The sequence below is a fragment of the Garra rufa genome, chromosome 2 (assembly GCF_049309525.1).
Source record: "Garra rufa chromosome 2, GarRuf1.0, whole genome shotgun sequence".
Taxonomy (NCBI): domain Eukaryota; kingdom Metazoa; phylum Chordata; class Actinopteri; order Cypriniformes; family Cyprinidae; genus Garra; species Garra rufa.
In genome coordinates, this window is record NC_133362.1 from 61774696 (window position 1) to 61846784 (window position 72089).

Here is a 72089-nt window from a genome sequence, read left to right on the forward strand (position 1 = left end):
ATGAGGTCTATACGTGTATGAATTTTGGTGACTGTAGATCAATTGGTGTGCGCTCCAGAGTCCCTCAAAAGTCGCAATTTTTAACGCTGTGCCACGCCCCCCCCAGGTGACCCCCCCATGTCAAAGTCTGTCCGGCCCTGATGGCCGCAGGTTCCAATGTGTGTGCAAATTTTCAAGAGTTTTCGTGTATGTTAAGGGCCCCGAAATCCCCCAAAACATTGAAAAAAAAAAAAATAATAATTAAAGCTGCAAGCAGCGATGAACGGGCCCTCGCACCCGGGCTCACCGCCGACCGGTGGCTTTAGGAAAACAGCAAACGGTGGGCATTATGCTTTTAAAACAGTAAATGTAGGAAAAATAGATCAAAGTCACTTAAATGTGCCAAACCTCCTGCTGCCAGCTGGTGGCGCTATGCCTGTAACTGATTATTGACATGTAGATGTGTTCAGGCCAGCACTTTCATCAAACATATGAAGTCTGGTGCAGATTGACCTTGGTATGTTTAAGTTAGTGCAAGATATGATATATCCTGCTGTCAATAGGTGGCGCTATGATAATATCTGAATATTGGCCTTAAGATGTCTTCAGGCCAGGACTCTTATCAAACATGTGAAGTTTGAGGCAGATTGGACATTTTATGGCTGAGTTATAACAACTTCTATGTCCATGACCAAACATCAAACTTTGTCAGGCCACCACGGACACGCCCTTCAACGAAAACTCAAGATCTTCGCAATTTAACATCACTAAAGCCTTTTTATTAGACGGACCGATTTTAGTGTTGATCTGTATAAATCTCTTGGAGGAGTTTGTTGTAGAGTACAGCATGACACTTCCTGTTGCCAGCAGGTGGCGCTATGACTATAACTGAATATGGGAATGTAGATGTCTTCAGGTCAGGAGTGTTATCACACATGTGAAGTTTGGGACAGATCGGACATTGTATGCCTGAGTTATAGAAACTTCCTTTTTCATGGCGAAACATCGAAATTTGCGAGACCGCTATGGACACGCCCTCCAATGAAAACTCTAGATCTTTGCAATTTAACGTCACAAAGTGCTTTAGATTACACTCAGCAAATTTGGCGTTAATCCGGATAAATCTCTAGGAGGAGTTCGTTCAAGTACGAGGCCTGAAAATGGCAAAAATGACTAAATTTGCTGAGAAAATTAAAAATAACCGACTTCCTGTTGGGTGTCAAATTTTGCTCCAAGAGGCTTTTTTGTAGGTATTGGACCCTATTTTAAATAGTTACCATGTTTTATGGTCTACAAGCATTTTTAAATATTATTTTAATAGTCTATAAGCATCTGTGAAATAATTATAAACAAATATATTGAAAATAAATACATATTAACTTAGTTGACTTTTTGGCCTTTTTGTATTTGTTTCTCATTCTAATTAAGTGAACTGAGCAGTATAGTGTCATACTTATAAGATACTTTGTTCTATCAGTGAGAGTGTATATATGTATTTAAATCACATAATTTTTCCTTAAAAGATAAAAAAAATATTTTAATGCTCTTTAAGCACCTATACAAAATAATTATGTAAAATTACACTGACAGTACAGTACATATCAACTGATTCTATGGATTATTGTCATTCTTATACACTGACAATGAGCTAAATAGCATTAGAGGTCAAACGATTCCTTATCTTATGAGGACCTCTAGTGTTCATCCCTGGTATTAGAGCTTTAATCTGACGAATTTATTTGACACTTTTAATGTTTTTGGGGCCTCTGAGCATGATAACATTTTGAAACTACACGTATTTCCTAAGAATTTCTTGTTCTTTATATGTAAAAAGTTTTGATGAGTAAGAATAATGCAATTTAAAGATATATGAAAATAACTCTTCATCTTTTTTATTGTTACTTTCATAAATCACCACATCAACACCGTTCAAGATATCCCAAAGCCGTTCACAATATAGGGAACATTTTCCCTATATTCTGAGGATGATGATAAGAAGATGTAATTCATGATGATAACAAAATGTTATTATTGCTTGCTTTACGTCCACCACTTCTGCTTAAATGTCATCGTTACCTATCTGTTCCATTTGTGTGTTGACATTGCTTTGCAGGTGACTCCTGTTATAAGACATCACTCTTAAGCGCTACATAACTAAGAATCAATTAGGAAAACGGTGCCCAGTTGGCACATGCATTCACAGTAACCCTCTGCCAGTTTGGATTTAAAGTTTACAGAAATGAAAGGGTTACATTTTTAAATCAACACACAGACAAATACACACTAAATATACAACTTTACCATCCAGTTTCATTTGTTAACATTGTTAACATGAACAATAATAAATAGCATTTATTAATGTTAATTAATATTAACCTAAAAAAGTACTCATATATTGTTTAAAGGTAAATTAGTATCTTTTAACATAGTGTATGTACTGTGAATTAACATGAACATGAACAGTTCATGTGGGTATACAACAATACACAATAAAGTGCTCAATAAACGCTTCATTCTTTCAAAATATCTTTAAAAATCAAGTTGGGTATTGTAATGGGGCGATATATAAATATAACTCATCTTAAAATGGTACAATTTTCAGATGTTTTGAACAGATAACAGCAAAGTTTGTTTTGTTGTCAAAGTTTGTCTTGAAATTGTTAGTGTTTTTTTTTTATTGAATCAAAAATTTTAATTATGAAAATAAATGTCTATCAATGAAGATAAATCGCTCATGCTAAAAAGCTGTATTTTTCTTAATCTTTTGCTATGTGACTGAATAGGACAAGTTCATGGTACAGTTCAGTAAAAAATAAATAAAAAACAACAACTGCAATATACAAAGAATGAAAGAGTTCGTGACCCTTTATATTTTCTCAAAGATCAGACTCTCAAAGTTCAGACTTATTTATGCAGATTAAACTACAGCAATGTGCAATGTGCAAATTGCATCTTCCTCAAAGATGGTCTTAAGCAAAACAGCATGTTCCACTGGTCTCTCTCCCTTTCACCCCTCCCCCCTTCAGTCACTCTTAGTGTCAACACAGACTGTCAGCCCAGTGACAACAGTTTACTGATTTCTTTTTTTAATTTTCTTTAATTCATAGAAGCTTGAATAACTATGATATTACCAGCACTTGCTCATAATGATTAGATCTCTGTGTGAAAAAAGTTTTAAAGAGTTTGGATGCTGCACTTTAAAGATATAAAAAATTAGGGTTATGCTTTTTAAAAAATCACCACGTCAACACCGTTCAAGATATCCCAAATCCGCTCGCAATTTAACATCTTCAGAATCTTCTCTTCATGTTAAAAAAGTTTGGTGTGAATACCTTGTTATTCTTAGAAGGAGTGTGAATTTGTTTACAGCCTGATTTTTCCAAAAATCCACATTCAAATCAAAATAGCCGGCTTCCTGTTGGTCTTAGCTAATGAGTTTGATTTAGAAAGTTGTCCAGATTGATGAGAACAATATATGTACAGAGTTTGGTGACTGTAGGAAAAACTAACCCCCCAACTTTTGTCAAAAGATGGCGCTATAGAGTGCCTGCTCCACGCCCATTTATGACCTTTTGCCAGTGTCTAACTATCATTAATATTGATGTGTGTGTTGAGTTTCATGAAATTCTAAGCATGTTATCTGCTTCGAAAAGACAGGAATCTAATTTTAAAGTTTAACACGTTGCCATGGCAACAGCATTTGATTTATCATCGTACCCTTTACATATTCTTATCGGCCGTGTTTTGACATTATTTTGATGAAGTTTGAAGAAAATCAAGTAAAATTAAGAGGCTGATTTCAACGCATTTTGAAAATGACACGCTTCCTGCTACCAGTTGGTGGCGCTATAACTTTGACTCATAATAGTCACATTTATGGAATCGGCATCATACAACGAACAATCTGGTGAAGTTTCATCAGAATCAGGCAATGTGTGCAACAGTTATTAGACACTTCCTGTTTCTCATTTCTCGCCATAACTTTGTCGCCTTGCCACGGCCAAACCGTTCGAGATATCAAAAATCCCCTCGCAATTTAGCATCCCCAATGTCTTGAGATCATGCTGACCGAGTTTGGTGACAATCGTATGGAAATCCTGGGAGGAGTACGTTAAATTCCAGAGCATGCGCTTTTTAAACAGCCCTAAATATCTCACTTCCTGTTGCGTTAAGAAAATGACATAGAGTACAAAAGTTGTTCAGCTCAATGAGTTCTATATGTGTACCGAGTTTCATATGTGTACGTTCAAGTATGTGTGCTATATGGCCCTAAAAATTCCAGGGGGCGCTGTAGAGTCCCCTTGCCACGCCCCGGTACCAGCCTCTGTGACGTCCTGATGGCCGCAGATTCCGACATGTGTGCAAATTTTCAAGAGTTTTTGAGCATGTTAAGACCCCCTTAAGTGCCCGGAAGGTTAACAAAAAAAAAAAAAAAAATTAAAGCTGCGAGCAGCGATGAACGGGCCCTCGCACCCGGGCTCACCGCCGACCAGTGGCTTCAGGAAAACAGCAAACGGGGGGCAGTATGCTTTTAATACAGTAAATGTAGGAGAAATATGTCAAAGTCACTTAAATGTGCCAAACTTGCCGCTGCCAGCTGGTGGCGCTATGCCTATAACTGATTATTGGCATGTAGATGTGTTCAGGCCAGCACTATTATCAAACATATGAAGTTTGGTGCAGATTGACCTTGGTATGTTTGAGTTAGTGAAATATATGAGATATCCTGCTGCCAACAGGTGGCGCTATGATAATATCTGAATATTGGTCTTTAGGTGTCTTCAGGCCAGGACTCTTACCAAACCTGTGAATTTTGTGGCAGATCAGACATTTTCAGGCTAAGTTATAACCACTTCTATGTCTATGCAGAAACATCAAACTTTGTCAGGCCACCACGGACATGCCCTTTAATGAAAACTCAAGATCTTCACAATTTAACATCTCTAAGGCCTCAAGATCAGACTGACCAAATATAATGTTGATTTAACTAAATGCAATCAATGCAAGGACTTCAGATAAATGCCAACTGTGAACCAGTATGCTACAAATTGCCTATTTTCTGATGATGATGATAAGAACATGATTCATGATGATAGCAAAATGTTATTATTGCTTGCTTTACGTCCACCACTTCTGCTTAAATGTCATTGTTACCTATCTGAACAATTTTTGTGTGGATATTGCTTTGCTGGTGACTCCTGTTATAAGACATCACTCTTAAGTGCTACATAACTAAGAATCAATAAGGAAGACGGTGCCCAGTTGGCACATGCATTCACAGTAACCATCTGCTAGTTTTGATTTTAAGTTTACAGAATTGAAAGGGTTACACTTTAAAATCAACACACAGACACATACACACAAAATATAAAATGTTGCCATCCAGTTTCATTTGTTAAAATTAACTATATTAGTTAACATGACCAATAAATAAATAGCATTTATTAATGTTAATTAATATTAAGCTAAAAAAAGTATTCATATAAAGTTTATGTACTGTGAATTAACATGAACATGAACACAGTTCATGTGGGTGTACAGCAATACACAATAAAGTGCTCTATAAACGCTTCATTCTTTCAAAATATCTTTAAAAATCAAGTTGAGTATTTTAACGGGGTGATATATATATATATATATATATATATAACTGATCTTAAAATTATGGTTTTCAGATGTTTTGAAGAGATAACAGTAACGTTTGTTTTGTTGTCAAAGTCTGTCTTAATTTTTTATTATTATTATTTTATATTCAATAAATAACACTATGTAAATATTGTCTATCAATGAAGATAAATTGATCATGCTAAAAAGTTGTATTTTTAAATCTTTTGCTATGTGACTGAATAGGACAAGTTCATGGTACAGTTAAGTAAAAAATAAATAAAAAACAACAACTGCAAAATACGAACAATGAAAGACTTAGTGACCCTTTATATTTTCTCAAAATATCAGACTCTCAAAGATCAGACATATTTATGTAATTACAATACATACAGTATGTGCATTTTTTGTTCAAAGATGGTCTGTAGGATGGCTCTCTACTCTGTCACCCTCTCTGCCTCTCACCCCTCCCCCCTGCAATAATGAGCTTCTCTGTGCCTGACTGAACGCACACACATACTGTAGAGACATTCACCAGAGTGACAGCAGGTTTCTGAGTTATTTTTTTAATTTTATTTAATTCATTGAAGCTTGTATAAAATTTATATTTCCAGCACTTGCTCAGAATGATTAGATCTCTGTGTGAAAAAAGTTTTAAAGAGTTTGGATGCTGCACTTTAAAGATATAAAAAATTAGGGTTATGTTTTTTACTACATCTTTAAAAAATCACCACGTCAACACCGTTCGAGATATCCAAAATCCGCTCGCAATTTAACATCTTCAGAATCTTCTCTTCATGTTAAAAAAGTTTGGTGTGAACAGCTGGTTGTTCTTAGGAGAAGTGTGAATTTGTTTACAGCCTGATTTTTCAAAAAATCCACCTTCAAATCTAAATAGCCGGCTTTCTGTTGGTCTTAGCTAATGAGTTTGATTTAGAAAGTTGTCCAGATTGATGAGAGCAATATAAGTACAGAGTTTGGTGACTGTAGGAAAAACTAACCCCCCAACTTTTGTCAAAAGATGGCGCTATAGAGTGCCTGCTCCACGCCCATTTATGACCTTTTGCCAGTGTCTAACTATAATTAATATTGATGTGTGTGTTGAGTTTCATGAAATTCTAAGCATGTTATCTGCCTCGAAAAGACAGGAATGTAATTTTAAAGTTTGACACGTTGCCATGGCAACAGCATTTGATTTATCATCGACCCCTTTACATATTCTTTATCGGCCGTGTTTTGACATGATTTTGATGAAGTTTAAAGAAAATCGAGTAAAATTAAGAGGCTGATTTCAAAGCATTTTGAAAATGACACGTTTCCTGCTGCCAGTTGGTGGCGCTATAACTTTGACTCATAATAGTCACATTTATGGAATCGGCATCATACAAGGAACAAACTGGTGAAGTTCCATCAGAATCAGGCAATGTGTGCAACAGTTATTAGACACTTCCTGTTTCTCATTTCTCGCCATAACTTTGTCGCCTTGCCACGGCCAAACCGTTCGAGATATCAAAAATCTCCTCGCAATTTAGCGTCCCCAATGTCTTGAGATCATGCTGACCGAGTTTGGTGACAATCCCATGGAATTCCTGGGAGGAGTACGTTAAATTCCAGAGCATGCGCTTTTTAAACAGCCCTAAATATCTCACTTCCTGTTGCGTGGAGCCCATGACATAGAGTACAAAAGTTGTTCAGCTCGATGAGTTCTATATGTGTACCGAGTTTCATATCAATACGCGCAAGTATGTGTGCGCAGTACATCAAGTTTTCAAACTGTGTTCCAGGGGGCGCTGTAGAGGCCCTGAACCACGCCCGGGTCCCAGCCTCTGTGGCGTCCGGACGACGGCAGATTCCGACGTGTGTGCAAATTTTCAAGAGTTTTTGAGTATGTTAAGGCCCCCAAAAGTGCCCCAACGGTTGAAAAAAAACAAAAAAAAAAAACAAAAAAAAAAAAACAAATAAGAATCCTTAGAAGAACAATAGGGCCTTCGCCCTTTTGGGCTCGGGCCCTAATTAAAGCTGCAAGCAGCGTTGACCGGGCCCTCGCCGTCTGGCAGTTGCCATCACGATAGCATCAGGAAAACGGTGCCCAGTTGGCACATGCATTCACAATAACCCTTTGGACTAACCCTAACTGTCTCTCCTCCTGTCTGACTCTTTCTCTTACCACCCATCCCACCTCCTTACACTCAGCCACTTACCACACAAACACACACATAGAGTGCAGAGCAGAGTGAGATCAGATTTGTTTTTTAATTTTCTTTCATTCGTGGAGTTTTGTATAATTATGAAATGAACTGTGTTTAATCAGAATGAATAGTTATTTGTATGAAAAAAGTTTCAAAGAGTTAGGATGCTGCACTTTAAATATATAATAAATCATTGAAAATTGAAAATTGAAAATAAAGGAAACAAATATTTGAATGTATTTTGTATTTTTATTTATTTGCCATGGCAACAGCATTTGATGCATCAGGAACGCCTTTACAGACTCTCATCGGCCGTGTTTTTACATCATTCTGATGAAGTTTGAAGAAAATCGAGTACAAATATATTGTTCGTTGTTCGTTCGTGTGTTAGTTCATTAACCAATGTTAACAAAAGAGACCCTATTTTAAATAGTTACCATGTTTTATGATCTACATCCATTTTTAAATATTATTTTAATGATCTATAAGCATCTGTGAAATAATTATAAACAAATATATTAAAAATAAATACATATTAACTTAGTTGATGTATTTGTTTCTCATTCTAATTAAGTGAACTGAGCAGTAAAGTGTCATACTTATAAGATTTTTTATTCTATCAGTGAGATTGTATATATGTATATAAATCATATAATTTTTCCTTAAAAGATTAAAAAAGATTTTAATGCTCTTTAAGCACCTATACAAAATAATTATGTAAAAGTACACTGACAGTACAGTCTATATCAACTGATTCTATGGATTATTTTCATTCTTATACACTGAGAATGAGCTAAATAGCATTAGAGGTCAAACGATTCCTTATCTTATGAGGACCTCTAGTGTTCATCCCTGGTATTAGAGCTTTAATCTGACAAATTTATGTGACACTTTTAATGTTTTTGGGGCCTCTGAGCATGATAACATATATATTTTCATATATATACTCAGATTCCCTAAGAATGTCTTGTTTTTCTTTATAAGTTAAAAAGTTTTGATGAGTTAGAATAATGCAATTTAAAGATATATGAAAATAACTCTTCATCTTTTTTATTGTTACTTTCATAAATCACCACATCAACACCATTCAAGATATCCCAAAGCCGTTCACAATTTAGCATCTTCAGTATCTTGGCATCATGTTGACAAAGTTTGGTGTGAGATGTCTGATTCTGCTATGAGTGATATGAATTTATTCACAGCTATATTTAAAAACACAGGAAACAAATGTATAAGTTTGACACGTTGCCATGGCAACAGCGTTTGATGTATCAAGGACCCCTTCACAGATTCTCATCGGCCGTGTTTTGATATTATTCTGATGAAATTTGAAGCAAATTGAGTAAAATTAAGAGGTTGATTTAAAAGCGTTTTGCAAGCAACACACTTCCTGCTGCCAGTTGGTGGCGCTATAACTTTGACTCATAATAGTCACATCTCTGTGATCGGTATCATACGACGAACAAACTGCTAAAGTTTGGTCAAAATCAGATAAAGTGTGTCAAAATTATTAGACACTTCCTGTTTCTCATTTCTCGCCATAATTTGTAGCCCTGCCACGGCCAAACCGTTCGAGATACCAAAAATCCCCTGGCAATTTTGCATTCCCAATATCTTGAGATCATGCTGACCGAGTTTGGTGGCCATCGGTGGAAAGGTCTAGGAGTAGTATTTCAAATTCCACAGCTTGATTTTTCCAAAAATCCATATTTAACTAAAAATAGCTGACTTCCTGTTGGTCGTAGCTAATGGGTGTAAATTAGAAAGTTGTCCGGATTGATGAGTCCAATATATGTACCGAGTTTGGTGACTGTAGGACAAAGTAACCCCCCAACTTTTGTCAAAAGGTGGCGCTATGGAGCGCCTGCTCCACGCCCATTTATGGGCTTTTATCAGTGTTTAACTGTCATTAATACAGATGTGTGTGTTGAGTTTCATGAAATTCTAAGCATTTTAAGTGTCTCAAAAACACAAAAAACTAAAGGTAAAGTTTGACACGTTGCCATGGCAACATGATAAAAGTTATGGATAACGCCCTTCACAGATTCTTATCGGTCGTGTTTTGACATTATTGGGATGAAGTTTGAAGCAAATTGAGTAAAATTAAGAGGCTGAGTTTAAAGCGTTTCAAAAACGTCACGCTTTCTGCTGCCAGTTGGTGGCGCTATAACTTTGACTCATAATAGTCACATCTCTGTGATCGGCATCAGACGACGAACAAACTGCTGAAGTTTGGTCAAAATCAGACAAAGTATGCCAAAGTTATTAGGCACTTCCTGTTTCTCATTTCTCGCCATAAATTTGTCGCCCCGTCACGGTCAAACCGTTCGAGATATCAAAAATCCCCTGGCAATTTTGCATCCCCAATGTCTTGAGATCATGCTGACCGAGTTTGGTGGCCATCGGTGGAAAGGCCTAGTAGGAGTATTTCAAATTCCATTGCATGCACTTTTTAGACATCCCTGAACAGCCGACTTCCTGTTTGGCGAAGCACGGACTATGAGTGTGAAATTTGTTCGGCCCGATGAGGTCTATATGTGTATGAATTTTGGTGACTGTAGGTCAACCGTTGTGCTCTCCAGAGCCCTTTAAAAGTCGCAATTTTTAACGCTGTGCCATGCCCCCCCCAGGTGACCCCCCCATGTCAAAGTCTGTCCGGCCCTGATGGCCGCAGGTTCCAATGTGTGTGCAAAGTTTCAAGAGTTTTCGTGTATGTTAAGGCCCCCGAAATCCCCCAAAACATTGAAAAAAAAAAATAATAATAATAATAATTAAAGCTGCAAGCAGCGATGAACGGGCCCTCGCACCCGGGCTCACCGCCGACCGGTGGCTTTAGGAAAACAGCAAACGGTGGGCATTATGCTTTTAAAACAGTAAATGTAGGAAAAATAGATCAAAGTCACTTAAATGTGCCAAACCTCCTGCTGCCAGCTGGTGGCGCTATGCCTGTAACTGATTATTGACATGTAGATGTGTTCAGGCCAGCACTTTCATCAAACATATGAAGTCTGGTGCAGATTGACCTTGGTATGTTTAAGTTAGTGCAAGATATGATATATCCTGCTGTCAATAGGTGGCGCTATGATAATATCTAAATATTGGCCTTAAGATGTCTTCAGGCCAGGACTCTTATCAAACATGTGAAGTTTGAGGCAGATTGGACATTTTATGGCTGAGTTATAACAACTTCTATGTCCATGACCAAACATCAAACTTTGTCAGGCCACCACGGACATGCCCTTCAACGAAAACTCAAGATCTTCGCAATTTAACATCACTAAAGCCTTTTTATTAGACTGACCGATTTTAGTGTTGATCTGTATAAATCTCTTGGAGGAGTTTGTTGTAGAGTACAGCATGACACTTCCTGTTGCCAGCAGGTGGCGCTATGACTATAACTGAATATGGGAATGTAGATGTCTTCAGGTCAGGAGTGTTATCACACATGTGAAGTTTGGGACAGATCGGACATTGTATGCCTGAGTTATAGAAACTTCCTTTTTCATGGCGAAACATCGAAATTTGCGAGACCGCTATGGACACGCCCTCCAATGAAAACTCTAGATCTTTGCAATTTAACTTCACAAAGTGCTTTAGATTACACTCAGCAAATTTGGCGTTAATCCGGATAAATCTCTAGGAGGAGTTCGTTCAAGTACGAGGCCTGAAAATGGCAAAAATGACCAAATTTGCTGAGAAAAAAATAACCGACTTCCTGTTGGGTGTCAAATTTTGCTCCAAGAGGCTTTTTTGTAGGTATTGGACCCTATTTTAAATAGTTACCATGTTTTATGGTCTACAAGCATTTTTAAATATTATTTTAATAGTCTATAAGCATCTGTGAAATAATTATAAACAAATATATTGAAAATAAATACATATTAACTTAGTTGACTTTTTGGCCTTTTTTTTTGGCCTTTTTGTATTTGTTTCTCATTCTAATTAAGTGAACTGAGCAGTATAGTGTCATACTTATAAGATACTTTGTTCTATCAGTGAGAGTGTATATATGTATTTAAATCACATAATTTTTCCTTAAAAGATAAAAAAAATATTTTAATGCTCTTTAAGCACCTATACAAAATAATTATGTAAAATTACACTGACAGTACAGTACATATCAACTGATTCTATGGATTATTGTCATTCTTATACACTGAGAATGAGCTAAATAGCATTAGAGGTCAAACGATTCCTTATCTTATGAGGACCTCTAGTGTTCATCCCTGGTATTAGAGCTTTAATCTGACGAATTTATTTGACACTTTTAATGTTTTTGGGGCCTCTGAGCATGATAACATTTTGAAACTACACGTATTTCCTAAGAATTTCTTGTTCTTTATATGTAAAAAGTTTTGATGAGTAAGAATAATGCAATTTAAAGATATATGAAAATAACTCTTCATCTTTTTTATTGTTACTTTCATAAATCACCACATCAACACCGTTCAAGATATCCCAAAGCCGTTCACAATATAGGGAACATTTCCCCTATATTCTGAGGATGATGATAAGAACATGTAATTCATGATGATAACAAAATGTTATTATTGCTTGCTTTACGTCCACCACTTCTGTTTAAATGTCATCGTTACCTATCTGTTCCATTTGTGTGTGGACATTGCTTTGCAGGTGACTCCTGTTATAAGACATCACTCTTAAGCGCTACATAACTAAGAATCAATTAGGAAAACGGTGCCCAGTTGGCACATGCATTCACAGTAACCCTCTGCCAGTTTGGATTTAAAGTTTACAGAAATGAAAGGGTTACATTTTTAAATCAACACACAGACAAATACACACTAAATATACAACTTTACCATCCAGTTTCATTTGTTAACATTGTTAACATGAACAATAATAAAAAGCATTTATTAATGTTAATTAATATTAACCTAAAAAAGTACTCATATATTGTTTAAAGGTAAATTAGTATCTTTTAACATAGTGTATGTACTGTGAATTAACATGAACATGAACACAGTTCATGTGGGTATACAACAATAAACAATAAAGTGCTCAATAAACGCTTCATTCTTTCAAAATATCTTTAAAAATCAAGTTGGGTATTGTAATGGGGCGATATATAAATATAACTCATCTTAAAATGGTACAATTTTAACAGATAACAGCAAAGTTTGTTTTGTTGTCAAAGTTTGTCTTGAAATTGTTAGTGTTTTTTTTTTATTGAATCAAAAATTTTAATTATGAAAATAAATGTCTATCAATGAAGATAAATCGCTCATGCTAAAAAGCTGTATTTTTCTTAATCTTTTGCTATGTGACTGAATAGGACAAGTTCATGGTACAGTTCAGTAAAAAATAAATAAAAAACAACAACTGCAATATACAAAGAATGAAAGAGTTCGTGACCCTTTATATTTTCTCAAATTGCATCTTCCTCAAAGATGGTCTTAAGCAAAACAGCATGTTCCACTGGTCTCTTTCCCTTTCACCCCTCCCCCTTCAGTCACTCTTAGTGTCAACACAGACTGTCAGCCCAGTGACAACAGTTTACTGATTTCTTTTTTTAATTTTCTTTAATTCATAGAAGCTTGAATAACTATGATATTACCAGCACTTGCTCATAATGATTAGATCTCTGTGTGAAAAAAGTTTTAAAGAGTTTGGATGCTGCACTTTAAAGATATAAAAAATTAGGGTTATGTTTTTTAAAAAATCACCACGTCAACACCGTTCAAGATATCCCAAATCCGCTCGCAATTTAACATCTTCAGAATCTTCTCTTCATGTTAAAAAAGTTTGGTGTGAATACCTTGTTATTCTTAGAAGGAGTGTGAATTTGTTTACAGCCTGATTTTTCCAAAAATCCACATTCAAATCAAAATAGCCGGCTTCCTGTTGGTCTTAGCTAATGAGTTTGATTTAGAAAGTTGTCCAGATTGATGAGAACAATATATGTACAGAGTTTGGTGACTGTAGGAAAAACTAACCCCCCAACTTTTGTCAAAAGATGGCGCTATAGAGTGCCTGCTCCACGCCCATTTATGACCTTTTGCCAGTGTCTAACTATCATTAATATTGATGTGTGTGTTGAGTTTCATGAAATTCTAAACATGTTATCTGCTTCGAAAAGACAGGAATCTAATTTTAAAGTTTAACACGTTGCCATGGCAACAGCATTTGATTTATCATCGTACCCTTTACATATTCTTATCGGCCGTGTTTTGACATTATTTTGATGAAGTTTGAAGAAAATCAAGTAAAATTAAGAGGCTGATTTCAACGCATTTTGAAAATGACACGCTTCCTGCTACCAGTTGGTGGCGCTATAACTTTGACTCATAATAGTCACATTTATGGAATCGGCATCATACAACGAACAATCTGGTGAAGTTTCATCAGAATCAGGCAATGTGTGCAACAGTTATTAGACACTTCCTGTTTCTCATTTCTCGCCATAACTTTGTCGCCTTGCCACGGCCAAACCGTTCGAGATATCAAAAATCCCCTCGCAATTTAGCGTCCCCAATGTCTTGAGATCATGCTGACCGAGTTTGGTGACAATCGTATGGAAATCCTGGGAGGAGTACGTTAAATTCCAGAGCATGCGCTTTTTAAACAGCCCTAAATATCTCACTTCCTGTTGCGTTAAGAAAATGACATAGAGTACAAAAGTTTTTCAGCTCAATGAGTTCTATATGTGTACCGAGTTTCATATGTGTACGTTCAAGTATGTGTGCTATATGGCCCTAAAAATTCCAGGGGGCGCTGTAGAGTCCCCTTGCCACGCCCCGGTACCAGCCTCTGTGACGTCCTGATGGCCGCAGATTCCGACATGTGTGCAAATTTTCAAGAGTTTTTGAGCATGTTAAGACCCCCTTAAGTGCCCGGAAGGTTAACAAAAAATAAAAAAAAAAAAAATAAGAATCCTTAGGAAAACAAGAGGGCCTTCGCCCATTCTGGGCTCGGGCCCTAATTAAAGCTGCAAGCAGCGATGACCGGGCCCTCGCCGTCTGTGCAATCGCCATCCCGATAGCATCAGGAAAACGGTGCCCAGTTGGCACATGCATTCACAGTAACCCTTTGGACTAACCCTAACTGTCTCTCCTCCTCTCTGACTCTTTCTCTTACCACCCATCCCCCCTCTTTACACTCAGCCACTTACCACACAAACACACACATTAAGTGCAGAGCAGAGCGAGATCAGATATGTTTTTTTATTTTCTTTCATTCGTGGAGTTTTGTATAATTATGAAATGATCTGTGTTTGGTCAGAATGAATAGTTATTTGTATGAAAAAAGTTTCAAAGAGTTAGGATGCTGCACTTTAAATATATAATAAATCATTGAAAATTTAAAAATGAAAATGAAATTCTAAGCACGCTATTTGCCTCAAAAACACAGGAAACAAATATTTGTATCTATTTTTAATTTTTCATTTATTTGCCATGACAACAGCATTTGATGCATCAGGGACGCCTTTATGTGAAATAATTATAAACAAATATATTAAAAATAAATACATATTTGCTTAGTAGATTTTTTTGGCCTTTTTGTATTTGTTTCTCATTCTAATTAAGTGAACTGAGCAGTATAGTGTCATACTTATAAGATTTTTTGTTCTATCAGTGAGTGTGTATATATGTATTTAAATCATATAATTTTTCCTTAAAAGATAAAAAAAAGATTGTAATGCTCTTTAAGCACCTATACAAAATAATTATGTAAAAGTAGACTGACAATACAGTACACAGTACATATCAACTGATTCTATGGATTATTGTCATTCTTATATACTGAGAATGAGTTAAATAGCATTAGAGGTCAAACGATTCCTTATCTTATGAGGACCTCTAGTGTTCATCCCTGGTATTACAGCTTTAATCTGACAAATTTATATGACACTTTTAATGTTTTTGGGCCCTCTGAGCATGATAACATTTTGAAACTACACGTATTTCCTAATAATTTCTTGTTCTTTATATGTAAAAAGTTTTGATGAGTTAGAATAATGCAATTTAAAGATATATGAAAATAACTCTTCATCTTTTTCATTGTTACTTTCATAAATCACCACATCAACACTGTTCAAGATATCCCAAAGTTGTTCACAATATAGGGAACATTTTCCCAATATTCTGAGGATGATGATAAGAACATGTAATTCATGATGATAACAAAATGTTATTTATTTTTGCTTGCTTTACGTCCACCACTTCTGCTTAAATGTCATCGTTACCTATCTGTTCAATTTGTGTGTGGATATTGCTTTTCAGGTGACTCCTGTTATAAGACATCACTCTTAAGCGCTACATAACTAAGAATCAATTAGGAAGACGGTGCCCAGTTGGCACATGCATTCACAGTAACCCTCAGTCAGTTGGATTTAAAGTTTACTGAATTGAAAGGGTTAAACTTTAAAATCAACACACAGACACATACACACAATATATAAAATTGCCAACCAGTTTCATTTGTTAATATTAACTATATTAGTTAACATGAACAATAATTAAATAGTATTTATTAATGTTAATTAATATTAAGCTAAAAAAAAGTATTCATATATTGTTTAATGGTAAAATAGTATATTTTAACATTAGTTTATGTACTGTGAATTAACATGAACATGAACAAAGTTCATGTGGGTGTACAGCAATACACAAAGTGCTCTATAAACGCTTCTTTCTTTCAAAATATCTTTAAAAATCAAGTTGAGTATTGTAATGGGGCGATATATATATATAACTGATCCTAAAATGGTAAAATTTTCAGATGTTTTGAACAGATAACAGCAAAGTTTGTTTTGTTGACAAAGTTTGTCTTGAAACTGATAATTAAAATGTTATATTCAATAAATAACACTATGAAAATAAATGTCTATCAATGAAGATAAACCGCTCAAGCTAAAAAGTTGTATTTTTCTTAATCTTTTGCTATGTGACTGAATAGGACAAGTTCATGGTACAGTTCAGTAAAAAATAAATAAAAAAAGAACAACTGCAAAATACAAACAATGAAAGACTTAGTGACCCTTTATATTTTCTCAAAATATCAGACTCTCAAAGATCAAACATATTTATGTAACATCAATGTGCATTTTTTCCTCAAAGATGGTCTTTAGCAAGACAGCATGTTCTACTCTCTCTCCCTCTCTCCCTTTCACCCCTCCCCCTTCAGTCTCTCTTCAGTCACTTAATGGTGACTGAACACATACACTCAAGGCAGAGTGACAGCAGGCTTCTGATTTCTTTTTTTAATTTTCTTTAATTCGTAGAAGCTTGAATTAAATTGATATTTACAGCACTTGCTCAGAATGATAAGATCTCTGTGTGAAAAAAGTTTTAAATAGTTAAGATGCTGCACTTTAAAGATATAGAAAATGACGGTTATACATCTTTAAAAAATCACCACGTCAACACCGTTCAAGATATCCCAAAACCGCTCGCAATTTAACATCTTCAGAATCTTCTCTCCATGTTAAAAAAGTTTGGTGTGAACAGCTTGTTCTTCTTAGGAGGAGTATAAATTTGTTTACAGCCTGATTTTTCCAAAAATCCACATTCAAATCAAAATAGCCGGCTTCCTGTTGGTGTTAGCTAATTAGTTTAATTTAGAAAGTTGTCCAGATTGATGAGAACAATATATGTACAGAGTTTGGTGACTGTAGGAAAAACTAACCCCCCAACTTTTGTCAAAAGATGGCGCTATAGAGTGCCTGCTCCACGCCCATTTATGATCTTTTGCCAGTGTCTAACTATCATTAATATTGATGTGTGTGTTGAGTTTCATGAAATTCTAAGCATGTTATCTGCCTCGAAAAGACAGGAATCTAATTTTAAAGTTTGAGACGTTGCCATGGCAACAGCATTTGATTTATCATCGACCCCTTTACATATTCTTATCGGCCGTGTTTTGACATGATTTTAATGAAGTTTAAAGAAAATCAAGTAAAATTAAGAGGCTGATTTCAAAGCATTTTGAAAATGACACGTTTCCTGCTGCCAGTTGGTGGCGCTATAACTTTGACTCATAATAGTCACCTTTATGGAATCGGCATCATACAACGAACAATCTGGTGAAGTTTCATCAGAATCAGGCAATGTGTGCAACAGTTATTAGACACTTCCTGTTTCTCATTTCTCGCCATAACTTTGTCGCCTTGCCACGGCCAAACCGTTCGAGATATCAAAAATCCCCTCGCAATTTAGCGTCCCCAATGTCTTGAGATCATGCTGACCGAGTTTGGTGACAATCGTATGGAAATCCTGGGAGGAGTACGTTAAATTCCAGAGCATGCGCTTTTTATACAGCCCTAAATATCTCACTTCCTGTTGCATTGAGAAAATGACATAGAGTACAAAAGTTGTTCAGCTCAATGAGTTCTATATGTGTACCGAGTTTCATATGTGTACGTTTAAGTATGTGTGCTATATGGCCCTCAAAATTCCAGGGGGCGCTGTAGAGTCCCCTTGCCACGCCCCGGTACCAGCCTCTGTGGCATCCTGATGGCCGCAGATTCCGACATGTGTGCAAATTTTCAAGAGTTTTTGAGTATGTTAAGACCCCCTTAAGTGCCCGGAAGGTTAACAAAAAAAAAAAAAATAAAAAAAAAATTAAAGCTGCAAGCAGCGTTGACCGGGCCCTCGCCGTCTGGCAGTCGCCATCACGATAGCATCAGGAAAACGGTGCCCAGTTGGCACATGCATTCACAATAACCCTTTGGACTAACCCTAACTGCCTCTCCTCCTGTCTGACTCTTTCTCTTACCACCCATCCCACCTCCTTACACTCAGCCACTTACCACACAAACACACACATAGAGTGCAGAGCAGAGTGAGATCAGATTTGTTTTTTAATTTTCTTTCATTCGTGGAGTTTTGCATAATTATGAAATAAACTGTGTTTAATCATAATGAATAGTTATTTGTATGAAAAAAGTTTCAAAGAGTTAGGATGCTGCACTTTAAATATATAATAAATCATTGAAAATTGAAAATGGAAAATGAAATTCTAGGCACGCTATCTGCCTCAAAAACACAGGAAACAAATATTAGAATGTATTTTGTATTTTTATTTATTTGCCATGGCAACAGCATTTGATGCATCAGGGACGCCTTTACAGACTCTCATCGGCCGTGTTTTTACATCATTCTGATGAAGTTTGAAGAAAATCGAGTACAAATATATTGTTCGTTGTTCGTTCGTGTGTTAGTTCATTAACCAATGTTAACAAAAGAGACCCTATTTTAAATAGTTACCATGTTTTATGATCTACATCCATTTTTAAATACTATTTTAATGATCTATAAGCATCTGTGAAATAATAATAAACAAATATATTAAAAATAAATACATATTAACTTAGTTGATGTATTTGTTTCTCATTCTAATTAAGTGAACTGAGCAGTATAGTGTCATACTTATAAGATTTTTTATTCTATCAGTGAGATTGTATATATGTATATAAATCATATAATTTTTCCTTAAAAGATTAAAAAAAGATTTTAATGCTCTTTAAGCACCTATACAAAATATACATGTAAAAGTACACTGACAGTACAGTCTATATCAACTGATTCTATGGATTATTTTCATTCTTATACACTGAGAATGAGCTAAATAGCATTAGAGGTCAAACGATTCCTTATCTTATGAGGACCTCTAGTGTTCATCCCTGGTATTAGAGCTTTAATCTGACAAATTTATGTGACACTTTTAATGTTTTTGGGGCCTCTGAGCATGATAACATTTTGAAACTACACGTATTTCCTAAGAATTTCCTGTTCTTTATATGTAAAAAGTTTTGATGAGTTAGAATAATGCAATTTAAAGATATATGAAAATAACTCTTCATCTTTTTTATTGTTACTTTCATAAATCACCACATCAACACCGTTCAAGATGTCCCAAAGCCGTTCACAATTTAACATCTTCAGTATCTTGGCATCATGTTGACAAAGTTTGGTGTGAACTGTCTGATTCTGCTATGAGTGATATGAATTTATTCACAGCTATATTTAAAAACACAGGAAACAAATGTTAAAGTTTGACATGTTGCCATGGCAACAGCATTTGATGTATCAAGGACCCCTTCACAGATTCTCATCGGCCGTGTTTAGATATTATTCTGATGAAGTTTGAAGCAAATTGAGTAAAATTAAGAGGTTGATTTAAAAGCGTTTTGCAAGCAACACACTTCCTGCTGCCAGTTGGTGGCGCTATAACTTTGACTCATAATAGTCACATCTCTGTGATCGGTATCATACGACGAACAAACTGCTTAAGTTTGGTCAAAATCAGATAAAGTGTGTCAAAATTATTAGACATTTCCTGTTTCTCATTTCTCGCCATAATTTGTCGCCCTGCCACGGCCAAACCGTTCGAGATACCAAAAATCCCCTGGCAATTTTGCATTCCCAATATCTTGAGATCATGCTGACCGAGTTTGGTGGCCATCGGTGGAAAGGTCTAGGAGGAGTGTTTCAAATTCCACAGCTTGATTTTTCCAAAAATCCATATTCAAATAAAAATAGCTGACTTCCTGTTGGTCGTAGCTAATGGGTGTAAATTAGAAAGTTGTCCGGCTTGATGAGTCCAATATATGTACCGAGTTTGGTGACTGTAGGACAAAGTAACCCCCCAACTTTTGTCAAAAGGTGGCGCTATGGAGCACCTGCTCCACGCCCATTTATGGGCTTTTATCAGTGTTTAACTGTCATTAATACAGATGTGTGTGTTGAGTTTCATGAAATTCTAAGCATTTTAAGTGGCTAAAAAACACAAAAAACTAAAGTTAAAGTTTGACACGTTGCCATGGCAACATGATAAAAGTTATGGATAACGCCCTTCACAGATTCTTATCGGTCGTGTTTTGACATTATTGGGATGAAGTTTGAAGCAAATTGAGTAAAATTAAGAGGCTGAGATTAAAGCGTTTCAAAAACGTCACGCTTTCTGCTGCCAGTTGGTGGCGCTATAACTTTGACTCATAATAGTCCCATCTCTGTGATCGGCATCAGACGATGAACAAACTGCTGAAGTTTGGTCAAAATCAGACAAAGTATGTCAAAGTTATTAGGCACTTCCTGTTTCTCATTTCTCGCCATAAATTTGTCGCCCCGTCACGGTCAAACCGTTTGAGATATCAAAAATCCCCTGGCAATTTTGCGTCCCCAATGTCTTGAGATCATGCTGACCGAGTTTGGTGGCCATCGGTGGAAAGGCCTAGTAGGAGTATTTCAAATTCCATTGCATGCACTTTTTAGACATCCCTGAATAGCCGACTTCCTGTTTGGCGAAGCACGGACTATGAGTGTGAAATTTGTTCGGCCCGATGAGGTCTATATGTGTATGAATTTTGGTGACTGTAGGTCAACCGTTGTGCGCTCCAGAACCCTTCAAAAGTCGCAATTTTTAACGCTGTGCCATGCCCCCCCCAGGTGACCCCCCCATGTCAAAGTCTGTCCGGCCCTGATGGCCGCAGGTTCCAATGTGTGTGCAAAGTTTCAAGAGTTTTCGTGTATGTTAAGGCCCCCGAAATCCCCCAAAACATTGAAAAAAAAATAATAATAATAATAATAATCCTTAGAAAAACAATAGGGCCTTCGCCCTTTTGGGCTCGGGCCCTAAAAATAAGAATCCTTAGAAGAACAATAGGGCCTTCGCCCTTTTGGGCTCGGGCCCTAATAATCCTTAGAAAAACAATAGGGCCTTCGCCCTTTTGGGCTCGGGCCCTAATAATAATCCTTAGAAAAACAATAGGGCCTTCGCCCTTTTGGGCTCGGGCCCTAATAATCCTTAGAAAAACAATAGGGCCTTCGCCCTTTTGGGCTCGGGCCCTAATAAATAAATTAAATCTGCAAGCAGCGATGAACGGGCCCTCGCCGTCTGTGCAGTCGCCATCCCGATAGCATCAGGAAAACGGTGCCCAGTTGGCACATGCATTCACAGTAACCCTTTGGACTAACCCTAACTGTCTCTCCTCCTCTCTGATTCTTTCTCATACCACCCATCCCCCCTCCTTACACTCAGCCACTTACCACACAAACACACATATAGAGTGCAGAGCAGAGTGAGATCAGATATGTTTTTTAATTTTCTTTCATTCGTGGAGTTTTGTAAAATTATGAAATGAACTGTGTTTGATCAGAATGAATAGTTATTTGTATGAAAAAAGATTCAAAGAGTTAGGATGCTGCACTTTAAATATATAATAAATCATTGAAAATTGAAAATGGAAAATGAAATTCTAAGCACGCTATCTGCCTTAAAAACACAGGAAACAAATATTTGAATGTATTTTTTATTTTTATTTATTTGCCATGGCAACAGCATTTGATGCATCTCTCGTCGGCCGTGTTTTTACATTATTCTGATGAAGTTTGAAGAAAATCGAGTACAAATATATTGTTGTTCGTTCGTGTTTGTTAGTTCATTAACCATTGTTAACAAAAGAGACCCTATTTTAAATAGTTACCATGTTTTATGATCTACAACCATTTTTAAATATTATTTTAATGATCTATAAGCATCTGTGAAATAATTATAAACAAATATATTAAAAATAAATACATATTAACTTAGTTGATGTATTTGTTTCTCATTCTAATTAAGTGAACTGAGCAGTAAAGTGTCATACCTATAAGATTTTTTATTCTATCAGTGAGAGTGTATATATGTATATAAATCATATAATTTTTCCTTAAAAGATTAAAAAAAGATTTTAATGCTCTTTAAGCACCTATACAAAATAATTATGTAAAAGTACATTGACAGTACAGTATATATCAACTGATTCTATGGATTATTTTCATTCTTATACACTGAGAATGAGCTAAATAGCATTAGAGGTCAAACGATTCCTTATCTTATGAGGACCTCTAGTGTTCATCCCTGGTACTAGAGCTTTAATCTGACAAATTTATATGACACTTTTAATGTTTTTGGGGCCTCTGAGCATGATAAAATTTTGAAACTACACGTATTTCCTAAGAATTTCTTGTTCTTTATATGTAAAAGGTTTTGATGAGTTAGAATAATGCAATTTAAAGATATATGGAAATAACTCTTCATCTTTTTTACTGTTACTTTCATAAATCACCACATCAACACCATTCAAGATATCCCAAAGCCGTTCACAATTTAACATCTTCAGTATCTTGGCATCATGTTGACAAAGTTTGGTGTGCACTGTCTGATTCTGCTATGAGTGATATGAATTTATTCACAGCTATATTTTTCCAAAAATCCACATTCAAATCAAAATAGCTGACTTCCTGTTGGTCGTAGCTAATAGGTGTAAATTAGAAAGTTGTCCGGCTTGATGAGACCAATATACCGACCAAGTTTGATGTCTGTAGCTACAACTAACCCTCCAACTTTTGTCAAAAGATGGCGCTATAGAGTGTCTCCAACAAATCACCACATCAACACCGTTCAAGATATCCCAAAGCCGTTCACAATATAGGGAACATTTTCCCTATATTCTGAGGATGATGATAACAAAATGTTATTATTGCTTGCTTTACGTCCACCACTTCTGCTTAAATGTCATCGTTACCTATCTGTTCCATTTGTGTGTGGACATTGCTTTGCAGGTGACTCCTGTTATAAGATATCACTTTTAAGCGCTACATAACTAAGAAAGAATCAATTAGGAAAACTGTGCCCAGTTGGCACATGCATTCACAGTAACCCTCTGCCAGTTTGGATTTAAAGTTTACAGAATTGAAAGGGTTAGACTTTAAAATCAACACACAGACACATACACACAATATATACAATTTTGCCATCCAGTTTCATTTGTTAACATTGTTGTTGAACAAAAATTAAACAGCATTTATTAATGTTAATTAATATTATGCTAAAAAAAGTATTCATATATTGTTTAAAGGTAAATTTGTATCTTTTAACATTACATTGTGTACAGCAATACACAATAAAGTGCTCTATAAACGCTTAATTCTTTCAAAATATCTTTAAAAATCAAGTTGAGTATTTTAATGGGGCGATATATATATATATATATATATATATATATATATATATATATATATATATATATATATATAACTGATCTCAAAATGATGGTTTTCAGATGTTTTGAAGAGATAACAGCAAAGTTTGTTTTGTTGTCAAAGTTTGTCTTGAAATTTTTAATTATTATAATTTTATATTTAATAAATAACACTATGAAAATATTGTCTACAATGAAGATAAATCACTCATGCTTAAAAGTTGTATTTTTCTTAATCTTTTGCTATGTGACTGAATAGGACAAGTTCATGGTATAGTTCAGTAAAAAATAAATAAAAAACAACAACTGCAAAATACAAACAATGAAAGACTTAGTGACCCTTTATATTTTCTCAAAATATCAGACTCTCAAAGATCAGACATATTTATGTAATTAAAGTACATATATGTGCATTTCTTCCTCAAAGATGGTCTGTAGCATGGCTCTCTACTCTGTCACCCTCTCTGCCTCTCACCCCTCCCCCCTGCAATAATGAGCTTCTCTCAGCCTGACTGAACGCACATACATACAGTAGAGACATTCACCCAGAGTGACAGCAGGTTTCTGATTTCGTTTTTTAATTTTCATTAATTCATTGAAGCTTGTAGAAAATTTATATTAACAGCACTTGCTCAGAATGATTAGATCTCTGTGTGAAAAAAGTTGTAAAGAGTTTGGATGCTGCACTTTAAAGATATAAAAAAAAATGACGGTTATCTTTTTTACTACATCTTTAAAAAATCACCACGTCAACACCGTTCAAGATATCCAATATCCGCTCGCAATTTAACATCTTCAGAATCTTCTCTTCATGTTAAAAAAGTTTGGTGTGAATAGCTGGTTGTTCTTAGAAGAAGTGTGAATTTGTTTACAGCCTGATTTTTCCAAAAAAACACATTCAAATGGAAATATCCGGCTTCCTGTTGGTCTTAGCTAATGAGTTTAATTTAGAAAGTTGTCCAGATTGATGAGAACAATATATGTACAGAGTTTGATGACTGTAGGAAAAACTAACCCCCCAACTTTTGTCAAAAGATGGCGCTATAGAGTGCCTGCTCCACGCCCATTTATGACCTTTTGCCAGTGTCTAACTATCATTAATATTGATGTGTGTGTTGAGTTTCATGAAATTCTAAGCATGTTATCTGCCTCGAAAAGACAGGAATCTAATTTTAAAGTTTGACACGTTGCCATGGCAACAGCATTTGATTTATCATCGACCCCTTTACATATTCTTATTGGCCGTGTTTTGACATGATTTTGATGAAGTTTAAAGAAAATCAAGTAAAATTAAGAGGCTGATTTCAAAGCATTTTGAAAATGACACGCTTCCTGCTGCCAGTTGGTGGCGCTATAACTTTGACTTATAATAGTCACATTTATGGAATCGGCATCATACAACGAACAATCTGGTGAAGTTTCATCAGAATCAGGCAATGTGTGCAACAGTTATGAGACACTTCATGTTTCTCATTTCTCGCCATAACTTTGTCGCCTTGCCACGGCCAAACCGTTCGAGATATCAAAAATCCCCTCGCAATTTAGCGTCCCCAATGTCTTGAGACATTGGAAATCCTGGGAGGAGTACGTTAAATTCCAGAGCATGCGCTTTTTACACAGCCCTAAATATCTCACTTCCTGTTGCGTTGAGAAAATGACATAGAGTACAAAAGTTGTTCAGCTCAATGAGTTCTATATGTGTACCGAGTTTCATATGTGTACGTTCAAGTATGTGTGCTATATGGCCCTCAAAATTCTAGGGGGCGCTGTAGAGTCCCCTTGCCACGCCCCGGTACCAGCCTCTGTGACGTCCTGATGGCCGCAGATTCTGACATGTGTGCAAATTTTCAAGAGTTTTTGAGTATGTTAAGACCCCCTTAAGTGCCCGGAAGGTTAACAAAAAAAAAAAAAAAAATAAGAATCCTTAGAAGAACAATAGGGCCTTCGCCCTTTTGGGCTCGGGCCCTAAAAATAAGAACCCTTAGAAGAACAATAGGGCCTTCGCCCTTTTGGGCTCGGGCCCTAATAATATTAATATTATTAAGTAAATAAATAGATGACCGCTGTTCAGGAGCATCAGAGTGGAGCAGTAGGGCATATTTATAAAGAAGGTACTGTATTTTAACATGAGAACAGTATAAACCAGTGGTTCTCAAACTGATGGAGGGGGTACACAAACAAAATGCTGAACTTTGGCATTCATTAGATTCTATCCCGACTTTAAGTAAAATAAAGCAAGTACTTTTCACTAGCAAAATGCCACTTTTAGTATAAAAACAGGAAAATTGGAGTAAACAATTTAATGACATTAGTTTTCCTTGATAAAAATGCCATCTCAGTGTGGACGGAAGGCCAAAACAGAGAGAGAGAAAGAAAAAAAAAGCGTTTTCAAGGTTCCATTCTTGGGCCTATTTTGTTCTCTATATATTTGCTTCCCCTAGGGTCCATCTGTAGGAAGTATGGCATCTCGTTTCATTTTTATGCAGATGATTCTCAGCTTTATCTGCCTTTGGAATAGAAAGATGCAAAGTCGTAAGCACCATTGTTGGACTGTCTTGAAGACATTAAACCTGGTTGGCTCTAAAAATGTTTTAAAGTTTAATGAAGAAAAGAAAAGTTGTGGTATTTGGATCTAGGGGTGCTCGTGACTCTTCTCAGTTGGATCTTGGTGGTTTAAGATTATATGTGAAGCCCAATGTAAAAAAAAATGTGGGTGTTATTATGGAGTGAAAACTGGATAAAAAGGTTAATTCAGTATTTAAAGCTAGTTGTTTCCAGTTGAGGCAATTATCCAAAGTGAAGTCTTTTCTATCTTTTAGTGAGTTTGAAAGAGTTATACATATGTTTAGGTATTAACCAGGCTTCTCACACATTTGCAGTTGGTACAGAATGCTGCTGCTCGTATGTTGACAGGAACAGACAAACGAGAACATATTACACCAATTCTGGCACCTCTCCATTGGCTTCCTGTTCATTTTAGAATGGATTTTAATCGATTTTGGTTTTAGTGTTTAAATCACTAAATGGACTAGAATATTTTGACTTAATACAGCTATACACTCCAACAAGAGCACTTGGATCCACTGAGCATTTACTTTTGGTTGTTCCTGCCACAAGGTTAAAAACCGGGGGACCTAGTCTTAAAACTCATCTTTACACTTTGGCTTTTAACACAGTATGAGAGTTAAGTTTTTATGATTGTGTTGGACAGTCTGTTTTACAGTGGTGTGAAAAAGTGTTGGCCCCCTTCCTGATTTTTAAAATGTTTTTTAAAGTTTGTCACACTTTAATATTTCAGATCATCAAACAAATTTAAATATTAATCAAAGATAACACAAGATGCAGTTTTTAAATGAAGGTTTCTTTTAATGAAGGGAAAACAAAATCCAATCCCACATGGCCCTGTGTGAAAAAGTGTTAAAACATAACTGTGTTTTATCACACCTGAGTTCAGTTTCTCTAGCCACACCCAGGCCTGAATACTGCCACACCTGTTCGCAATCAACAAATCATAAATACGACCTGCCTGACTGAAGTAGACCAAAAGGTCCTCAAAAGCTACACATTTTGAGATCCAAAGAAATTCAGGAACAAATGAAAATGAAAGTAATTTAGACCTATCAGTCTGGAAAAGATTATAAAGCCATTTCTAAAGCTTTGGGACTCCAGCGAGACATTATCCACAAATGGCGAAAACATGGAACAGTGTTGAACCTTCCCAGGAGTGGCCAGCCGACCAAAATTACCCCAAGAGCGCAGCGATGACTCATCCAAGAGGTCACAAAAGACCCCACAACAAAATCAACTGCACAACTGCATGAAAGAGATTGGCCAAAAATGGCCTGCATGGCAGAGTTCCAAGACAAAAACCACTGCTGAGCAAAAAGAACATAAAGGCTTGTCTCAGTTTTGCCAGAACACGTCTTGATAATCCCCAAGACTTTTGGGAAAATACTCTTACGAGGGACTGATTGATTGCAGTTGTTGCTGCTAAGGGTGGCCCAAACAGTTATTAAGTTTAGGGGGCAAACACTTTTTCACACAGGGCCATGTGGGTTTGGATTTCACTTCATGATAAAAAACTTCATCCAAAACTGTATGTTGTGTTATCTTTGATTAATATCTAAATTTGTTTGATGATTTGAAACATTAAAGTCTGACACATGAAAAAATAAATAAATAAATAAAATCAGGAAGGGGGCCAACACTTTTCCACACCACTGTATGTGTTTATTTTTTTAAATTTAGTATGCTTGTACAGCACTTTAGTAAACACTTGTTGTTTTAAAGGTGATTTAAATTAAATAAATAAACTCTCTAAATTTGTTGCATTTTATTCCCTAGGAGACAAAAATGGTACAGAAACATTGAGATCAGTCTATAGATATATATATAGATCCTAAACTCTGTCATTAAATTTTCTAGATTTTTTTAAATTATTAATTGTATAATGGCCAGCCTAATCTCTGTAGGGTACTGGCTGAGCAGGATCAGGTTTGGACACCCTGGTATAGGATCTAGCATACATGCGTTACATATCTACATGTTTTGATGTTAATTGTTTTGTGCCACTAAACTGGGGTTAACTTTTATTACTTTTTTTCCACCTTAGACCTAACAGCGCTGAAAGAGGAGAGAGAAGATCTGAATGAATCTGAAGAGAAAGATCAGGTTTTTTGTTCCTTACAGTCTGAAAAGACTTATAAACAAAAAAGAGGTCAAAATACAGGAACTAGGAGCTATTTTTCTTGCGTTCAGTGTGGAAACAATTTCACTCAAAAAGGAAGCCTTAAAACACATATGAGTATTCACAGTGGAGAGAAGCCGTACACCTGCCAACAGTGTGGAAAGAGTTTCATTCTACAAGGACACCTTAACAGACACATGAGAATTCACACTGAAGAGAACCCTTTTACCTGCCAACAGTGTGGAAAGAGTTTCACTCAAAAAGCACACCTTAACACACACATGAGAATTCACACTGGAGAGAAGCCTTACGCCTGCAAACAGTGTGGAAAGAGTTTCAATCAAAGTGGAAACCTTGAAGTCCACCAGAAAATTCACACCATGGAGAGCCCTTTTACCTGCCAGTGGTGTGGAAAGAGTTTTAAACTAAAAGGAAGCCTTAACATTCACATGAGAGTCCACACTGGAGAGAAGCCTTACTCATGCCAACAGTGTGGAAAGAGTTTCAATGAAAAAGGAGCCCTTAACAAGCACATGTTAGTTCATACTGGAGAGAGGCCTTACACATGCAAACAGTGTGGAAACTGTTTCAGTCAAAAAGGAAGCCTTGACAGGCACATGAAAATTCATAATAGAGAGAAGCCTAACAGATCCCCTTAGTGTAGAAAGAGTTTCAAACTAAATGTATAGAATGGAACTTTCTAATTATGTTTCTCATTATGTTTTGTCCATTGTACACTTTAAGCTCAGTCCAACACAATATAGCTAGTTGACACTGTAATTAGGGATGGGTATCGTTAAGGTTTTAACGGTATTACTACTTCTATCGATACCACTTATCGATTCGGTACTTTAACGGTACTCTTATCGGTACTTTTTGTTGTGTTTTTAATTTTAAAAAAAACTGAAGAAAATATTATAATAACAGAAATAACAACACTTTATTTTTTAAATGTAAAATAATTATCTATAGCTTAGCAAACACAAATGTTTGAGCAAATATCTGTTACACAAACAAAACCAATGATTGTAAAACAAATAAATTAACACAATTTTCTTGTAAATGAATATACAATGATTTAACTACAAATTAATTTTTAGGTAAGCTCTGCTCTATAATTTCTTAGCATAGTTTATTATTATTTATCTATTTGTAAAAGCAGTATTATAAACGCATTTTAATGTTTAATATTTATTTAGGCTACTGCATAAAAAATATTCTAAATATTTAGCCTATATGTAGGCTATATGTATCTGAATGTGTGTTTATTAAATTATTAACATTATAATACTGATTTAGAGAGACCTTATGTGATGTTGTCGTTATTTTAACATAGCATGCATACCTGAGGAGACGGATGATGAAGTCGAAGCAGTCGAAAACTTTGCATTTCTGCACACAATGCACTTTGGCTAGATGTTTTGATAAATTGCTTGTGTTTCCGCATTTACAAGCGAAAATCATGTTACACTTGTTGCAACGAGCATTGTCCGTGTTCACACGGGTGAAGTGTAACCATACTTTGGATCGTTCGGCGCTCCATAAGCGCAAGCTCTCTCGTGTTGTGTGCGCGCGAGCTCTGTGTACTGCGGAACAGACTACATTTCGTGCGTGAGATAGCAAATAACGGCAGTGCAGGCGAATAACGAATATTATCGCAAATTAAAAAAGGCTGGTCAGGTAAAATATGCTAGGTAATGTTTATTTAGCAATAATAAATAGGAATTTTTTATTTTTTTTATTTCTTCAGTACTGACAGCAGAACCGTTAACGTCAGAGCTTATCGATACTTCGGTCTTTTATAATTTGGCACCGGGACCGATAAAGTACCAGGTTTCGGTACCCATCCCTAACTGTAATGCACAAAAGCGCAAGGAATAATATGGATTATGGACAATGCGTTTGCTCTGTCTACAGTGTAAGAACTTCACATTTGTATATCATGAATTGAAAAGAGATCTCACAGGAAGTGCAGTTTTTTGGTTGAAGCACAATAAAGGACATTGTTAGCATTTTTAACATCACCGTTTCGGATTACAACTACAACCCTTGTTCCCTGAGAAAGGGAAGGAGACACGAGGACATACAGAGGGAGGCTCCTCCCTCCGTCATCTCCACCTTGGACTCTGTTCGTCATCCTCCTCCTGGATGTCCATTCTTCTCCTTCTGTTGTTCCATCAGTGCAAGGATGCGCCTTCCAGAAGGGGGACGATATGCCAGGAATATGGACCTGTTTTTGTTTCTGTGTGCCCTTTTTTGGTTGCGTTCCTTTCCTTTAGTCCAGTTAGTCATTCTATGCACCCGTGTTCCCCAGTTACCCCATATATTAGAATCAAAGTCTGTGCATTCTGTCTCTGTTGGGTCTCTATTGTCCAAATACATCTGTCTTCCCTATTTCCTTGTGTGGATTACCCTGTGTCTTTGGACTATAATAAACTCTGTTCCTTTGATCTATGTCTCCGTCGTTCCTCCCAGCACAGTATTGTGACATCAGCGTGTTCAAGTATTGGAGCAATTTTATTAATCACTGTCACACCCCCCGTCAACCACAACACACTACACCACATCCAGCATTTAGTGCACTATAGCAATGCAAGGGGGCCTAGTAATGAGTTCAATTTGTGGTGTCCGAGACAAATTACTACTGCTCATGAAGAACACACTGCCAGATTGAAATACACAGTATGATGTCACAATGACAGAGTCATTAGCATAAAAAAGAATGTTTGAAATCTTTGATCTTCAATTGAAGCTTCTGAATGACTCTTGTGCAGATTTAAGTCTCAGATTTCTCTCTTAAACACTCACTCTAGTAAAAGTTTTCTTCCCACTTACGAGAAAGCACTAGGGACCAGAAATAAATTCTAGGGCCGCCAAATTATTTGGCTGGTTGGTGGATACAGGAGGCCCCTTTAGCGTCCTAAATGCTGGGTGTGGTGTAGTGTGTTGTGTTTGGTGGAGGGTGTGACACAGTCATTGACAAAAGAGGAGTGGAGCTGTATTCTCTCCAATCAAATGAACAGTAATGGTTTATAGCAGGGGTCCCCAAACTAAGGCCTGCGGGCCGAATGCGGCCCACCCCCACATTTGGACCGGCCCTCTGAACGATGCCAGAGACATATTTTGAAAATTAAAAATGAAAATTAGAAGTTGTAAATATATGTTTTACTTTTATCATATCGGTTTTTGATTATAAAGGTTGGCTTAATCTAATCTAACAAAAATTTCCCTCAGTTATTATCATATAGCCTAATTATTTGTTAAATTCACCTACAGATTGGTACATTTAACATATTGTGTCATCACAATCGAACAGGTGATGCGCGAGGCAGCTAGAAAATTCAGAGCAATGACAAAATGACTCAATAGCATTTAAGGTGAAACTTGCACTGCTTGTGGGACAGGTGCGAAAGCAGGACTTCACTCATCTCCCAGTTTCCCAAAGTTTTCAGCTGAGAAACCAGTGGCCCCATTTCCAGTTGAAAAGTCTGTGGAAGTGCTGAAAATGATGAAGGCAGAGTTTGACGTGTGATTCAAAAAACACAGTGGGTTCTTGAATCGATTTTGCTTGACAAGCCTCTCAAGGCTGGTGTTCTCTCGGTTGGTTGTTCATCTTTTTCTTCTACACTTTTTCCTTCCACTCAACTTTCTGTGAACATGCTTGGATACAAGCACTCTGTGAACAGCCAGCTCTTTTGGCAATGAATGTTTGTGGCTTGCCCTCCTTGTGAAGGGTGTCAATGATTGTCTTCTGGACAACTATCAGATCAGCAGTGTTCCCCATGATTGCGTAGCCTAATGAACCAAACTGAGAGATCGTTTTGAAGGCTCAGGAAACCTTTGTGGGTGTTTTGAGTTTATTAGCTGATTTACATGTCACCATATTCTAATTTGTTGAGATTTGTTGTGAATTGGTGGGTTTTTGTTAAATGTGAGCCAAATCATCACAATTAAAAGAACCAAAGACTTAATAGCCAAACTCCAGGACCCCTCTCCACATTACTTAAGTCAATTCTTACATGCAAAAAATCATGATCACTTTCACTGTATGGCTTATAATAAATTTTCATAACGTAGTTTTCTATCTCTTTACCGCTCAACAACAAATCAATTCTGCTTTGCTTTAAAACTTTGTTTACTATTTGTTGTCTTGAAAATTCCCTTTTAGCTCTATTTCTTTTTCTCCAAACATCTATTAAGTTATATTTTTTAATCAGTTCAAATAATTCATTTCTTCCTCCATCCCTCCTAAACACCATACAATCACTAACATCTACTCTTTCTAATACAGTATTAAAATCACCCAACAAAAAACATTTTGCCATCCTTCAATTAATACATTCAAATTCCTATAAAAAATTATCTTTTGTCCCTCTTCGTTTGGTGCATGTATGTTACATATTATTATTTCTTTATCCATCTTTATTAATTTTACTGCCATTATTCTCCCCTTCTTGTCAGAATATATTTCATTTATTTCTTTACTCACACCTCTTCTAATTAGTATCGCAACTCCCCTTTTTTTACTCTGATCATTGTTAAAGTAAATTTCTCCGTCCCAGATCTTTTTCATACCTTCCACAACCTCTTGATTCCAGAAAGTTTCTTGTAAACATAACACATCACAGTCCTTAATCAAATACACCAATCTCTGAAATTTCTCAGGTTTCGATAGTCCTCTTGCATTCAGAGATGCAATCCATAAAGAACTCATTAAAAGAAATAGTTGAGTGTACAAACAACTACTCATCAATCTAATTCAGTTTCTCCCGAAGCTACAAATGTGGAACCACTCATTTCAGCTCTTTTCTTTTCCATCATTTCATTACGCTCTTCTCTTCTTATTTTCTGTTTCTTAAGTACCTTTTCAATGTCTATAACACTTTTTACTCTTGTTTTTAAACCTTTGTTCAGTCTTTCCTTTATCTTGACTTCTGTTTCAATGCTCTTCTCCCCATTTCCTGTTTCTCTTACCTCATACTGCGGTTTTGTTTCATTGTCATCAGTTCTCTCTTTTCCATGTGTCTTTTGGTAGTCCACCTTATTGTTCTCCTCAGGCTCCTTGTCCATCTCCATTTCACATGCTTTAGTCCCACTCCTTACTGCATTCTCCTCTAGGTTATACTCCTCCTCTTCTACATGAGTTTGTTTGTCATCTCCTCCTTCAGTCTGTTCTAATATTTGATTTGATGTTTCAGTTTGAGTGCCTCCCATCTCTTCCTGTATCTCCATATCCATTTCTTTATTTTCCTCATCGTCCGTCTCACATCTGCACCTTATCATTGCCCTGTTGCAGCCTTGGCACCACGGAGCTGTACAGTCCCGCGCATAATGCCCCTGCTCCAGGCAATTCCTGCAGAGAAATTGAGGGCAGTCCTTTAGCTCATGCTCAGTACTTGTGCAGATCCTGCATGTTTTCCGTTGATTATCGTGGATCACTCTGAAATACTGAACTCCTTCCTCAGTCATAAATTTTGTTGTGTATGGTAAAGATGCCACCTCCTTTGGGAACTTCACTCTCAAAAAGCATGTTCCGTCTGCCACTGTTGTTCCTGGGTGATATCTCCTTCTCACAGGAAGAATGGGAGTTACACCCCAACTGTTCAATTTTTGAATGATTTCCTCATCCTCTATGTAACTGGGCAAATTTAAAAAGGAGACCATTCTTTCAGTTGCACACAATTTTCTGATTTCACATTTCTGACCATTTATCACAATTCCATCCAACATCACTTCACAGTCCATCTCATTTTCCATTGTCATTTCAAAGTCATTGTTTGTTTTCCTTCGAAGCCCAATAAGTTTGCCAATTCCCACTTTATCTTCTACTGCTTTAATTATCATTATAATTGTTGTGCTCTCGGTGTCCATCACATTTAATGTAACTGTAGCTTCTTTCTTGTATTCTCTTTGATATTGTGTTTTTTTTAATTAATCTGTTTATCATTTGTTGACGTTGATTGTTAAAAGACTGATTTTGCTCACCTCCTTTTGTAAGTTCAGCAACTTTGTTTGTTTGCAGATCTCTCTTTCCTTCTAGTTCCATTGTTTTTGCTTGCTGTTTTCTCCTTGAAACAACCATAGCCCAAGTTTCATCAGTATTTTCTCCAGTATTTTCTTCTTGTATATTCCCTTCAACTGTATTTGGATTCATTTCTTCATCTCCGACCTCCTTCTCTTTCCGTGATAGCAGTCCTTTTCTTTTTTCCAGTAAATCCGCCATTTAATAAACTTCTTCAAAAAATAAACAAACAAAAAAAAACTCATCAAAGCACAAAATAAAGTCGTAATATAAAAAAAACAACAAGCACCGTGGAAGAGCCTATCTCTTCCTACTGCAGCCACTCACTTCCTGTCGCTCTCTAGCGCCTCAGGTGGGGTATGGCCATAAGCGAGGGCTAAAAGAAAATGTCTACAAATTTCTACTGCCTGAGGGCAAAACTCCACATTATGAGAGTTACCAGAAAGCCATGACTCTGGTGGGACTTGAACCCACAACCTTTGAATGGCCTCATCTGGCAGTGACTTAGAGGATGCATGAATCAACACTTCAAACATCCTGTTGCGTGGGCAGAAAGACAGGTCCTCAGGTCTGTGCACAGTGGAGGCACGCTTACGGGACTGGAGCGCCACCCAAGGCACCGTTGGGATTCGAACCCAGGATCTCCTGTGTACTAGAGAGGAGCTTTAACCAACTAAGCCACGGCGCCTCCTCAGTGGGACTCGATAGCCTGGGATGCTATCCTCCAAAAGCAGGTGAGAGGGTAGTGCAGCAAGTGATACCACCCGCTGTCCTCGAGCTCCTCTGTGTCACCGTCCGTTTTTGGGTAAAGCACGAGCTCGTCACGCAACCAAAGGCACCGCTGGGATTCGAACCCAGGATCTCCTGTTTACTAGACAGGCGCTTTAACCAACTAAGCCACGGCGCCACCCCGAATGCTAGGCGAGGGGAGGGCGGCTTAGAGGATTCATGAATCAACACTTCGAACGTCCTGCTGCCTTCACTTGATGCAAGACAGTGATTGCCATACCTCACTGAATTGGATCTTGGGCATGTTTTGCTACCTTTTAAATATGATTGACATTTTTTTTTTTTAAATCAATATACGCTGAGAACAGGAGGCCTCAAAATGGTTTATGCCAGGCTGGGCCACTGAGGGCTTTTCTTAAAGATTTGTGCCCGTCCAGCTCAACCGAGTGGCACGCTGTGTGGGCAGAAAGACAGGTCCTCAGGTCTTTGCACGGTTCAAAAACAGAGCGTCGCCGGGGTCCCCATTCAAACGCGAGGCCAGAGACAGCCACCGGTGGAAAGGCACCGCTGGGATTCGAACCCAGGATCTCCTGTTTACAAGATAGGCGCTTTGACCAGCTAAGCCACGGCGCCTCCTCGGTGGGACCCGTTAGCCTGCGATGCTATCCTCCAAAAGCAGGTGAGAGGGTAGTGTTGCAAGAGAAACCTCCCACGGTCCACAAGCTCCTCTATGTCGCCATTCGCCGTCCGTTTTTTGGTAAAGCACGAGCTCGGCTGTATTGTGGTGCGCAACCAAAGGCATTGCTGGGATTCGAAACGCAGGATCTCCTGTTTACTAGGCTAGCCTGGAAGCACGTTCGCCCTACGGGAAGGCGACTCAGACGATCCAGGCTTCCAGAGAAGAGGCCAGGGGTTGGCTGACTGGGCGCTGGACAGCTTTAAGGCGTTTGCCGACAACTGAGTCGGAGTCGGTTAGCAAAATTAACCACTCTCTGCCCCTGCTTGCAGGTCGCTTTCAGAAAAGCTTGCGCTTGCTGGGCTGGAACCCCACCCAAGGCACCGCTGGGATTTGAACCCAGGACCTCCCGTTTACTAGACAGGCGCTTTAACCAACTAAGCCACGGCGCCACCCCGCATGCTAGGCGAGGGGAGGGCGGCTTAGAGGATTCATGAATCAACACTTCGAACGTCCTGCTGCCCAGGATCTCCTGTTTACGAGACAGGTGCGTTAACCAACTAAGCGACGGCGCCAAACCGTAACAGCAGGGTTATCGGGAGAGTGACTCAGAGGGTTAAAACATCCAGAGGCGGATGCTAAAAGAAAATGTCTACAAATTTCTACTGTCTGAGGGCAAAACTCCACAGTATGAGAGCTACCAGAAAGCCACGACTCTGGTGAGACTTGAACCCAAAACCATTGAATGACCTCATCTGGCAGTGACTTAGAGGATGCATGAATCAACACTTCAAACATCCTGTTGCGTGCACAGAAAGACAGGTCTTCAGGTCTGTGCACAGTGGAGGCACGTTTACTGGACTGGAGCGCCACCCCAGGCACCGTTGGGATTTGAACATAAGATCTCCTGTGTACTACAGAGGAGCTTTAACCAACTAAGCCACGGCGCCTCCTCTGTGAGACTCGATAGCCTGGGATGCTATCCTACAAACGCAGGTGAGAGGATAGTGTTGCAAGAGAAACCTCCCGTGGTCCACAAGCTCCTCTATGTCGCCATTCGCCGTCCATTTTTTGGTAAAGCACGAGCTCGGCTGTATTGTGGTGCGCAACCAAAGGCATCGCTGGGATTCGAAACGCAGGATCTCCTGTTTACTAGATAGGCGCTTTAACCAACTAAGCCACGGCGCCACCCCGCATGCTAGGCGAGGGGAGGGCGGCTTAGACGATTCATGAATCAACACTTCGAACGTCCTGCTGCCTTCACTTGATGCAAGACAATGATTGCCATACCTCACTGAATTGGATCTTGGGCATGTTTTGCTACCTTTTAAATATGATTGACATTTTTTTTTTTTAAATCAATGTACGCTGAGAACAGGAGGCCTCAAAATGGTTTATGCCAGGCTGGGCCACTGAGGGCTTTTCTTAAAGATTTGTGCCCGTCCAGCTCAACCGAGTGGCACGCTGTGTGGGCAGAAAGACAGGTCCTCAGGTCTTTGCACGGTTCAAAAACAGAGCGTCGCCGGGGTCCCCATTCAACAGCGAGGCCAGAGACAGCCACCGGTGGAAAGGCACCGCTGGGATTCGAACCCAGGATCTCCTGTTTACAAGACAGGCGCTTTGACCAGCTAAGCCACGGCGCCTCCTCGGTGGGACCCGTTAGCCTGCGATGCTATCCTCCAAAAGCAGGTGAGAGGGTAGTGTTGCAAGAGAAACCTCCCGCGGTCCACAAGCTCCTCTGTGTCGCCATTCGCCGTCCGTTTTTTGGTAAAGCATGAGCTCGGCTGTATTGTGGTGCGCAACCAAAGGCATCGCTGGGTTTCGAAACGCAGGATCTCCTGTTTACTAGGCTAGCCTGGAAGCACGTTCGCCCTACGGGAAGGCGACTCAGACGATCCAGGCTTCCAGAGAAGAGGCCAGGGGTTGGCTGACTGGGCGCTGGACAGCTTTAAGGCGTTTGCCGACAACTGTGTCGGGGTCGGTTAGCAAAATTAACCACTCGCTGCCCCTGCTTGCGGGTCGCTTTCGGAAAAGCTTGCGCTTGCTGGGCTGGAACCCCGCCCAAGGCACCGCTGGGATTTGACTCCAGGATCTCCTGTTTACTAGACAGGCGCTTTAACCAACTAAGCCACGGCGCCACCCCGCATGCTAGGCGAGGGGAGGGCGGCTTAGAGGATTCATGAATCAACACTTCGAACGTCCTGCTGCCTTCACTTGATGCAAGACAGTGATTGCCATACCTCACTGAATTGGATCTTGGGCATGTTTTGCTACCTTTTAAATATGATTGACATTTTTTTTTTTAAATCAATGTACGCTGAGAACAGGAGGCCTCAAAATGGTTTATGCCAGGCTGGGCCACTGAGGGCTTTTCTTAAAGATTTGTGCCCGTCCAGCTCAACCGAGTGGCACGCTGTGTGGGCAGAAAGACAAGTCCTCAGGTCTTTGCACGGTTCAAAAACAGAGCGTCGCCGGGGTCCCCATTCAACAGCGAGGCCAGAGACAGCCACCGGTGGAAAGGCACCGCTGGGATACGAACCCAGGATCTCCTGTTTACAAGACAGGCGCTTTGACCAGCTAAGCCACGGCGCCTCCTCGGTGGGACCCGTTAGCCTGCGATGCTATCCTCCAAAAGCAGGTGAGAGGGTAGTGTTGCAAGAGAAACCTCCCGCGGTCCATAAGCTCCTCTGTGTCGCCATTCGCCGTCCGTTTTTTGGTAAAGCACGAGCTCGGCTGTATTGTGGTGCGCAACCAAAGGCATCGCTGGGATTCGAAACGCAGGATCTCCTGTTTACTAGGCTAGCCTGGAAGCACGTTCGCCCTACGGGAAGGCGACTCAGACGATCCAGGCTTCCAGAGAAGAGGCCAGGGGTTGGCTGACTGGGCGCTGGACAGCTTTAAGGCGTTTGCCGACAACTGTGTCGGGGTCGGTTAGCAAAATTAACCACTCGCTGCCCCTGCTTGCGGGTCGCTTTCGGAAAAGCTTGCGCTTGCTGGGCTGGAACCCCGCCTAAGGCACCGCTGGGATTTGAACCCAGGATCTCCTGTTTACTAGACAGGCGCTTTAACCAACTAAGCCACGGCGCCACCCCGCATGCTAGGCGAGGGGAGGGCGGCTTAGAGGATTCATGAATCAACACTTCGAACGTCCTGCTGCCTTCACTTGATGCAAGACAGTGATTGCCATACCTCACTGAATTGGATCTTGGGCATGTTTTGCTACCTTTTAAATATGATTGACATTTTTTTTTTTTAAATCATTGTACGCTGAGAACAGGAGGCCTCAAAATGGTTTCTGCTGTCCGAGAGCAACACTGCGCAGTACGGGCTTAACAAAATGCCAAAAAGGACGACTCTGGTGGGACTCGAACCCACAACCTTTGAATGGCCTCATCTGGCAGTCTAGAAGTCCAATGCGCTATCCATTGCGCCACAGAGCCTGTCGGTATGCCAGGCTGGGCCACTGAGGGCTTTTCTTAAAGATTTGTGCCCGTCCAGCTCAACCGAGTGGCACGCTGTGTGGGCAGAAAGACAGGTCCTCAGGTCTTTGCACGGTTCAAAAACACAGCGTCGCCGGGGTCCCCATTCAACAGCGAGGCCAGAGACAGCCACCGGTGGAAAGGCACCGCTGGGATTCGAACCCAGGATCTCCTGTTTACAAGACAGGCGCTTTGACCAGCTAAGCCACGGCGCCTCCTCGGTGGGACCCGTTAACCTGCGATGCTATCCTCCAAAAGCAGGTGAGAGGGTAGTGTTGCAAGAGAAACCTCCCGCGGTCCACAAGCTCCTCTGTGTCGCCATTCGCCGTCCGTTTTTTGGTAAAGCACGAGCTCGGCTGTATTGTGGTGCGCAACCAAAGGCATCGCTGGGATTCGAAACGCAGTATCTCCTGTTTACTAGACTAGCCTGGAAGCACGTTCGCCCTACGGGAAGGCGACTTAGACGATCCAGGCTTCCAGAGAAGAGGCCAGGGGTTGGCTGACTGGGCGCTGGACAGCTTTAAGGCGTTTGCCGACAACTGAGTCGGGGCGGTTAGCAAAATTAACCACTCGCTGCCCCTGCTTGCGGGATGCTTTCGGAAAAAATTGCGCTTGCTGGGCTGGAATCCCGCCCAAGGAACAACTGGGATTTGAACCCAGGACCTCCTGTTTACAAGACAGGTGCTTTAACCAACTAAGCGACGGCGCCAAACCGCAAGCAGGGTTATCGGGAGAGTGACTCAGAGGGTTAAAACATCCAGAGGCGGATGCTAAAAGAAAATGTATACAAATTTCTACTGCCTGAGGGCAAAACTCCACAGTATGAGAGCTACCAGAAAGCCACGACTCTGGTGAGACTTGAACCCACAACCTTTGAATGACCTCATCTGGCAGTGACTTAGAGGATGCATGAATCAACACTTCAAACATCCTGTTGCGTGCGCAGAAAGACAGGTCCTCAGGTCTGTGCACAGTGGAGGCACGCTTAATGGACTGGAGCGCCACCCCAGGCACCGTTGGAATTCGAACCTAGGATCTCCTGTGTACTACAGAGCAGCTTTAACCAACTAAGCCACGGCGCCTCCTCGGTGAGACTCGATAGCCTGGGATGCTATCCTGCAAAAGCAGGTGAGAGGGTAGTGTTGCAAGAGAAACCTCCCGCGGTCCACAAGCTCCTCTGTGTCCCCATTCGCCGTCCGTTTTTTGGTAAAGCACAAGCTCGGCTGTATTGTGGCGCGCAACCAAAGGCACCACTGGGATTCGAACCCAGGATCGCTGGGTGGGCAGAAAGACAAGTCCTCAGGTCTTTGCACGGTTCAAAAACAGAGCGTCGCTGGGGTCCCCATTCAACAGCGAGGCCAGAGACAGCCACCGGTGGAAAGGCACCGCTGCGATGCTATCCTCCAAAAGCAGGTGAGAGGGTAGTGTTGCAAGAGAAACCTCCCGCTGTCCACAAGCTCCTCTGTGTCGCCATTCGCTGTCCGTTTTTTGGTAAAGCACGAGCTCGGCTGTATTGTGGTGCGCAACCAAAGGCATCGCTGGGATTCGAAACGCAGGATCTCCTGTTTACTAGACTAGCCTGGAAGCACGTTCGCCCTACGGGAAGGCGACTCAGACGATCCAGGCTTCCAGAGAAGAGGCCAGGGGTTGGCTGACTGGGCGCTGGACAGCTTTAAAGAGCTGGCTGTCTGGTGCAGTCATAACAACCTGGAGCTCAACACGCTCAAGACTGTGGAGATGATAGTTGACTTCATGAGAAACCCCCCTGCTCTCCCCTACTCACCATCATGAACAGCACTGTCAACACAGTGGAGTCATTCAGGTTCCTATGCAACACCATCTCCCAGGACCTGAAGTGAGACATTCACATAGACTCCATTGTGAAAAAGGCCCAGCAGGGACTGTACTTCCTCCGCCAGCTGAGGAAGCTCAACCTGCCACAGGAACTGCTGAAATAGTTCTACTCTGCCATCGTTGAATCCGTCCTCTGCACTTCAATTACTGTCTGGTTAAGTTCAGCTACCAATTCCGATCTCAGAAGACTACATCGCATAGTCCAGACTGCTGAGTGAATAATTGGTATAACCCTTCCTACCCTTCAAGATCTCTACTTATCCAGAGTGTGCAAAAGGGCTGGCAAAATCACTCTGGACCCCTCACATCCAGCACACTCACTCACTGTTACCATCTAGTTGGTGCTACAGAGATCTGACCACCAAGATGACCAGACACCGGAACAGTTTCTTTCCCCAGGCAATCCATCTCATGAACACTTGTCAGTAAACGTGAAACATGCAGCACTATTGTACACTTCATTAATCTATTCAGTATTTAACACCATACCTACTTACATCCAAATTTGCACCTACTATACCTGTACATAGTAATGGCATATTCTGTATATTGTGTTTTTGCTATTTTTCACTTTGTCTTGTGTACTTGTATATTGTTCTTTTTTAATAATCTATGTCTTGTCTTTTCACTGTCACTCAGGTGCACTGTTGAACTGCTGTCACTAAAACAAATTCATAGTATGTGTAAACATACCTGGCAATAAAGCTCATTCTGATTCTGATAATGTATTAGAGCATGTAGCTTGATCAGAATCGGAAAGGGACATTAATCTACAAGGCAGAATCAGAGACTCATGTAATTTGTGCACAAGAGTTTTATTAATTAAGGACTAACCCATGACTAATCTAAACAAACAAACAAACATACAATCACTCATACATAGAGGAAGGGCAAGTCAGATTGGATAAATTGAGACATTAGAGAAACAAGAAAAATGACTATGAAAAGAGTCAGTTAGCCAACTAAATGAAACCATCAGTGTCATTTTACAACGGGGTTTACAAATTTAACTAAACCTCTAGTTAAATGTATGATACTTGTATTTCCTTGGTCGTTGACGAGCGTTTTGATGCAGTCTCGGATGAAAGTCTTAATGGTTTCAAGGTTTTGGACTTGGGATCACGTTTTTCCATGTTTGAAGAGCGATGAATTCCAAAGTTGTCCTGACTCTGAGGTGATTGGGAGTTTCTTCCAACGTGAAAAGTGAAGAAGAATGATGAGCTGAGAGAGAGAGAGAGAGACCCAGCTGAAATCCTGTGATCTTTGGGGAATGAAAAGACAAGGCTGCAGGGCCTGGCACAGGCTTAGGGTTCTGGAGAGTTCTATCTCATCTTCCTAGGAGTTCAAGGCCTGCCAGGCGCAGAAGCATCGGCTCTGGGACTTATCAACCAGAAGATGGAAAGGTGATGAGACATGGGACTAAAAGAACCGAGAAAAGCCTGGAGAACTGAGGCAAGTCACTGTGTGAAGCCTTTATCTTCTTGGAGGGAAAGTTTACAACTCTTTGTGAGAATGGTATTGGGATTGGTTGTTAATGCAAAAACTACTAAGGTTTCTTAAAACACTAATATGTTGCATAGGTATCAAAAGATAACATAAACTATGTTTTAGATCATCAAAATACAAATTCAAGGAGACCAAATCATAACACATTAATAAAAACATTACACAATACTAAAGAAACAGTAATAACATACACAATGATCTAAGGATATGCGTGTTCATTTACAGAAAGTTTTTTTCAAAGAATTAATAGAAGTCAGTTCCTATGGCAGTATGTGTCCCTTTTTTTTTTTTTTTTTTTTTTTTTTGAGTATTAGTTGGAATTATTTAAATTCTCTCTACATACTTTAGAGTTGTAAAGATTATCTGGTCTGGCAGTGTGTGTCTGATTGGTCCTGACCCTACATTGTTTTTTTCTTCCGAGCAACACATAGGCAACATATAATGACAGTTTGTAGAGTAATTTACAACAGCTTCAGATGTAGCTCAACCAATCAGAATTTTTATACATTTTGGTTGAAACTCTTTCCACACTGAGGGGATCTGTCAGCCTTCTCTCTATTGTGGATCTTCACGTGGTTGTAAAGGTGTCCTTGTTGACTGAAACTCTTTCCACACTGTTTGCATGTGTAAGGCTTCTCTCCAGTGTGAATTCTCATGTGAATATTAAGGTATCCTTTACAAGAGAAACTCTTTCCACACTGTTGGCAGATGAAACGCCTCTCTCCTGTGTGAATTTCCATGTGGACTTTAAGGGATGCTTTTTGAATGAAACTCTTTCCACACTGTTGGCAGATGAAAGACTTTTCTCCTGTGTGAATTTTCATATGGACTTTAAGGTTTGTATTTTGACTGAAACTCTTTCCACACTGTTGGCAGATGAAAGGCTTCTCTCCAGTGTGAATTTTCATGTGGTCTTTAAGGTGTCCTTTTCGAGTGAAACTCTTTCCACACTGTTGGCAGATGAAACGCCTCTCTCCAGTGTGAATTTTCATGTGGACTTTAAATTCTCCTTGTTCATTGAAACTCTTTCCACACTGAAAGCAAGTGAAAAAACTCCTAGTTCTTGCCTTTTGAGCTCTTTTTTGGGTAGATGTATTTTCTGACTGTAAGGAACAAAATGATTTTTTTCCAGTTATGAAAACATTAAGAATCTCAAACTGAACTTTCTCTTCAGTTTCATTCAGTTCTCCCCTCTCCTCTTTCAGTGCTGTTGGACCTAAGGTGGGAAAACAAAGATATAAAAGTTTACCCCAGTTTAATGACACAAAGCAGGTAACACCAATCATGTAGATTTGTAATGCATGTATGCTAGATCTCATATCATGGTGTCCAAACCTGATCATGGTCTGGTGATCTATGGAGTTTAAGCTAGCTGCACTAAGCTACACTATGGTGTACCATTTTTTTAATGTCTCCTAGGCAGGGCCGGCGCTAGCCATTTGGGTGCCCTAAGCACAAATGCTTGGTGGTTGCTTCGGCATTAATTAGCCAATTTTGTCAAAAGAAATGTTCTTGATTACAAGAAAAATACAGATTGTTCGTGTTGTGATTTATTTTGTCTATATATATAGACTTTGTCTTAAATAGTTTCGTTTTCGAAGTACTCTAAATTATGTCAGTGATTCTCCGATGTTAAATATGATCAAGGATTATTTTATTTCGATCTACAGTGTAATAAAAGTTAAGAAAAAGATTAGCCTATAGCCATAAATATATATAGACTACAAGCTAATTCCTTTTTTCTTAACTTTTAACTTCTAAAAATTATCAAGAATATTATATCAAATTAATAGGCTAGGTTAACGAATGTTCTTATACAAACATAACGAATGCACTTCAAAACGAAGTTTTCATATATAAATTCAGGAATCACGAATATGACAAAATAATATTATTTTATATATATTAATAGTTGTATTAAACAAATTTATAGTGCTTTGAATTTATTAAGTAATGTTTAATTTCGTTCATTTCGCTCTCTGGAAATGTAAAGAAAAATATCCTTTGAATTCGTTTTTAATCCCTGGTTTTAAACAAGCATATATTTGAGATAATTTATGTATTAGCCTATTGCTTGAATAAATGTTTAAAAAATTTTTAAAAAATTAAAAAAAAAATTTATAAGGAAATTAAACAGACCTAGGAATTTGAAAAGACAGTGAAATGTGTCTAATAATTCCAAAAAGAAAGAGAAGCATTGGACATAATCACAATATTCGGGACATTTATTAGGAATACCATTTCTTAACAATTAAGATGCTGCATGTGTTTATCCAGTCTAATCGAAGTGTGCGTCTCTCTCACACGACTTTCCCAACAAAAATCCCACACCTCTCAGAAAATACATAAAACGGACATTACTGAGCTATTTGCGTTTAAAAGTAGCCTATTAAAATGGTACAATGGCATTGCTCAGTTCAACGTGTTGGAAATCGGGCATTTTGTTCCTCCTCAGCATTTATTCAACAGTTAATAACGCTTAACATTCAAAAGGTAAATATTATTCAGCCAATAGTGCATGTATTGTCTGTGTAGGTCTGTGTATTTCAAAGAAAATTGTGCCTACAATATGAATTACAAAGGTTTAATTGGCATCTTTATTTCAACCCAACCGACCGCGACCCGAATATCATTAGAAATATTTCTGGATGACTCATAACCGCGGGTAACCGCAGGCACCCGCTCATTTTGGATCAACCCGCGCATCACTGGTGGAGAAGGGGGGCACCAGAGGGAGACTGGAGAGAGGGCCGCACAGGAGATAATCTTTTCTCTGCTAATTTGGTCTAGGCCTATTTTACCTTTATATTGCTTTTGTATACCAACATGCTTTAGACATATTTTATTTGTTATTTATACTAGTAGCCGGTCGTGATGATATTTCACGACCCAGATTTTTTGGTGCCCCCCCAGGCACTAGGTGCCCTACGAGCAGTGCGTGGTCTGCTTCTAGGTTGATCAAATGCAACAAATATAAGAAAGGCTAGGAAAATGGACAGACTCCCAACTCAACCATCAGTTGAACATTTTATCACACAATAATTCTTTCTGAGTTTTTATTAATGGGAAATGATGTTAGCCAATCATAAAAATGGGCTGTTACGGCGAGTCCCAACCACGTTCCTGGAGGCCCCTAAACACTGCATGTTTTTCATGTTTCTCCAATTAAGTGATTAATTTACTGGTTCAGGTGTGTTTGATCTGGGTTGGAGCTAAAATTTGAAGGATGGTAAATCTTTAGGCACAGGGTTGGGCACCCCTGCACCAAGACCTAAAATGGATGACAAATGGTCAGACAAAGGAGAGATGCAAAATATGCAGTATTGGGTGCCTCCAGGAACATGGTTGGAACCACTGGTCTGTTACAATGACCTTTTGAATGGAAAAACCCCAAAAACTTACTGCAAAACAAACAAACACATCACAGAACATATCCTTTAAAAGAGAACAGGCAATATTTTTACACCAACTGAAAGTTAAGTGAGATGTGAAGTATGGTGAATTTGTGCTCTGAACCAGGATCACATTAGTGAGATTGTGTGACCTTAAATGGTCATTTATGGAACCACTTTAACCCAAATTGATTTGTTATCTTATCTCAAGTCAGGTTTTGGAGTTTTCTTAGTCTTTCCCTATAACACCAAATAAATTATCCATTCATCCAAGTAAAAAGATTGTTATACCTACGATTATTTCCACCATTCTTTGTTAATTTATTCATAAGCAATAATACAATTATATAAGCTTGAACATAAATAAGCATATCTGTGGTATTTGCCACATTGAATCGATTACTAAAGATGCTGTCATAAAAGAAAACTAAATAATGAAAGAAACCATCCTGGGTATTTAAACCAGAAGTATGCATGATAACCTGCTTTGTTCTAGCATCCCAAAATACCCTTGGAGTTAAACATGGAGGTGAAAATATTATGCTTCAGGAGTGTTTTTCTGCTAAGGGGACAGGACAACTAGAACACCTTATCCAAAGGAGCTTGGACAGGGTCATGTACCATCAATTCTTGGGTGAGAACTATGGAAAAAGGGTTGTGGATGGGGATTCCAGCATGACAATGACCCAAAACACACAGCAAAGGCAAAAAATGAGTGGCTCAAGAAGAAGCACATTGAGGTCCTGGAGTGTCCTAGCCAGTCTCCAGACCTTAATCTAATAGAAAATCAGTGGAGGGAGCTGAAGGTATAACTTTCTAAACTTCAGCCTTAAAACCCCAATGTCTTGGAGAGGATCTGCAAGCCTGATGGCCAACTACAAGAAACATCTGACCTCTTTGATTGCCAAAAAGGGTTTTGCCAGCAAATACCAAGTCATGTTTCTCTAAGGGGTGAAATACTTTTGTTACTAAAAATCAGCAGGGGATCAAATGATTATTTGCCCCACTGTTTTAATTTGAATTTTTAGGCTATTTAGTAACCATAGTTTGCTGAATTTTGAGTATTAAAGTCACGTGAGAGATCAGGACAAAATAGAGAGACTGAAAAGTAAAATGGAAGTGAAGGTGCAGTTCAGAAAAGGACTTTGAATTATTTTACATGTTACATAGTCTAACGATTTAAACCTTTTTTATGTGATAACCATACAAAAATAGGGTTGTCCATGTTTTAGAGATTGTTGTGGGTGTATGGGATGACCTGGATGAGTGTGAGATTTCCCAGCCTGAAATTTTGTCCCAGTCCACCCCTGAGCTCCAGATTCAGGGAACAGAGGACTCAACTCTAAGAGATGAAAAGGGAACTCCGTACTCATAGGTGGCCCTTGAGAGTGAAGGGAATACTGCTGTGCTCAACCATAAAAGCCACCTAACGGTGTGTTCACACAGGATCTGAGCGTCAACGCTTAACGGAAGGCGTGGCTGACGTTTTATGGTCATAGCAGCATCAGCCAATGAAATGCTCCTCTTGAACAGGATGAATGTGATTGGCTGCCACTTTATTTGCATTGAGCGATTCTGATTGGCTTACACTTCCACAATTCTTTTCGGCAAAGCTTGACGTCACCCATTCAAAATCAATGGGAAGCGTTTACGATTACGCCCCGTGTGAACACACCGTAAGAGAGGCAAAAGTGGACTAACAATTTTTGGTGCCTCACGGAACATGAGACAGCAGAGGACTCTCAGAAATCAAAGGAGAACTTAGAGGCTCACCTTGGGAGCGACATGATCATAGGCAACCCTCTAAATTGAGTTAGGGCTAGGATAGCACTGCCAACTAAGTCATAAGGGCAGTCACATGATGGGAGCTCCTGGGAGAAGCATACAGAAGCATAAGACACCTGGTATGATTGCCTCACAAAGCTCCATGGAGCAGAGGACTTCATTCTCATAGATGAGAGGGGGCCCCAGAGGTTTTCCTTGCGAGCGGTGTGCTAATTGGAGACCCTCAAGAGTAGGGTGGCGAACATCTGCCCTGGAGAGCCACAGCCTCACAGAGCTTTGCTTCAACCCTTAATCAAACACACCTGAAGAACATAATCAAGGTCTTAAGGGTTACTAGAAAGCTACAGGCAGGTGAGTTTTAATTAGGGTTGGAGCTGAATTCTGTAGGACGGTGGCTCTCCAGGGCCGGATTTCGTTTCCTGACTTCAGTCCTCCCTGCTCTAGAGTGAAGAGAGCACTGCCAAGTTCAAAGACAGGAGCAGACTAACAAGGAAGGGGGAAAAGGCCAAAGAACCTGATATGACTGCACACAGAGCTCATGGAGAAAAGTCCTTAGCTCTCAGATTGAGAGAACTCACTACATCCGAGACTAGTAGCTTTATCAGGCATTACATGCAGACAAAATGAAAATGGCAATAAAAATTTGAAAGCTGCAGATTTGTTTACTAATGAAATGCTGCTTCTTGGAGACTCACACCAGTTCTTTTGTGGATTTCGTTGGATCTATTATTGCTTTGATGTAAAATCGGACAATATTGACAGTGCAGTGCTTAAAATGTAAAATGTTCACTTAATATTACCTTTTTGTTTAACTTATAAAATCAATATTTGAAATCATTTGAATATTCAGAGAAAATTGCACTCTTGCTCATATTTTAAAGATGAAAAGCAGTAAGTCACACTGTATGTTTCTGTATTGAAGAGTTTCTTAAATCAGTCGCTCTGTACAGTCTGTCAACATTTGTTCTTCATGCCATTAAGTGCAACAAATCTACTTTAAAGACACAATGAACAGCAGCATGATTTGCTAAAGCAGCACTCTGTGGGCGTTCAATCATACGTACGCTGCTGGTGTGGATCCAGTCAGGTTTCACTGCAAAAATGAGGTAAGTTAATGTCATTTGACCATTTACTCACATTTAACTGTTTTTATAATAAAAGTATCATTTTGCTTAAACAAATGCCAAAGCTCAGCATTTTGTTCACGTACCCCTCCATCAGTTTGAGAACCACTGGTTTATACTGTTCTCATGGTAAAATACAGTACCTTTCTTTATAAATATGACCTTCTGCTCCACTCTAATGCTCCTGAACAGCGCTCATATATTTATTTACTTAATTGTATTGATAGTATTTGAATTATTTTCTTAATTTCTTCTCTTTATCTATTCATTATATATATTTTGTTACTTCCTCTTTCCCCCTTATTCCCTTATTTATATTTTTATATATACAAGATATAGAAGTGTACAACTAACACATTACAATCTCACACCTCACATAATTACAACTAAATGTAACTTGTTTGTGTTTGGGCTTTTTTTTATTCTCGGACTTGCTTTATATTTACAGCACTGTTTGTAGACAGCATGCAGTCGCCAAATACAATTACTCACATTTCAAGGTTTGCTTTGTGCAAAATGTATTATTTTCTTAGAGACTTTTGCATATTTACCAAAGTGCTAGAAATCAATTGTTTTAAAATTAAAAGCAAATGTCGGATTTAATGTTACATAAAAAATGTAAAAACCAACTAACCTGTTTGTTCATCAGTATCTTCATGTTTGACTCTCAATATGTCTTCACTCTCCTCTTTAATAAACTCCATCTTTGTTTGTTCCTCATTATCTTCTTGTTTGACTCTGAATGTTTCTTCAATCTTCATGTCTTCACTCTCCTCTTTAATAAACACCATCTTTATAATAGTGTGTCACATGGATCTCTGTTGATTCTCCAGGAGTTTTTCTGTGTGTTTGAAAACTTTGTCCTGTTTAAGATGAGAATAATTAATAGAAAGAACAAACAAGGCAAACTAAATCTCTGGGTGCGTCTCAATCAGCTCCTAGTTCAGTAGTCAGTGCACTAGTAAGACAGTCAGAGAGTTAAAGACTTAAATATACATTTGTAAAAATGTAAAAAAGACGAATTACCCATAAGGTTTATATTTTGGCAGGCTATTTTTGATTTAGATATGGTATTCAATTATTTGTACATCATATCTAATATATTACACTTTCATGAAATCATTCTCGGTTGTGATTCACTCGTTTGTGTTTGTTGTTGTCGTTTGTAGTCCGCGTGCCGCTGAATCGAATCACTGAATCATTCACAAACGATTTGTTTCAAATGATTCGGATTCTCAGTTTCTCTCATCACTTCTTACCATCACTCGATTGATTCATGATATAGAGAGAGAAATCAAACGTACCTTCTCTTTTACTAAAGGCTAACATTTTCACTAACACTAAATAAAGCATTACATTTATTTTACATAGCTTGTATTTATGCAACAATGTCTATTGATTTAAAAACTTTACCACAAACCTTTCTTCAGGTGACTCACAACAGATGAGGAGCGAGGCGCAGATTTATGACGTCACATCACCAGAGCAAAATAAAAGTCCCATTGGTGCACTGCTGTTGTATATAGAATAGAATTTCGTACCCATATGATGATGCTTTTCTAAAGTTACTAACATCGTAAATCTATTAATATTATTCTCAATTTTTATGTTGATATACCTTGCCATTAAATTCACATTAAACTAGTTCAATGTTTAACTGTTACAAAGGAGGTCTGATGACAAATTTGGTCTATCACTCTTTTGATTATTGTAATCAATCTCTGGCTATTTTGTTTTTGTATTTATTTATTTATTCCTCTTTTGGAAAGTTACTGAAACACTGTCAGGAATTTTATTTCTCTATTGAGGCAAATGAGGACACACACACACACATATATATATATATATATATATATGTGTGTGTGTGTGTGTGTGTGTGTGTGTGTGTGTCACAGTTTATGTTTACCACTACAGAAGTTTATTAATTGTGAATGTTAATGAAATATGATTTACATTTCCCCAGATTATCTTTTATTTTTAAATGTGCATATAATGTGTGCTAAAATATAATTGACCTTATGCACAGAGAGTTCTTCCGCATAAGCAGCTCGTAAACTTCCGCTGAAGCTCGTTTTATATGTGCTATTTATTAGTTGGACACTCTTGAGACTGATCTAGTGGCTCGTTCTTATCAGCTACATAAACAATGTTAGCAGCATGAACATTCAGTTTCATATTATTTAACAACATATTTAAATACGGAGCCTGCAGTAATCCCATACTCTCATAGTCCCATGTCTTCCCACTTCCCATATTTTTAAAATCTTGCAATATTTCAAAGCCTTTATTATTTATTAACTCTACAGCTGTGAAATAAAATGTACTTCAAGGACTCACTTTTCATTCATAAAAAAAGGCATCGGAAAAATGACATTTCACGAAAAAAAACGTCTATTTTTTGGCTAAAATAATATGGAATTACCCATATAACCAATAGATGGCAGCAGAGGATTATTTATTATGCAGCTGCCTCTCCCTATATTTTTCAAGACGTCTAGTGTTTTGGATGAAAAAAAAGTAGTTTTTTGGTTGGTCACATGTAAATATTTTCAAAATAACTATAAGCGTATTTATATAGGCCTATACATAATAAATATACACAGCATGTGAACAAGAACTTATTTTGGATGCGATTTTTTGCTATTAATCGTTTATTAGTCATTTATTTATTGTAAATAATAACTGCATAAATTAAACATAAATTAAACAATTTAATTTAATAAGTATTGAATAATAGTGATTTGATAATTATATTATATATAATTAGCTGTTTGCTTAATTATTATTAAATAATTATATAACAAATGCATAAACATTTATTATCATATATTTTTTTAAAGTACGCAACTAGCCGTTGCTATGGCGATGACGTCATAAATGAATCACAACATTCTCCAGTCGCGACTCGCGAGCAGAGCTAACTTTGCATTACTTGAGTTCGCGATCACATCCTGCATAGTGTTTGATTGATCATTCAGCACTTTTACACATTCACAGCGACTTATTCAAGTGAACATCGATTATTACACTCCCAAAATTCAGCACGACGCGGCGATGAATAACCGTCAGCCCGTTAATGCTTGAGAGGAGGATGAGGAGGAAGAGTTTGGAGAAGGACAAGGCTACTTTTAGTGGTCCAAAGTCCAGTCCAGCTTTAGTTAAAGTGGACATGATGGCTGAAGGTGCGTTTACTGCCATAACCAAAGACAGCTGCATAAACTACCGTCAGCTCTTGATATTTTATGTCAACTACAATTATCTTTTTTAAAGACTACATTTTGAGGGATGAAGCCAGTATAAAGTGCTCTGAGAGGAAGATACAGCGTTGGCTATGAAAGGAGACGCTTGGAGGATGGTCTTAACCGGTATTGTTATTATTTTCCTTACTGTATTTATCTGGTTATTTCACTAATATATAATTACTCATTGTTTTAATGCTGTGTTGTGACCTGAAAGATCCACAGCTGTTTTTTTTGTTTAGTGATAGTTGTTCATGAGTCCATTGTTTGTCCTGAACAGTTCAACTACCCTCTGTTCCACAAATTCTGTGGTTTTTCAGCATTTTTGTGTATTTGAACCCTTTCCAACAATGACTGTATGATTTTGAGATCCATCTTTTCAGTCATATGCAACTATTACAAGATTCAAACTCTCAGTGATGATCCAGAAGGAAAAACAATGCATTAAAACTTTTGAATTTGAAGATCAGAGCTAATTTAACTTATTTTGTCTTATTGGGAAACACCTATCTTCTGGTTTTTCTGCTTTTGAAAGGTAGTACTAAATTAATATATACTGTATATAGGCAAAATAAAAATAAAAATGTACACATTGTCATTCTGTCAAAAGTTTTCACCCCGTATCTTAAAGCATAATGTTTCTCTCTGGAGCATCAGTGAGCGTTTGAACTATTATTTTCTCTTGTGTAATATATGTAAACATCTTTAATGTCAAATATCTTATTCAGCTCAGTACTAAATAAAAACATGCTTTTTGTACGATCCGTCTTATATTGCTAAAATAATGAGCATTTTGCAGATTCTCTAAGGTGTATGTAAACTTTTGACCTCAACTGTAGAAATGAAGATATATTCACATTTTTAAGATGTTTACATATTTTTGTGCTCTTGTTTGTATACATGTGACATTGAAAGAAATCTCAAAAAGCCAAATCTTCTCTAAGTATTATGTATGTGGATGATTTCTGTTTTTTGTGCAGTCCACCAGCGTTAGTGAGGGAAATGATAGTCTGGAGAAAAAGAGCAGGAAGAGTAGTTTTGAGACGAAAGGCAGCGCAGGTCAGGCTCAGCAAGTGCAGGACCAAACTATGGCACCAGAAGACGAGAGAAGCGCTGATGGTGAATCAATCAACTCTTCAACTCTGAGCATCAAGATCTCTACAGCACACAGTAAATATGGGTTACCATTAATAAGGACTTTATTAGAAATTAGAATGATGTGGAATGAATTACCAAAAGCTAAAATCCACATTGAGGATTGAGGCTGGAAACTGATTTTTATTCCAAGTTTTAAACGCAGATGAAACCAAGCAGGCAGTTATTACCACCAGCCAAATTTTTTCAATTTTTTAGACCAAAGTGTTTTGCGGGACATTAACTGTGCTGTAGCAGACGATGGTCTTCAGGATCCTCGTTCCAATCAGCAGAACATATTGACTCGATATAAAGTCAGCCGAATGCTTGGCGAGGGAAGTGCTTGGAGAACGGTCTTGAGGTATCGTCCTGTGCATTTCAAGTCCTGTTGGATCACACGTCCACATGTTTAAATGGAAATTTGAACCACTTTTTTGTTTTTGAACAGGTGGCAATACAATTTGTCAAGAAGAAGAAGAACATGGAGTGAATCAACACTGTAAGTAGGCTACCTTTTTCATAACAGTATGTTGAAGACTGAACTGAATCTATATTTACTACAGTTGATGTCAAAAGTTCAAATCTCCCTCTCAGAATCGGCAAAATGTTAATGATTTTACCAAAATAAGAGGAATCGTATCTATTAAGCACTGAACATGAATAAGAGATTTCACATAACAAAGGTTTGCATATAGTCCACAAGACAGTTGAATTTACAAAAATGACCTTGTTTGAAAGTTTACATTCACTTGATTCTGAATACCATGTTGCTACTGGAATGATCCACAGCTTTTGTTGTTTAGTGATTGTTTATGAATCTTTTTTGTCCTGTTCAACTGTGTGCTGTTCTTCAGAAAAATCCTTCAGGTTCCACAAATTCTTTGTATTTAAACAACAAGAACAAACAAGGGATGAGAATCAAAGGGATGTAAACTTTTGAACGGCTTCATTTTTTATAAATTCAACTATTTTCTCAGGAATTATATGCAAACATCTTTTATGCAAAATATCTTATTGAGGTCTGTGCTAAATGAAGAATAACACACATTATGTATGGTCCGTCTTGTCTTGATAAAATAAATAACATTTGACAGATTCTGAAATGGGGATGTAAACTGTATAACGCTTTCATCTAACAATCCTAAAAATGATCTGTTCTCTAGCCTGCTCATCCTACACCTCTTGGTCTCTCATGGGAAACCTGCTACTGTATGGTCTCTGGGAGTGGTCCTGTTCGTAATGTTGTGCGGACGCTTTCCCAAAAAGAAGGACCTGCTGGAAATAGGTCGGGATAAATGGTTTGAGCCTGACTTGTCAGACGGTAAGATGGCATTCTTTACTACAAAAAAAGACGTGGGAAAATAATAAAAAAAATTAAAAAAAAGAAATTCACCCTAGGGGTGACACTTCTGGTTTATTATCCACTACAGGGAAATAATGAGAAGAATTACAATGTGCACTGTTTGCACTTAAACCTAGTGTGTTTATAATTAAGATAATATATTAAAATAATACGTTAAGACACACCAATTTGCAATATCAAGTAGCAAAGTAGCAAAAAACATATCTAGACGCAGATGAGACCAGAAGCCAAACCAATAAACTTTACAAATTCGTACGCAAAGACAAAGGTGGATAGTTTAGAACAGTCAAATCTTTAGCTTATTTCAAAGATATCCTCAGGTCCTCTGTCCCTCATCATTTTGCACTGATTGCTGCTGATCTGATTCAACATCTCCTGCAGTAAGACCCAAGCCGGTGGATTGGATTGGATGAAATCATTCTCCATTCATGGTTAAAGCCACAGATTTTGCTCTATCTTCCTTCAGCTGATGTCTGGTGTCTTTTGGAGCTGGAAAGCCTTGCTAGCACCTGGACAGTCCCAAAACGCCTTGTCAACTGTCATCGTGGTCCAAGAATTTCCAGTATGTATGGGGTCAAATTTCTGCTAAATGTATTGCAAGTCATGGATATTATTATAATAAGCGTGAAACTTATATTTAAAAACTAGTAAAATTTATTGCACAAAATTTTAAAATGAAAGCATAGTTTTCAGAATAGCAAACAATGGTCACGGATCGAAAAATAATATGCGTAAATCAAATCTTTGAACACAAAATCATGCTGCGCAAAACTGAAATATTAATGCAAAATGATCTGACTTGCATACAAAAACATTCTCCTTGATTATATTTCTGTTTTTGACTTTGCTTTTGTTTCCACGTTCTGCGCCTGCTTTTCCAAATGTTGCGGTTGGAGGTTCATGTAAATCAGGGCGGGCTCAAGCGTCATCATTGGTTCATTAGTTCTGGATTGACAGCTCCTCTTCTAGCCAGTCAGTCGAAGAGGGGCGTCGAACGTCACTCCAGCGCACCTCATTGAGCTGCCGACGCTCACCTTGCTGTTCACTTGCGCAGGTGAATGGATAACCGTCAGCTGGGGAAACATCTTTCCACACAGGACACTGTTAAACGCCTTATTCAGCCCGCCGCCATTTTGAATCGAAAACGAGGCTGTGAGGGACAGCAGTCCAGCAGCGTCCACTGTGGCGTATTGTTGCGTACCGAGATGTAGATGGTTTAGTCATAAAAATAAAGATAATATCATTTCACAAATTTCCACAGGACAAAGAAAGGACGTAAGCCTTTTTCAGACGTGTTAAGTCATACAAAAAAACTGTGGGTATAAAGTTTTTATATTAGATAGTAGATAGATAGTTTTTTATTTTTATGCAAAGAGATCAAAAGATAACATTTATTTATTGGTTTGCCGTGTACTGTTCAGGTTAACCCCTTTTAAAATCAGATATCAAAAGATATCAAAAGCGTTTAAAGGACAACGAGCCACAGTCATTTTCCTAAATAAATGCAATATTGTTACCTGAAAGTTAGGCCATATGTCCCGTCGAACAATCCATGTTTTCTGGAGCTTGTTGTCCTGTTAAAGGTGCCATAGAATGGAAAACTGTCATAGTTGAATAATAACAGTTCAGGACATGGACATGATATACCACGAGTCTCAAACACCACCATTTCCTCCTTCTTATATAAATCTGGTGTTTGCAAAAAAACACTGAAAAATAGGTCAATTCCAACACAGACTATGACATTATAGTCTCAGGATCATTAATAGTTATGCCCCCAACACAATAGAGAGAATGTGAAATGTTGTGGATTCAAAACGGCAGATTCAAGAAACCGTATTTTAAAAGCGCTCCTTAATTAAATAAATATTTCCTTTATGTGCCAGCTATAGAGATGAGCAGCTCTGTGAAACAGCCAATCAGAGCAGACCTTATTAACATTCACGAATATTCCAAATAAGGCAATAACAGAGCATTTGATTCTAGGGACAAATCCTAGGGTTGTAAATGAAGCTGTAAAACCATTTCTGGAGAATTTTTGCCCTTTCCTATGCCATATACCTTCTATGTAGATATCAGAGAACAATTTAAAATATTGTTTCAATGCATTCTATGGCCCTTTAAAAATTGTGAAATGACATATTATTTTAAGTTTATATGATTGGCATCCTGGTACACAACAATACACCACAGTGGACGCTGCTGGACTGCTATCCCTCACAGCCTCGTTTCGATTCAAAATGGCGGCTGGTTGAATAAGGCGTTTATGTGTTTATACTGCGGGGCAGACGGACGTTCTGGAGGTGTGCATTATTTTCAGAGAAACACACGGCGAACGTAGTTCCAGGCAACACTTAACCGCATTACATGTCTATATCACTTCGCCACACGATTTCAGTTATTTCAAAGGTCCTTACAGCCTAAAACAGCAAAATCACCAAAAATCCAAACACAGTAAACAATAGGATAAAACGATAGATGATTTTTGCCAAAAAATTATGTTTTATTATGTACGGAAAGCACATCTGTTATTTCTCCCATACTCTCTCCCTCACAGACGCACACACATACAGTTACACACACGTTAGCATACGCATAACAACTTAAAGACTACATGACAGCTATCACACACAAAGTGGTCTTGAAGAAAATGAACTTAAAGTTTCACTATTAGTAGAGACACTGCTGTCGATCTCTTTTGATAGACGCACAGACCAGGGGCAGTGTTAGACCCAAAGCTCTACTGGGGCGCATTACTATTTTTGAAAGCCGGTTGCTTGTACAACACAATTAACTAAACAACTATACTCATACACTGCAACAAGCTTTATAAGTAAATGTATACATTAATGCTTTATGAACATATTTATTTAAGCATCTTCACATAAAGATTCTAAACATTTTTAATTAATGCGGCTAAATGTGCGGCATACGGGTGCATCATAGCGACTATTATTTTCATAGCGTTCGACCACTGGTTTCGTCATTTTTTCATAGCCCACCTCAACTGCATGCTGACACTTCTGGGTTAAAGGCTGCGTGATGTGCGCGTTGCAGTTAAATACACAAACGCGGGAAGGCATGGATATCTGCGTGCATGGGCCAGTTTGTCGTCGGTTAATTGACTTCGGTCCGTTGAATTCTATGAAAATAATGCACACCCGAGGAGTAACAGCAACTCTGCTTCGTGTCAACGCCCCGTCATCAATTATTCCTTACCTGTCTGTCACTGCTGTATGCCAACCTGGCAACCCATAAGCCTTAAATGAGTAAATTAATTAATTAATATTGATTGTAATGCTTATGCAATGACTCGGCTAACTGATCACTGAAAACTATAGACCAATTATAGAGATAGCCTTTATGGCTAGAGAATTACACGGATACGGTACAAAATAGTTCGATTTGAAAACAATTATAGATTATATTGATTAGATGTCATTTTCGAAATGTCCTCAGCTCATTACAAGAGCTTGTCACTCATCGATAAGCACTGATATTCAACTAAATTGACCTTAGATAGTGGGATAGTCTTACAGATCCAAAACAGGGATGAGGTTTTTTTTTATGGGTAGAGCCCATCTGGTGGCAGAAAACTCACTATTTTTTTTTAGTTAAATCAAGTTATAAAGTCCGAGTTAGGAGATATAAACTTGCGTTTGCAAAAAAAAAAAAAGGCTGAATTGTAAGATTAAAATAAATAAATGTTATGTAAAAATGTTAATAGTAATAGGTTTAAATAATATTTCATGCTGTAACTGTAAGGCTAATACAATATGCCCCCTGTTAACAACATGAATATTATATAGACCTATTGTTTAAATCAAATTCATGGTTTAAAAGTAAAGTAAGCAGTTTTCATCCATAGTTTGTTTAAACATCTGCGTTTAGCTTCAAATGGCGTCTTTGATGACAGTATTGTATAAAAATGATTTGCATTCAGATTTTGACATCAAAAGGCACAGAAATACATATTTTTTCTGGTGTTTTTCTGCAACCACTATGTGCGCACAGCTGCAAGTGACTTGACTGTGAGATCTACTCTAAATTGGTCTATAGTTTTACAGGGAAGCAGTTACAGAGGCACGTGCATTTGATATACATAATGATTTATTTGTTTACATAGCTACATATGTAATTCCTTATAACTATCATATAGATGTTTTAAATATATAAAGTTTGAATATAGTGAGTATACGAGTAAGTAAGTAAAACAGCCAGTAGGTGGCAGCAAGTTACTATTTTTAGAGTTAGACATTTAATTAAATTATTGATTTAAATGTCCGATTCATTTAGTGAGGAATAAAGTGGATTATTCAATAGTGGGTTTGAATTTATGTCACGATTTGGTCAGTTAACCGGATGTGCGGCCATATTGGTGATACTCGGATGTAAACAACAGCATGGATTGCAAGTAGTTAATATACTACTAAATAGGTTATTCTGCTAATTTATGCTGTCTAAACCACACAAAATCATGTGGAAGCAGCTAAATCACAGAGAGATGGACTTAGTGAGCAGGAAAGGGCATATTTTGACAAACTAAAGTTAAGATATGTAGTATGAAAGGGTTAATTACGCTTTTTCACTTTTTGAATTTGAGTCAGTGTGTGATGTGAGGCGTAGCAGTACTGTGTCGGGCCTTCATCAAAAACAGAACTAATCCAGGCATTTGTGCCAGGTTTGGGAGAAAGGTATTGTAATAATGTAAATTATGTCAAAAATAATGTGTTTTTTTGAACCACCAAACATGAGAACATGTTCTATTTCAACCCAAAGACTTTGTAAAAGATCATAATAGGACCCCTTTAATTAAGATATTAGACTAATATTTCAACTCCTGGACTGGAAATGATACAAACAAACATGAATGTTATCAAGATTCTTCTCCAAGAAATTCTAGATCAGTTTCAACCACAAACACCTTTTGTTACTCAGACAGATTTTTTAATTTTGTCAGTCTATAGTACTCCAAATGTTTTTCCCGGTCCGACCGATTAGCACAGCCTAAAACATGACAATAATTGACCATTTTCAGCAGCAATAATTAGGGAAATATGCGAGTTTCATTTGGTTCAGTGGTATTGTTTACGTTCAGTGGCGCCAATATGGCCGACTGGCTGCTCCCTTTCACGATGTGAACGTAGACTAAAGATGGTGAAGATAATGGCGACGGGTTATGGCTAGGATAGTTTGGTTTAATGTTAATGGATGGCCAGGCAGACGTACATCAGAGACAGACAGACAGACACAGTGTGCTGCATGGAAAGATGTCCCCAGCTGACAGATGGCCATTTTCACCTGCAAGTGAACAGCGAGCATCGGCAGCTGATGAGGCGCGTGGAGTGACGTTGACGCCCCTCTTCGACTGATTGGCTCGAGGAGGAGCTGTCAATCTAGAACTGGTGGACCAGTGATGACGCTTAAGCCCTGCCCTGATTTACATCAAACTCTAACCGCCACATTTGGAAAAGCAAGTGCAAAACCTGGAAACAAAAGCCTAGTGACAAACAGCATAAGCATACGAATAAATCGAAATATGAGCAAAAATTGTCTGAGAGCAAGAAACATTACATTTATTACATTTTTGATGTACACTTATTATTTTTTGATCTGTGACCATTGTTTGCTATTCTGAAAACTTTCTTTTTTATTTTTTGCGATGTACTTTTACTGACATTTTTAGATTTTAGTTTTATGCGTATTATATTTTTTTCTTTTATCCGTCACCGCAATACAGCAGGAAATTTGATCTTATAAGAATGGCACACTATGTTATTATTTTATTTTTATGTATGCCATATTTCTAAGTCATTATATTTGTCATAACAGTAATTGATGTACTGTTTGAAATGTTACATGATGTGTTGAATAAAATAAATAAAAATTATCACCTGTCATATAATGTTGCTGATTTATCATTTTTATTGTGAGGAAATTTGATTTATTTATTTATCTTTGGGTAATCGTTGAAGACTCAAAAATACATAATTAGTAAATATTCCTGTGGGTTCAGCTGCTGACCAATCCTGTCTCGAAGAGGAAAGACATTTATGTTCACCAAGGCTGCATTTATTTAATAAAAAATACAGTAAAACAGTAATATTTTGAATTATTATTAGAATTGAATACAATATAAATTGTATTTAATTTATTTAATAACAACAGCTGTTGTCTGTTTTAATGTATTTTAAAGTTGAATTTATTCCTTTAATGGTAAAGCTGAATTTTCAGGAGCCATTACTCTAGCTTTCAGTGTAACATTAAATCATTCATAAATGCTAATTTAGTGCTTAATTATTGTGAGTTTTTTATACTCAGTTATTAATAATGGGTCAAAACTGATCTGTAACCTTTCTGTCCGGTCACCACCAGATGTCACACTCTCACTACACTGTAAAAAGTTTTCACCAGATTCAACTTAAAAACCAAAGTTCAGCAGCTGCCTTACGTTTTTGATTTGAATCAGCTTAAAACTACAAGTCATTTTAACTTATTACAATAAAAATATAACTTGTGAATTTAAATGACTTAAGTTGATTTAACTTAAAATCAAAAGACAGCTGCTAAACTTTGTTCCTATGCTTCCTGGCTGATGTTTTAGTCACTTTTGAATGCTGGCAGTGCTTTCACTCTAGTAGTAGCATGAGACGGAGTCAAGTGGCTTCGGTAGTGCAGCTCATCCAGGATGGCACATCAATACGAGCTGTGGCAAGAAGGTTTGCTGTGTCTGTCAGCGTAGTGTCCAGAGCATGGAGGCGCAACCAGGAGACAGGCCAGTACAATAGGAGACGTGGAGGATGCCGTAGGAGGGCAAGAACCCAGCAGCAGGACCACTACCTCTGCCTTTGTGCAAGGAAGAACAGGAAGAGCACTGCCAGAGCCCTGCAAAATGACCTCCAGCAGGTCACAAATGTGCACGTGTCTGCTCAAACGGACAGAAACAGACTCCATGAGGGTGGTATGAGGGCCCAATGTCCACAGGTGCTTACAGCCCAACACAGTGCAGGATGTTTGGCATTTGACAGAGAACAAGATTGGCAAATTCACCATTGGTTCACACTGAGCACATGTGACAGACGTGACAGAGTCTGGAGAATGCTCTGCTGCCTGCTACATGCTCCAGCATGACCGGTTTGGCAGTGGGTTATTGCTCTCGCCCGGTAATAAGAACCTGCTATTTCATGTATAGTTTGCGTCAGATATAAACGAGTGTGACACGCTTGATCAACGATTATTCATTTGTGTTACTGGTAAGTAGAATCAATACTTCTAGATGACCAATGCTGTGATTTTTCCTGATTAGATATCGTCAGCTAACACTGATCTCTCACCAAGACACCTGCCCTGTTCTCCTGACACAACTTAATTTGTCTCCTCTGGCCGCAGTTCTGTTTAATCCTGGCATGTCCCTGCTCTCTTGGCCACATAGCAGGCTTATATTTGTGTCTGTGGTTCGTCATAGGAGTGTAAATAAACATTTTAAATGTTCTCTGCGTCCGAATGGTCATTGCGATCCATTGTTTTCCTATGGTTTACATCGACTGCTCTCCCTCTCGTGACATCACTGCCGGTTTTGCCAGTTTTTAAGATGCGGAAGTAAAAAAAACTCAAAAACGACCCCAGAAGCCTTAAAGGGATAGTTCACCCAAAAATGAAAATTTGATGTTTATCTGCTTACCCCCAATGCATCCAAGATGTAGGTGACTTTGTTTCCTCAGAAAATCACAAACGAAGATTTTTAATGAAAACCGGTGCAGTCTGCCAGCCTTATCATGGACATGGATGGGCACCAAACCTTTAAAAGTAAACAAAAACATGCACAGACAAATCCAAATTACACCCTGCGGCTCGTGATGATACATTGATGTCTTAAGACACGAAACGATCGTTTTTGTGAGAAACTGAACAGTATTTATATCATTTTTTACCTTTGATACACAGCCACGTCCATCTGTCATGAGCACGAGTTTGGCATCAGTCACGTCACATGTGTAGCGCTCTGTCGTAGTATACGCAAACGCCGTAAGGGGAAATCAGTGAAAAGTCCCGGATGAGTTTGTGCAAGCAAACGTAATCTTTTAGCTTTAAATCGGTTTAAACAATCAGGATAAGCGCAAGTATTTACCATTTTGAATAGCCGCTATACCCACAATCTCTGTGCTCTGTGTAAACAATGAGTGTCGTATTCATGCGACAGATCGCTTCCGGCGTTTGCGTATTCTACGACAGAGCGCGTTCACATGTGACGTGACTGATGCCAAACTCTTGCTCAGGAGAGATGGACGTGGCTGTGTATCAACGGTAAAAAATGATATAAATACTGTTCAGTTTCTCACAAAAACCGATCGTTTCGTGTCTTAGGACATCAATGTATCATCACGAGCCGCAGGGTGTAATTTGGATTTGTCTGTGCATGTTTTTGTTTACTTTTAGAGGTTTGGTGCCCATCCAGGTCCATGATAAAACACAAAATCTTCGTTTGTGTTTTTCCTGTTTTCAGTGGCGTAAGTGATAATACGTGTGACACAATGCTTTTGACGCGGGAGACCCGAGTTCGCGTCCGCCTTTTGGTGAAATCATTTTCGAAATCGTCTCCCTTTTCACTTATATCACATCGGAAAGTCATTTCTTTTTAATAAAAATTGATGAAATAATCGGAAAGTTGACATCAGCTAGGGTGAGGTGTATCTGAGCAGAAGTTACGCTGCTTTGTTTACTTTGCTGTGTCCCAGCACTCCCGACTAGTGAAAACCGGGAATGAGTTTAATTGGTATGGACCCTGAATAAACCAAGTGGAATGAATTTGAGGAAACCACAGCATTTTAATTAATTTAATTAATTTAAATAAGGAGTTTAATTTATTAAGGCATACCTCATACAATGGATTTGAGCAGGGGCGGCTGGCCCATGGTGGGCGATAGTGCATCGCCCTCCTTGAGCCACACGAAAAAAGAGAGGAGAAAAAGACTCTTATTTTGCTAGTCCTAGTCTGCATATTACTGTACAATCAACAGCCTGAATGTCACTTTCAAACCTAAAACCCCGCCCCCTTGGGGCGATCTCAGTCAGATTGAAAATCGCCCCAGCCGGTCTCATAGAGTTATATTGTGAGATTTTTTTTTTCAAATTTTGAACCCTACAATGCATTTCAATGGGCACCGGGAGGGCTCGCCCCAACGTGATTTCGTAATACGCACTGATGCGTGCTCGAAGATGTACAGCACGCACGCGTGTAGCGAGACGTCTGAATGCATCGGCCATGCTTTCAATGGAGAGGGAACTTATGAGGAACATGCCTGATTTTAATGAGAGGGTAATTGATCACTTTGCCTGCTTAAAAGAGAGGCGAGCAAAATTTCAATACAAGTGATGTGTGTTATTAAATGGTGAATTGTTTATGTTATCGCGGCCGTAGCCAGCTATGAGGTCACCGAGGTCCGGACCTCGGTCATTTTTTATATTCAAAAATAAAATGTCAAGCTCTTCGAATGATTATTTAGCCGTTTAAACCACCTCATATCACATGAGTGTTTGCAATTCATGTTGCTACGAGAAGCTAGCGCAGTGATAGGGGCTTGAGAACGCGTTGAGTGAGAGCGCGGGTGCAGCAGCCTCCGTTTGTTGCCAGATCCACCTATTATACGTGTTTTTTGACTCGTTTGTCCAATTTAGTGTGACACTTTGGGACGTTTATAAAGTGGAAAGTTGAACGTTAGTTTTATGTCAGTGTCATTATTCTAACGTTATTTTTATAACTTGTTATAAAATAAAAATTCCCTCAGCTAAAAAAAAAAACGAACTTTCCATGTAAAACATTATACTGAATAAAAAATCTTTCACAATCATCTACATGTCTGTCTATTTTGAAGTTTAGGCTATATGTAGTGCATTTGTGGGTGTTATTATAGCACAATTCTTAACACCTCACTAATTTTCAAACCCTGGTTACGGCCTTGTATGTTATATGTTGTATTCTCCAAATGTTGAATTTTAAATAGTTGTATTGATTGCATATTGGCAGCCAAATTTATACTGAATATGTTCTGGAAAGATTTGATTAATTACAGTTTTAATATGAGAAATAAAAAGTCTTTAATTGTAAAGCAGTATGGCTTTTTTTTTTTTTTTTTTTTACTCTTAGAGGGCTAACTAGTTGATGACAATGTGTCTCTTGATGGCCATGGTGGAAGTGTTTCAGTGTATTTGAAACCATTGCGATAAATTTAATATAGCTATTCAAAATACTGTACAGTTTGTACAATTCATGCCTGATGTTGCCATCTAGGAACAGGGAAACCAAATCAAACAATGCAATGTAATCCTGTAAAGTTGGCTATCTGAATTTTATCATTTTACCCATTAAAGCGGTTATCTTTGCCAAAATCGGAACAGTTGCCCCCCCAGAGATATTTGTCAGGAGCCGCCACTGGATTTGAGTGAGTGTGACGGTGCTCTGAAAAGTGCAAAGACATACTTGCTGAATTAGAGACGGTAAATGTGGCTTTTTTTATAGAAATAAAATAAATTTAGTTCAGTTGAACATGGGAGGCTACAGATCTGAGGGAGCGCAGCGAGTCTGTTCCAAGCAGCTCTGAGCGGCAGGAGTGATATGTGACGAGAATGATGCGAAATGACTGGTGGCGGATCCAAAAGCAAGATAACTATTGTTAATAAACCTTTAATTTCTTCATTTAAAATAAACGAGCTGGTCTTTATCGTTGCTGTGTTTTCATTAAAAAATAACGGTGAACCACAAATTAAGCATTCGTTTAAAAAAAGAGAAACCTTATTTATTTTGGGGTAGATCTGCTTCCTTATCCGACTGATCCAATATTATCGGTCTGCTCAAGTCTCAGTCTATTTTTATTTTGCTTGGAAATGCGTTTTTGCGCCGTGTTGATTGGTGTATTTTTAATCTTCAATGACGGATGCGGTGACGTCACGCGAAAATTATTGTCATTGTATTGTATTTCCAATAAATTTGAATGAATATTCGAAATACTAAAAAGATTTTTTGTCCTTTTTTGTTACAAATTTTACATTGATTTATTTTTAGCACCGCACCCCCAGCACCCCCATTTTTTCTTGAGCTCCGAGCCAGGGGGTGCTGCAGCACCCTCAGCACCCCTACTTCCCGCGGTAATGCCTACATCTTGGATGCATTGGGGGTAAGCAGATAAACATCAAATTTTAATTTTTGGGTGAACTATCCCTTTAATAGCCTATTTTGAATTATATTTTAAAATCTGGTTCCTGCATTATTTTTCTATACATCAATTCACCGGAGTCTCTAACCTGCTATATGCACTTTAAGAGGTGAAGTTTATCTTACCTTCTGCTAGCAGTGTGCTCAAGTCACCTATGGTCAAAAAAGGACTGTTCTACCCCAGGAAGAAAGGTCAAACCTACACCCACCTCAAATTTCGTTGGTCACAAACTTGTCATCAGACTTTTAATGTGATATTTTATAAAATAAAGGGGTGTTGTGTGTGCCAAAAAGTGGTTTGTTACCTTAAGGCAACACCATGCCATAGAGGGTTAATTAAATAGGCATTAATTACACCTAGCACTGCCCATGTTATGGGATAACTTTTCTCCTTAAAAGCAAACAGGATCAGCTTTGGGTAAGAAAATTGCACGCTCCTGTCTCGAGGCCGTGGCCAGGGGAGCGAGAGACAAGCGCTGCCGTGTTAGAGTGCACCTCAGCCGGCTAAAACTCACGCGACCGCACAGACAACAGGATTAACGTTAGAGGAGATTGTGTTTATTCAAATGTCAATCTAAATTTACTGTATTATTTGAACTTTGATAAATGATAAAATGAAAAAATATACCGCAGAAATCTTTTCTTTTAGACACAATGAGATTTTAGCATTGTGCTCTGCCCAAGGCCACTTCATTTTACAACGATATATTTAATTTAAATTGTATTTCTTAATGATTACCACATTAGTTGCGGTCTACAACATATTGTGTCTCAGAGCTGAAAGCAGCGCTCCTCTCACGAGCCATTACTACAGTTTTAAGTGATTAAATGACTTAATGAATATTTGAAAACAGAAATTAACGTTGTGGAATCACAGATTTCATTTATATGTACGAATAAAATATCTAAAGTACTTACTTTTTTTACCATAGATCCTGCTGCTGTGTTGTTCACTGAAGCACTGCAGATATTCTTGACATATGCTGCGTGGATGATATTTTCTGCAAACCGCATTTGGGAATATAAATTTGGCGCCAACGTATGTGTAATTTGGCGCCAATGTGTATACCTTGCAATACTAAATCCCACCTACAGGGGGACTGTTCCGAGTTCACACATACACATCATGGTTTAAGAGGACATATTTGTAATGGTTATAAAATAGTTAGGGAGTGTCATAACAGTAAAATAGCAATATTAAACTAGATAAAAAAGTTTGTCTGTTTTCAGTCTGAAATAGTTTGAAGTAGTTTTAAAGCTTGATAGACTTGGAGATAGATAGATAGATAGATAGATAGATAGATAGATAGATAGATGACTGTTTTTTCAGTCTTAGTGTAGTCATAGTTTTGCCTTGTTTGTTCGTTTGTTTTCTTTGTTACATTTTTGACTGCCCTTCTGGATTTCGACCCTCGCCTGTACCACTGGATTACGTTTTTGTCTTGCCCTGTTTGTTCCTGTTTGCTGTTGTGTGACCTTGCCTGTCGACTACGTTCTGATTAATAAAAGCTTGCGTTTGGATCCACATCTCCGTCGTCTCTGTAACAAAAAAAGGAAAAGAGAAAAATAAAAGTTATTTTAACTTCATTATTATATCATTATTTTCACCTTAGACTGTAAAGATTTTCACCCACTTCCGATCTGAGACGGAGACTCCGCCCACAACTGGCATGAGCCTGCTGCTTTGGCTCTGGGAAGGAATCCGACCCACTTGGATGGGATGTAATTCCCAGCTTCGACATCCGACTTCTGAGGCAAATCGATCGCAGCATTCATTGTTATTTCCGTCCTGGGGTGCGTTTCCCTAAAGTGTAAAATGATCGAAACTCCATTGTTTTTAATGGTTCTAAGATGTACTTAGCCTTATGATGCGTTTTGGAAAACGCAGCCCAGTCTGTTAGCTTTTTTAATACTTCAACTCTTAATACTTTAGGTTTAATTAATTACTCACCTTCTTTCATTTTGCGGAACACAATTTAGGATATTTTGGATGAAATCCGAGAGGTCCCCGACTCCCATAGACAGCAAGGTTCCTACCACGTTTAAGGCCCAAGATGATTGACAAAGTAGCCCGCGTTTAGTGGTTCAACTGTAATTTTACGAAGCTACGAGGATACTTTTTTTTGCGCAAAGAAAACAAAAACTACTTAAAAACAAAAACTACTTAATTTCACATTTATGTCTCTACTTGTGGATGCACGTTTACGAGAATACCCTGACGCTGATTTATAGATTTCAATAGCTTTTATGCAACGTGCATCTTCTCCGCATGTAAACAAGGCATGGCGCATAACGCCGGGTCAGCGCCGGCGCCGCCTCACGCGTGCATCGGGGTACTCGCCACCAATGACGCAGTAAAGATGAAAATGCGGAATAAAGTCATTCTTTTTGTTTTCTTCACACAAAAAAGTATTCTCGTAGCTTCGTAAAATTACAGTTGAACTCCTGATGTCACACGGACTACTTTGTCGATCTACTTTTCTGGGCCTTGAACACGGTAGTATCCTTCCGAAGTCTTACGCGTTTGTAACAACATGAGGGTGAATGATTAATGATTAAATAAAAGTTTTTGGGTGAAATAACCCTTTAAAGCAGGGGTAGGGAACGTTGATCCTGGAGAGCCAGTGTCCCTGCAGAGTTTAGCACCAACCTGTAACCTAAAGATCTTGATTAGCTTGTTCATGTGTGTTTGATTAGGGTTGGAGCTAAACTCTGCAGGGACAGTTGCTCTCCAGGATCAACGTTCCCCAACTCTGGTGTTCATACATGTATATGTGGTGGAAAGGTATAAAATGATCAGACTTAGTAATTGTGCAGTGCAAAAAAGTATTTAAAATTTGAACCAAGAATTAAACAAAATATCTACAGTCATGCATAAAGTGTTGCTTACAAGAACAAACCAGAAACATTGCTTTAATTAATATTAATTAATTTGTTTAGTGAATTTGTTCAAGTTATTAAGATTAAATTACAGAAAAGGAACAAAAATTAGAAAACAGTAAAAAATAAATGAATGAACAACAAGAACAAGTAACTAACTAACTCAGTGTCCTTTTTTCAAAGTGTAATTGACTTTATTAAACTCAGTGCATCGAGGGATTCCATTCATGGTCCAGGGATTCAGTTTCTCCATCTAAAGATGCCACACTTTCTTCTGGCTCCTGGGTTGCTACACCCAGAAGTGGATCCAGCAATTCCCCACTCTGACCTGGATCCAAGGATGCCCCTCCTTGAACTGGATCAGGTGATTCCCCTTCTTGTTCTGGATCTAGGGATGCTTGATCCTGTGCTTCCTCATTGGGAGGGGAACTCAGGCATTTTATGCTTAGGACATGCTTTTGAACATGCCGTACTCTCAGTTGCAATGGTAGTTGCTTCACTAAATCAATTGGGTTGCCTGCATAGAAGTGGGCTGGCACAACATAATCATCCAACCTACTGTCACGTAGTATAAGGGTGTCATTTTTTTTGGGACACCTCAATTATTTCCAGGTCTTGGTCCAGTATCTGCTGGTCAATAATCTGAAAATAAATAAAAAAACAATTCACATATAGGGTAAATGTTAGTGTTATGGTTAGATTGGTAACTATGTAGTCTTAGGCCTCTTGTATTTTTTACCAGCTATCTAATTTAAAGTCAATTATTATTTCTAACTTTTGCTGTAGTGTGTCAGTAGGAAATGTCAGTTTACATTTCTAAATCTGTCTGGCTTTTGTCAGACAAAAATCTCGCTGGATTATTACAATTGATAGCAAAATGAATGTTTGGAAATGTAAAGTGATATTTCTCACTGCCACACTACAGAGGTTGTTCTCAATTCTTGTTTTGGGGTATCCCCTGCTCTGTACATTTTACATGTCTTCCTTATTTAACACTCCTGATTGAGATCATCAGCCCATTAGTTCAGTTTATTAATCTCTTCTCCTAACTGAAGATCTTCAATCTGGTACAGATATGCATATAAACAGAGTAGAATGATCATATATGCAAACGTAAAAGAAAACCTAACTGGACACAAGATCAGCTGTTACTTCTTGTACGCTACCCAATGTGTTAATGAAAGCAAGGATATAATGAAAAGTTGGTATAACCACCAAAACTAAAAAAGATGCATGGAAAAAACTTGTGCAACGTATTTCTAAAGTTTTTACATTCTGAGGCAGAATCCTGGTGTTCTGACACCATTTATGATTTTAATAATCCAACCAATTCCCCAGGACTAGAATTGAGAACCACTGCACTACAGCAAAATATAGAAATTACTGACTTAAAACCATTTTTAGCTGGTGAAAATACTAGTGGCCTAAAGCTTTTGCATAGTACTGTGTATGTATATTTCAGGGGTGCCCAAACTTGGTCTTGGAGGGCCAGTGTCCTGCCAGTTTAGCTTAGTGGTTTTGGGGACCCACTGCTTGGCACATTTTGCATGTCTCCATTATCAGAAACATCCATTTCAGGTCTTGCAGTCTCCCCTAATGAGCTGATGATCTGAACCAGGAGTGTTAAATAAGGGAGACATACAAAATGTGCAGATCAGTGGGTCCCCAGGACCACGATTGCAAACCATATTCAATTATGCTTTTAAAGTCACTCACTTTTTCTATCTGCTCCTGGAGACTCAGGTAGCTCCTGTTTGTGAAGATGTCCTCTTCTTCACCAGTCTTGTGTGGGGAAGGTGGATAGAGGGCCTCTTTCGCTGCTCTTCTGGCCTCCTCAGAAATGGGCAGTGGAGCTGTTCTGAATTTAATCGTTGCTTGATTGACGAACAAGCATGGCCGCCCATATTTGTGCGAGAGGGTGAAGTTTTTTACCATGTAAGACTGCCCCTCTTCAAATTCAGGGTCGCTACCTTTTCTTATGGAAAGGTATACTGTCTCCCCATCAGTAAGCGCACATGAAGTGTTGACATTATGTGTTCCTGCATTTTATTCCGGTGAATTACAAATGTCAAAGCCTTTTGGTTCTTGCAGGTTGCAACACACCTGACTCGAAGTGGTGCTGGACGACTGTATGGGGTTGCCATCCTAAGAATGAGGGGGAAAAAGAAAAAGAAGCTATAGTTTTTATATATACAGTACAGACCAAAATTTGGATACACCTTCTCATTCAAAGAGTTTTCTTTATTTTCATGACTATGAAAATTGTAGATTCACACTGAAGGCATCAAAACTATGAATTAACACATGTGGAATTATATACAGTTCATAACAAAAAAGTGTGAAACAACTGAAAATATGTCCTATTCTAGGTTCTTCAAAGTAGCCACCTTTCACTTTGATTACTGCTTTGCACACTGTTGGCATTCTCTTGATGAGCTTCAAGAGGTAGTCTCATACATAAAAAGTATTATTCAATGTTTTTTACCTAATGGTAATAATAATTCGCATTGGGAGATCGACACTTTTTGACTGGCTTCTATCAGCAGCTCTCTTAAGACATTTTGAAACCTTGGAGCTTCCTTTCTGTTGTGGTTTATTTCTGTCCCCCTGCAAGAACATATTTTGTCAGTATGTGTTTACCTTACAAGATCAAAAAGCATTTTCAAATTTTTTTAGCCATTTAGGTTCAATAAATGAGCCTACTTCCAATAACCCACAGACAAACTGTCAGCAAAAAAAGCCAAAATTTTCATAAACAGGAGTTCAATCTCTAGAGTTAGCATACCTCATCTGTCAGATTCTATATATGACCATATTATGGTGATCTGGGGTTGTGGTGAATCCTTGAATATTGTTGTCAAGGGTACAACAAAGTGTTAATCTTGCCCTGCCAAGGTTTAATAGCAAGAATCTACTTAATTTCATAAACGCGTGTAGTTTCTCATCATTTTGAAATAATCATCACGTGCTCCGCGACGCAGAAGCGGTATTCGATTCGTGAACCAAATGATTCTTTTCAATCGAGCTGTTAAATCGGTTCATTAATCACAATTGAAAGATTCGTTCGTTCGTTCGTTCATGTTGATTGACTCACTGAATATGATTCAAATGATGCGGTTTGAACGAATCACCGCGAACGGAAGACGCTGGCAGCGGGATCGCGCGCGACAGACGGCATGTAAGTTATTAAAAACAGAATTTTTAAATACTGTTAATGAAGTCAGGACTGTTAAGTGTTTGTGAGATAAATGTTTAA

At 38.4% G+C, this 72089-nt stretch overlaps 1 protein-coding gene and 9 non-coding genes across 10 annotated transcripts; all 10 read right to left on the bottom strand.

Annotated features, from left to right (window-relative positions):
• Nucleotides 1-35296: 35296 nt before the first annotated feature.
• On the bottom strand, nt 35297-35370 carry trnat-agu (transfer RNA threonine (anticodon AGU)). Its single transcript has one exon. It is a non-coding gene; the product is annotated as a tRNA-Thr (tRNA).
• Nucleotides 35371-35751: 381 nt separating this feature from the next.
• trnat-ugu (transfer RNA threonine (anticodon UGU)) lies at nt 35752-35825 on the bottom strand. The gene has a single exon. It is a non-coding gene; the product is annotated as a tRNA-Thr (tRNA).
• Nucleotides 35826-36246: 421 nt separating this feature from the next.
• Nucleotides 36247-36320, bottom strand: trnat-agu (transfer RNA threonine (anticodon AGU)). Its single transcript has one exon. It is a non-coding gene; the product is annotated as a tRNA-Thr (tRNA).
• Nucleotides 36321-37437: 1117 nt separating this feature from the next.
• Nucleotides 37438-37511, bottom strand: trnat-ugu (transfer RNA threonine (anticodon UGU)). Its single transcript has one exon. It is a non-coding gene; the product is annotated as a tRNA-Thr (tRNA).
• Nucleotides 37512-38386: 875 nt separating this feature from the next.
• trnat-ugu (transfer RNA threonine (anticodon UGU)) lies at nt 38387-38460 on the bottom strand. The gene has a single exon. It is a non-coding gene; the product is annotated as a tRNA-Thr (tRNA).
• Nucleotides 38461-38881: 421 nt separating this feature from the next.
• Nucleotides 38882-38955, bottom strand: trnat-agu (transfer RNA threonine (anticodon AGU)). The gene has a single exon. It is a non-coding gene; the product is annotated as a tRNA-Thr (tRNA).
• A 263-nt stretch (nt 38956-39218) lies between these two features.
• Nucleotides 39219-39308, bottom strand: trnar-ucu (transfer RNA arginine (anticodon UCU)). Its single transcript is given in 2 exon segments — nt 39219-39254; nt 39272-39308. It is a non-coding gene; the product is annotated as a tRNA-Arg (tRNA).
• A 180-nt stretch (nt 39309-39488) lies between these two features.
• Nucleotides 39489-39562, bottom strand: trnat-ugu (transfer RNA threonine (anticodon UGU)). Its single transcript has one exon. It is a non-coding gene; the product is annotated as a tRNA-Thr (tRNA).
• A 420-nt stretch (nt 39563-39982) lies between these two features.
• trnat-ugu (transfer RNA threonine (anticodon UGU)) lies at nt 39983-40056 on the bottom strand. Its single transcript has one exon. It is a non-coding gene; the product is annotated as a tRNA-Thr (tRNA).
• Nucleotides 40057-41997: 1941 nt separating this feature from the next.
• On the bottom strand, nt 41998-49863 carry LOC141325657 (uncharacterized). The gene is made up of 2 exons (XM_073834422.1): nt 49643-49863; nt 41998-43923 (listed from the first exon to the last, which is right to left on the bottom strand). Exons 1-2 carry the CDS (start codon nt 49797-49799, stop codon nt 43208-43210), a joined length of 873 nt encoding a protein of 290 aa, XP_073690523.1. The 5' UTR covers nt 49800-49863; the 3' UTR covers nt 41998-43207.
• Between the last annotated feature and the right edge of the window lie 22226 nt (nt 49864-72089).

Bases quoted from the DNA above. Each gene is read 5' to 3' on its own strand.
- LOC141325657 (XM_073834422.1), bottom strand. From the start codon at position 49,799: ATGGTGTTTATTAAAGAGGAGAGTGAAGACATGAAGATTGAAGAAACA. The intron at 43,924-49,642 runs GTTAGTTGGTTT...TTCCCACCTTAG, and splicing joins AGATACTGATGAACAAACAG to GTCCAACAGCACTGAAAGAG.